General features: G+C 33.3%; 7 protein-coding genes and 1 long non-coding RNA gene across 10 annotated transcripts; 5 read left to right on the plus strand and 3 right to left on the minus strand.

Moving 5' to 3' along the window:
* Positions 1 to 5264: 5264 nt before the first annotated feature.
* On the plus strand, positions 5265 to 6792 carry LOC107416800 (chlorophyll a-b binding protein 8, chloroplastic). Its single transcript, XM_016025332.4, has 3 exons — positions 5265 to 5554; positions 5697 to 5758; positions 5956 to 6792. Exons 1-3 carry the CDS (start codon positions 5399 to 5401, stop codon positions 6569 to 6571), a joined length of 834 nt encoding a protein of 277 aa, XP_015880818.2. The 5' UTR covers positions 5265 to 5398; the 3' UTR covers positions 6572 to 6792.
* A 2408-nt stretch (positions 6793 to 9200) lies between these two features.
* On the plus strand, positions 9201 to 12380 carry LOC107416841 (transmembrane 9 superfamily member 12). 2 transcript variants are annotated; one of them, XM_060816325.1, is made up of 2 exons: positions 9201 to 9434; positions 9842 to 12380. In XM_060816325.1, exon 2 carries the CDS (start codon positions 10027 to 10029, stop codon positions 12004 to 12006), a length of 1980 nt encoding a protein of 659 aa, XP_060672308.1. In that variant the 5' UTR covers positions 9201 to 9434; positions 9842 to 10026; the 3' UTR covers positions 12007 to 12380. The 2 variants fall into 2 exon arrangements, with proteins under 2 accessions (XP_060672308.1, XP_015880874.1); XM_016025388.4 differs by having other exon boundaries at positions 9938 to 12380.
* A 182-nt stretch (positions 12381 to 12562) lies between these two features.
* On the plus strand, positions 12563 to 14214 carry LOC132803528 (protopine 6-monooxygenase-like). Its single transcript, XM_060816732.1, has 4 exons — positions 12563 to 12625; positions 13331 to 13629; positions 13763 to 13972; positions 14055 to 14214. The coding sequence occupies exons 1-4, from the start codon at positions 12563 to 12565 to the stop codon at positions 14212 to 14214; spliced, it is 732 nt and encodes a 243-aa protein (XP_060672715.1).
* Positions 14215 to 15971: 1757 nt separating this feature from the next.
* LOC107416811 (uncharacterized) lies at positions 15972 to 24524 on the plus strand. Its single transcript, XM_025072706.3, has 22 exons — positions 15972 to 16163; positions 16276 to 16824; positions 16944 to 17176; positions 17336 to 17425; positions 17792 to 17926; positions 18051 to 18172; positions 18299 to 18454; positions 18831 to 18936; positions 19274 to 19379; positions 19506 to 19616; positions 19896 to 20059; positions 20157 to 20274; positions 20894 to 21118; positions 21448 to 21638; positions 22169 to 22336; positions 22473 to 22578; positions 22723 to 22860; positions 22960 to 23118; positions 23302 to 23502; positions 23612 to 23806; positions 23899 to 23970; positions 24150 to 24524. Exons 1-22 carry the CDS (start codon positions 16119 to 16121, stop codon positions 24306 to 24308), a joined length of 3549 nt encoding a protein of 1182 aa, XP_024928474.2. The 5' UTR covers positions 15972 to 16118; the 3' UTR covers positions 24309 to 24524.
* Positions 24525 to 25368: 844 nt separating this feature from the next.
* LOC107416834 (flowering time control protein FPA) lies at positions 25369 to 36571 on the minus strand. Its single transcript, XM_016025379.4, has 4 exons — positions 36271 to 36571; positions 35316 to 35672; positions 27421 to 28658; positions 25369 to 26794 (listed from the first exon to the last, which is right to left on the minus strand). The coding sequence occupies exons 1-4, from the start codon at positions 36271 to 36273 to the stop codon at positions 25603 to 25605; spliced, it is 2790 nt and encodes a 929-aa protein (XP_015880865.3). The 5' UTR covers positions 36274 to 36571; the 3' UTR covers positions 25369 to 25602.
* Positions 36572 to 38490: 1919 nt separating this feature from the next.
* Positions 38491 to 43613, minus strand: LOC107416809 (vacuolar cation/proton exchanger 5-like). Of its 2 annotated transcripts, none has more exons than XM_016025346.4 (13): positions 43058 to 43613; positions 42699 to 42845; positions 42340 to 42606; positions 42180 to 42247; positions 41967 to 41995; positions 41357 to 41553; positions 41045 to 41257; positions 40735 to 40869; positions 40502 to 40618; positions 40353 to 40406; positions 39639 to 39755; positions 39255 to 39351; positions 38491 to 38986 (listed from the first exon to the last, which is right to left on the minus strand). In XM_016025346.4, exons 2-13 carry the CDS (start codon positions 42768 to 42770, stop codon positions 38958 to 38960), a joined length of 1395 nt encoding a protein of 464 aa, XP_015880832.2. In that variant the 5' UTR covers positions 42771 to 42845; positions 43058 to 43613; the 3' UTR covers positions 38491 to 38957. The 2 variants fall into 2 exon arrangements, with proteins under 2 accessions (XP_015880832.2, XP_015880834.2); XM_016025348.4 differs by having other exon boundaries at positions 42340 to 42591; positions 43058 to 43610.
* An 8323-nt stretch (positions 43614 to 51936) lies between these two features.
* Positions 51937 to 53178, minus strand: LOC107416789 (uncharacterized). Its single transcript, XR_009638527.1, has 3 exons — positions 53118 to 53178; positions 52421 to 52545; positions 51937 to 52083 (listed from the first exon to the last, which is right to left on the minus strand). It is a non-coding gene; the product is annotated as an uncharacterized LOC107416789 (long non-coding RNA).
* Positions 53179 to 53459: 281 nt separating this feature from the next.
* Positions 53460 to 56883, plus strand: LOC125422058 (transcriptional adapter ADA2a). Its single transcript, XM_060816733.1, is given in 10 exon segments — positions 53460 to 53467; positions 53696 to 53783; positions 54077 to 54143; positions 54587 to 54649; positions 54855 to 55068; positions 55496 to 55563; positions 55566 to 55724; positions 55727 to 55751; positions 56364 to 56523; positions 56637 to 56883. Coding segments are annotated over 10 exon segments (990 nt in total). The 3' UTR covers positions 56775 to 56883.
* The last annotated feature ends 14686 nt before the right edge of the window (positions 56884 to 71569 follow it).

Below are 71569 nucleotides of genomic sequence, written 5' to 3' on the forward strand. Positions count from 1 at the left end.
TAAAAAGTTAATAAAGAGTTTGATTGTAAATAATAAGGCTGCATTAAATGCTTAACGAGTTTTTATATAAGATAAAAAAGCTACATTAAATAGTCATTGAGTTTCTATATAAATTAAAAAGAATAGTTTTTTTAGAGAAGCACGAAATTTGGACTTTTCTAAATCAATTTAAAAAAGCCTGTTTTTTTTTTTTTCAACAAGTGTTTGTTGACTTTTGACAAACATCTTTATTTTTTAATAAAAAAACTTTTGACTTTCAAGTAAGGCTTTTGATTTGAAAAAAAGCTCTACCAAATAGACACTAAATATCTTAAATGAGAACTCCACTACTTTTCAAACCAGTTAAATGCTAAAAAATTATTTCAATCTTCTAAAATGCTGTTTTAGCATATACATAATAGTATTTTTCAAATAATTTAATCCAAGTTTTTTTTATTATCTAAATATTAAAAATAATATTTTAAAAAAGATATTTTGTTAATAATATTTTTAAAAAATTTTTTTAAATGATATTTTGTTCAAGATAAATATTAAAAATAATATTTTAATATTGAAAACAATATTTTTTTTCAAAAAATATTTAAAATAATAAATTTTCTTCAAAAAATAATATATGGACAATAATATTTTCTTCAAAAAAAAAAACTTAAAATAATGTTAATATGAATTAATTGAATTTATCCATTATGGAAAATATTAACTAATTTTAAATTTTAAAACTTTTTACAATTTAAATTTTAAAACTTTTGGTATCTTTTATATGGATAATTTTATACATATTCTTTTAATTTATAAGTTTTAGGGCAATATTAAGGTACTAGATTTATTAACCAAATTTTTGTATCACATAATGTGGTAGTTTATTAATGTTTGATAAATTAATAATGCCTTAAAATTATGGAAGTTAAATCTAATAAAATAATGTCAAGTTATTGGATATCAAAATTTCCATTAATAAATTTGTTAAATCTAAAATTATCAAGTTTTTACAATTTGGGGAGGTTTTTAATTATACGAGGACATACATAATTCATGAGGTTTTGTATAATTTACTTTCATAATAATAATTCATGAGATTATTTGGTGCTTTAACATTCTGTTTACACTTTCTAAAGTTTAGCCTAATTACAAAAATTATTGCTAAAGTTTTATGAAATTCATTTGCACCCCCTATTTCAAATTGCCTTTGATAGCTTGAACTATCTTTATACCTTTATTAATTAGTTTTTAATTTATTTTTCGTTATAACTTCATATGCCATCTTCCTCCTATTCCTTTATTTATTTTTTCCTCCTATTCTTTTATTTGTTTTTCAAAAGAAAAGGGAGAAAAAAATATTACGTGAAAAGTTGAAAAAAAATAAAAAAATAAAAAATTGGGAAAGAAAAAGAAAAATAATGAATAATAATAAATAAAATTTTGCAAGTTTACCAGGACTTTTTAAATTAATAAAATTCATCTTTCGTTAGAATGTGTAAATACATTTTACCGTTTAGTAGCCAAGTTTAAACGAGAAGGGGTATAGATGAATTTTATGAAATATGAGAGAAGTTTTTGTAATTATGCCAAATTTTAGAAGATATAGATGTAATATTTCTTACAAACATTTCATATCCTCCATGTTAGTATTTATGTGATCATAATGACTTTTATTCCCAACAAGCATTAGCAAAATAAATGGAAAAAAAGCAGTAGTTTTCTTTTCTTTTTTTTTTTAATATTTATTGTGAGAAATTATTGAATATACAATCTATATTAACTTGAAATATAAAATGGTACACACATCCAATTAGAATTGGATAATACCATGTGTTTCATTGTTATATAACAGATTTATAGCCAAACCAGCAACATTAAAAACCGTTACTTGTTATATATATATATATATATATATATATATATATATATATATATAATTTGGCGGATGTGGGGAGTGAAGACCATCCAAAATATGTATAGCACTTGCCTTGTAACGTTTCAATTACATTTGTTTTATCATGTTATGATTGCAAGCCGATTTAATCCTGTCGCTGCCATTTTTGTATCTTAGCCGTTAATTCTTTATGTTAACTTTTTTTTCTTTTTTTTTTGAATTGTTCTTCAATTTTTTGCAAAATGGAGGGGGTGGGTTTTTCTAATTGGAGGAGAATTAGGCAAAATAGAGAGTAAAAATAAGGAGGGTGTCTCGCAGAATACTACAATTTGATTTTTCCCTTCTTCATTCAATGATTCATGAAAATAGTTGGCTCAAACATTCATTGTTCTCAATCCATACATATAAAAAGAAAAAACCCCACCAAGGCATCGATATAAATTAATGATTTATGATTTAGTCAAAGAGCCTTTATCAACCTGCATTCTTGCCCAAGGTTGAGAAGATGATGCAAACCAATGTGAGAAGGTAGTGGAATTAGAGTTATCATTTTTTGTTTGCAGAATAGCCAAGTAACTGTGTTAGCGTTGCTGATTTGCAATAAGTTTATATGTAAATAATAAGGCAAATGGTATTATCTAATTTGGTATGTAGACCATCTCGTATTCCAGATTAATATACATTGTAAATAATATAGAAAAACAATTACTTGTTCTATTTACCATATTTTAGTTTTCTTTATTTTTAAAATAAATTTATTTTCGTGGTCCTAAGTTTAAACATTAATGTTAATTAGACTCATAAAAGGAAATTCCGAAGTTAATGCTATTACTTGGCTCTTAATTAAAGAAATTAGTTTTTTTAACTTATTTTTTTGTCCTTCTATTGATTTTTAACGTTCTCGTAGAGAACATTATTTATTGTCATTCAGAATGTTAATAAAAGTTTGTTAGTCAAATCAAATGTTCATACATATAAAGTAATATTAAAAAAAAAAAAGTTTGAAATTTAAAAAAAAAAATAGATTACTGTGTTTGTTATCTGACAAAATTGACATTACAAAAATCCCATCTTATATAAGAAAACTTGTATGATTATTAAAGTTGTTGTAGTCTCCTACGTTTTCCATCATTTTTCAAAGGAATCTAGCCCAATTTAATTCGAATTAGTTTAAAGCTGATCAAACTAAGGCTGGTTTGTTGTAAATTATCAAAAAATGGCAAAAATTTTACCGAAACAATAAATTTTTTTTTTTTTTTTTAACAATCTAATAAATGTTGGATAAGCTATTGTTTTAATATTATTAAAAATTACAAAATTTAAATTTAAATGTTTGATTAAAAAAAAAAAAACCTCCTTAACTGTTGTAATTGTTTGCGATAATGACCAAAATATACAAAATGATTATTTTCTTATATATATATTATTTATTTTTTAATATATATTATTATTACTATATAGGTATCTTTTTAATAAAGTTAATATAATAAAAATTAGTAACTTATGTACATTTATTTTTCTCACCCTAGCTGCATTAACATTAAAAAAAATTAATTTTACTTAATTTGTAATCATGGAGGTTTTTTTTTTTTTTTTTTTTTTTCCAAGCACAATAAAATTAAGAGCATTTGTTTACATGGTGTTGATTATGATTAGGCCTGATAAAATGTCATACAACCTATTAACATGGTATGAATCCATACGATAATTTACGAATTTTAGATCTACGATATTAGATTGAATCAATATTAATATTACCTAATAAGACCCGTTAACAAAATGTATGCTAATGGATAAAATCCATTAAACCCATTTATATAGGGTATTTTTATAATTTTATATAATATAATAATTTTACTCTAAACTAAAATAATAAAATGTTTACTGCCTCTTCAGCCTTTGCTCTAAATTGCATCGTTATTATTCTCTCATCTTTCAATTTTATAATTAAAGAACTCTCCATTTCTATTTTCTTTTACTCAATAAAATTCATTAAATTTGGAAAGCTTTTTTAAACAGATAATGCATGTTCCTTAGCTATGATAAATATTTAGTATGAGTTTGATTTATAATATTTTTAATTGATAATTATTAATGCATATAGAATTTTAGTATGTGATTGCTTTTCTTTTATTTTCTTTAGTTTTTTTTGAAGTGTAGTTTATCAACAAACATGTTCATTTGATCTTTTTGTTTTTCTTTTAAAAAGAAAACAAAAGTTTATTTTATCATTCTGGTACCAAATTAAAATTTAACATTTATGCTTAATGGGTTAAAGGGCTGGATAGTAGGTTATACGAAATTTAAAAAATGAATTCGAATCTACATATCTCAACATGAAAATTTAATAAAACATGATCATGTTTGGATAAAAAAATTTTAACACGAACACAGTACAATATGACATATTACTAGGCCTAATTATGATTACTTGTCAATGGTCAATCAAACAACAAACATATATAGAATAGCATGAGAAGAAACCGTTAGAAGTTGAAAATTAACCCTAAGGTTATAAATTGATAAAAATATATTTTTTTATTATTTGAAAGATATAATAATAGTTTTAATTTTAAAATCTTGGTTATTGCAGGAAAAACAAAAAAAAAAAAAAAAGATAGTTTAACTGCTTTTCAAATTCTAGTTTTTTGAGAGAATAAATATTATTAAAGAATTTTAAAACTAAACTATATATTTATCAAACATTATATTTGATAAAAATTCTTTGATAATCCAAAAATGTGGTTTAAAAGTAGCCCTAAACCTATATTAAATATAAGACAGTTCAATCAAATTCAATTTAATATGTTTCACAAACGAGACAGGAAAGTTTTCTGCCATTTTCTCATCCACATACTTTTCTTGTTAGAGCAAACTCAAATTATGTGTAATTTTTACTATGACAAAATTAGGCTCTTGATAATATTCTTATACAAACTTGAATTCCCAAAACATAACACAAGTGCCAAATCTAATTTTATTCTAAAATCTCCAAAACTTCTTTTTCAAGAACTTTCATCTAATTTAGCCATATAAAACTCAAATTTTCAAAGAATTTAGTTATTCTCTATATGCTGCTGCCCATATCAAACTTTGATTCCTATAAGAAGTTAAAGAAGAAAAAAAAAAGTTTACCCTTTTTCTCAAATACGAATTATCCATTTCGATTACATTCATCAAAGAAAACACCATATCATTGCACAACCAGATCTCATTCATACACGTGTGACATCAGAATCAAAAATCAGCACAAGATCTCCTCCGGCAATATCTCTTATCCCAACAATGACACCACGTGTAAAATCCCAGTTGGACATCCAGATCCTAATCTAATCTGAAACCTGGGAAAGCTCCAATATCCACCATGAAAGTTCAAACCCACCGTGCCCACAAAAATCAATGGCGTTACGTGGCCCATGTTTCTTGTCTTTGCATATTCTATATTGAAATGGGCTTCATTCTTTAACTCGCTGATCACCAAAAACTCTCTCCCTGCAAATTACACACTGATCTAGAAACAACAAAATGGCAACCCAAGCTCTGGTTTCATCTTCCTCTCTAACTTCATCAATAGAATCTGCAAGACAGATTCTAGGAAGCCGACCATTCCAATCTCCATTTGGGTCTTCAAGGAAATCAGCTTCCTTTGTAGTCAGAGCCGCCTCTACCCCTCCTGTCAAGGTTCGTTTTTTTATTTTTCCACCATTGTATCTATGTCTGTATATGTTTTATATATATATATATATATATATATATATATATATATATATATATATATGTATTTAATTACTTCTTGTTGATATTTTGCTAATGGTGTTTACAGCAAGGAGCAGATAGACCCTTGTGGTTTGCATCCAAACAGAGCCTTTCTTACTTGGATGGAAGGTAAAAAAAAGAAAAAATATCATCCACAAATAACTCTTCCATATTTTCTCAATCTAAAGCCATTAAAAAGACAGCGCATTTTCGCATAAAACAGCGCATTTTTCCAAAAACACAGGGCATTTTGGGGGCTAAAGTGGCTAACTATGTTTGTGTTTTTTTTTTTTTTTTTTTTTGTGGGATGCATACAAAAATGGCAGTCTTCCAGGTGATTATGGATTCGACCCACTGGGTCTCTCAGACCCAGAAGGAACGGGAGGGTTCATAGAGCCAAAATGGTTAGCCTACGGCGAGGTAATCAACGGTCGCTACGCTATGCTCGGTGCCGTGGGAGCTATAGCGCCGGAGATTCTGGGAAAACTGGGTCTAATCCCTGAAGAAACAGCGCTTCCGTGGTTCAAAACTGGCGTGATTCCACCAGCTGGAACATACGACTACTGGGCAGACCCTTACACACTCTTCGTCTTCGAGATGGCTCTGATGGGTTTCGCAGAGCACAGGAGGTTCCAAGACTGGGCTAAACCAGGTTCCATGGGTAAGCAATATTTCTTGGGCTTGGAGAAATACTTGGGTGGTTCGGGTGACCCGGCATACCCAGGTGGACCCCTGTTTAACCCACTTGGGTTTGGTAAAGATGAGAAATCTCTCAAGGATTTGAAGCTCAAGGAGGTTAAGAATGGAAGATTGGCTATGTTGGCAATTTTGGGTTACTTTATACAGGGACTTGTTACTGGTGTTGGTCCATACCAGAACCTGCTAGATCATTTGGCTGATCCTGTCAACAACAATGTCTTAACCAGTCTCAAATTCCATTAGATTTTATGAACCCAAAAAAACAAAAACAAAAAAAAATGATCTGTATGATAATTTAAATTTAATTAGTACTTTGTACCTTTTGTTGCTTTTGCTTCAACTTTGGGTCTCTCTTTTTTTCTTTCCTTAATTTTCTTCTTTTTTGTTCTGAGAAAAAAAAACTGTAAGAAAATGACTTTGTTAAAAGAAGTAAGTATAGATCGATCTTGCTAAATGCGTTTTTATATGCTTGGCCAGTTTTTTTAATAATACGAAGAACATATAGTTTGTACCACCTATGAATGATATTTGCTCTAATTAATTTTTCGAAAATTAACATGATAGGCCAAAAAATATATGGACAGCATCCAACATATTATTATTCTTACTCTGTTTTAGTAAATATAAATTGTTCAAAAAATCTAACGTAAGACGCCTCTTTGAACTCTTCATGGTTTATAAGGTACCCCCTTTTTTCTTTTTCTTTTTTTTGGGTGGGGAAAATATATATATATATATATATATATTTTTTGTTTTTGTGGGGAAAAAAAATATGTATAGAATTAAGTGATATTATTTTTTTAGTTCTTTAGATTTTTGTGCAGCTATGTTTCGATGAAATGAATCTTCAATATTGGCTAAAAATATCAGAATTTTAAGAATCTATGTGCAAGAAATTAAACATGTGGTGCAGAGAAGACTCTTTTGTCTTTTTATTTGATTGCAAATTAAGAAAATAAAGAAAGTTGTTGTGCCCAAAATAATTAAAATAGAAAGATGCAGGATTTTGCTATTGGGAAGGGAACAATATATCTCTAACTTTTTTTTTTTTAAAAGAAATATAATTCAATCTATAGTAATGTCTTTGGTAAATCATTATCTATAATAATAATAATAATAATGTTGAAGTAAAAATCTACATTATATACTTTCTTCTGTTTAAAAGTAATATGTCCTTTCATATTTACAATTGAATAAACCATATCCAGGTAGAGCAAGGTAGAGCAAAGGAGTGTATATATATATATATATATATATATATATATATATATATATATATATATATATATTTATAGGGTAGTTTTATGGTACAGATTGATTAATTTATATGTGGATCACATCAAAATCGATATTTAAAAAAAAAAATATTGACTTTACTGTGTATGTTACATACACATACATAACAAAATCAATGTTATTTAAAAAATATCGATTTTGATATCATTTACGTCATTTAAAAGGTATCAATTTTGATGTGATTCACATAGAAACAGTTTGCATTATAGAATTTTTTTATATTCAGGTTTCATAAGTATTTACTAATATGATGTACAAAAGAGGAAAAAAAAAAAAAGATTCCATACGTATTTGGGAAAGTATGTATTTAGGGAGTGTTATAGATTTTTCTCACGGGTTAATTTCATAAACACTTTCCAAGTTTGGTATACAATATTAACTCTTTTGGTTTTGGAAAGAGCATAAACCTTCCTCATCGTTAATCAAAGTTTGTTAAAATTAAGCAGCATAATGGTGATAATGATAAAAATATATTTTCACATCAGACCTCCTATCTGATGACTGATGCTAAAAGCCTGTGTTATTGTCTCTGCTGCACAATTATCTCAATTTATTTATTTATTTATTTATTGTCTCTGTTGCACAATTGTTATCGGATTATGTTTGAAGTTTAAAATTCAGTATACATAATAGAAATAAATTAGAAACCTAACTTCTGATGACAGTATATGAGGAATTTTATTTTTATTTTTATTTTTATTTCATTTCTAGATGGATTTCATGTTCCAATAGAGCTTTGTGTGTGTGTGTATATGTATATATGTATATATAAATTATAGAAATATGAAAGTTTTAAATAATGACCAAAAAAAAAAAAGGTTTTAAAATATGTTATTCCATATTCTTCTCAATTTAAAAAAAGATAAAAAGAAAAAAGAAAAACAGATGGGCAAATCAAAAAGAGGTTTTATTTTTGGGACAACAAATCATATCAAATCAAAAGAGGTTTGATATTACAATATATAATCAAATATATATATTTTTGACAATTGATGTTGGAATTTATTAAATATATATATATATATATATATGGTTCCAAATTCCCATTAATAATTTTTCCTTTAACATAATTCAACCAAGTAATGAAAATCACGTATGGATCTGACTTTAATGATAGTAAAGTAAATTATTAATAATTACTTTCAAGAGTATAAAAATTCAATAATATACCACATTACTCCTATAGTTTTACAAATGATAATGATGATTAAGATTTAACCTATTCAAATTTTTGTTTTATGTAAAAACCTTCAAAGATCTATCCAATTTATCATCATGTTCAATTACTAGAAATTGGCAAGAGTAAGATGCTCTAATTAATAATTAAAAGGGAAAAAGAAAATATGCTCTAATTTAATTCTCTCAGATTGTTTATTAATTATTTGCTTTTTTGTTTTTTAATTACCCAAAAAAAAAAAAAAAAAAAGCATGAGAGATCTAACTCCATTAAACTATTCAGATCTAAGGTGAAAAGCATAGGGTCCTCACCTGTTATGGCGCATCACGTCCGTCCATCTCAATCGAATACATTCTCTGGCCCCCAAAATTAAATCTTTAAATATTGCGATTGCAAATCCAACGGTGTTCATTCATAAGAATACCGGCACGTCTATCTTTGGCTTCTTTGCTCGCGCTGCGTGTGCGCGTAAAAGGGAGAGAGTAGAGAGAGAAAGAAAGTAGAAGACAGGGTTTCTCCAACTTCCCATCTCAGTTCCTCAGCAGTAGAAAAAGAGCATAAACTTGGTGGGTTTTCTTTTGCTTCCTTCTTACGCATATCAAGAGGAAGTGATCCGATCCGATCCAATCTACGGTGACTTTCTCTATCTCTTTTTCCCGTTCAATATATCTATACTGTAATTGTATTGGGTTATGGGTTATGGGTTTCTCTAATTTTTGCTGTCTATTTTGCGTCGGTAATGTCTTTTTCGTTATTGGGTTTTGATTAGATCTCTGTGGAATGTAATTTTTCGATATGGGTTTTCGTTATCTGAATCTGGTGTTTTTGTTTTTTCTTTGTGGTTGTTGCTTTTTGATGTTTGATTGGTTTTCTTGTTAGATTTTCTGATCTGCTTATTAAATTCTCTTTGCCGGATCTGATGCATCTTTTGCTTTTTTATGTTTTTTCGTGTTTAATTGGATCTATTGTGGATTGATAGTTGATATGAAAGAACCTCTATTTGTGATAATGGAAAAATGATTTTTTTTTGGGTGAAATAGGAAGTTGTGGGCTGGTTGGAACTCAACTTAAATTTCTAGTTGCAAATAAAATCTCAGGGTGGCTGATGGTAGAAAATTGTGTTCATTGCTATGCAGATTTGATTTTAAATGCATTTCTAAGAGTAGCTCAGATCAACTAAGTACTTTCTCCAACACTTGGTCTGTGTTATTTTTGGTCGATTCCAATGGGATTATCGAATCCAAGAGCGCCCTCAATGTTCTGGGCTTCTCTCTTTTTGGTTCTACTAGTTCATGCCTGCAATGGGTTTTATCTCCCTGGAAGTTACATGCACACTTATTCCAAAGGGGATAAGATCTATGCCAAAGTTAATTCCTTAACTTCTATTGAGACTGAGCTTCCTTTTAGCTATTACAGTCTCCCTTACTGCCCACCAGAAGGGGGTATAAAGAAAAGTGCTGAGAATCTTGGCGAGCTTCTTATGGGAGATCAGATCGACAACTCCCCATACCGTTTCCGGATGAATGTCAACGAGACTGTCTATCTTTGTACTACAAAAGCTTTGAATGAGAATGAGGTCAAGCTCTTGAAACAGAGAACACGGGATCTGTATCAAGTTAATATGATTCTGGATAATTTGCCAGCCATGAGGTATGCCACGCAAAATGGAGTTAAGATTCAATGGACTGGTTATCCTGTTGGATATACTCCACCAGATAGTAATGATGATTACATCATCAACCACCTTAAGTTTACTGTCTTGATCCATGAGTATGAAGGGAGTGGTGTAGAGATAATTGGAACTGGGGAAGAAGGTATGGCTGTAATTTCTGAATCTGACAAGAAGAAAGCGTCTGGATTTGAGATAGTGGGATTTGTGGTCAACCCCTGCAGCGTTAAACATGACCCAGAAGCCATGACAAAGCACAAAATGTATGATAATATCTCACCTGTAAGCTGCCCTCAGGAGCTTGAAAAGTCTCAGATAATAAGGGAGCATGAAAAAGTGTCCTTCACTTATGAGGTTGAATTTGTTAAAAGTGATATAAGATGGCCATCAAGATGGGATGCTTATTTGAAGATGGAGGGTGCCCGTGTGCATTGGTTCTCTATCCTAAATTCATTAATGGTTATATTTTTCCTTGCTGGTATTGTTTTTGTTATATTCCTGAGGACTGTGAGAAGGGATTTAACTAGGTATGAAGAATTGGACAAAGAAGCTCAAGCTCAGATGAATGAGGAGCTTTCTGGGTGGAAGCTTGTTGTGGGAGATGTGTTCAGAGAGCCAGATCACTCAAAGCTTCTTTGTGTGATGGTTGGAGATGGGGTTCAGATTACAGGAATGGCAGTTGTTACAATTATTTTTGCAGCCTTTGGTTTCTTGTCTCCTGCTTCACGAGGAATGCTACTGACTGGAATGATTATTCTTTACCTTTTCCTTGGAATTATAGCTGGGTATGTTGGTGTACGTCTGTGGAGAACTCTGAAAGGCACTTCAGAAGGATGGAGGTCAGTTTCGTGGTCGGTTTCTTGCTTCTTCCCTGGAATTGTTTTTGTTATCCTCACAGTGCTTAACTTCATCCTTTGGTCTAACAATAGCACGGGTGCCCTTCCCATTTCCTTGTATTTTGTACTCCTTTCTCTCTGGTTCTGCATTTCAGTCCCACTTACCCTACTTGGAGGATTCTTAGGAACACGAGCTGAGGCAATTCAGTATCCTGTGAGAACCAACCAGATTCCAAGGGAAATCCCTGCACGCAAATATCCATCATGGCTACTTGTTCTTGGTGCGGGGACCCTTCCATTTGGAACCCTATTCATTGAACTGTTCTTCATCCTTTCGAGCATCTGGCTTGGGAGGTTCTATTATGTCTTTGGTTTCCTGCTGATAGTTCTGCTTTTGCTGGTCATCGTTTGTGCTGAAGTTTCAGTGGTTCTAACCTACATGCATCTCTGTGTTGAAGATTGGAGGTGGTGGTGGAAGGCATTCTTTGCTTCGGGTTCAGTTGCCCTTTATGTGTTCCTGTACTCCATCAATTACTTGGTATTTGATCTGCAGAGTTTGAGTGGGCCTGTCTCAGCTATACTTTATCTTGGTTATTCGCTTATTATGGCAGTTGCTATCATGTTGTCAACTGGCACCATTGGGTTCCTTATGTCTTTCTACTTTGTTCACTATTTATTCTCATCCGTAAAGATCGATTAGAATGATATCATTGGTATTCTTCATCAACCGCCTGGAGAAGAATCTCTACCTAGGAAGAAGTTTTTATTGCTTAAATCATATTAGCATTTTACGTAGTTAAATTTGAAAGATGATTGTATCCTGGCATATTAGGAAGGCTGTTGGATGATCTGCGGCACAAACCCCTTCCCCTTCACTCCTCACTCCGCAATATTTTATTTTTATCCACTTTTTCACGTTTAGTTAGTGTTGAGCTCCTCTTGGATGACGTGTTTCATTTCAGTCAAATTATTCTAGAAAGGTTGTAATTTGTTTGAACATTCTATCCTTGTATTTTTGTTTTTTGTCATAACTCAAAAAGAAAGGCCAAATAGTCAATTTCTTTGTTTATCCAATCAATGGTTTTGATGCTTGATAGATGTTCTAAATCATTAAATTTTAAAATTTTGTGCATTCTTCTCGCTAGTTGAATTTATAGTGTGATATGTATGTATTTTTTGTTATCTGCGAGCACAAATCATTGAATTCACTGTTTTGCTACATCAAATGTACACTAGACAACGAAATATTTTGTCACATGATAGATGGAACATGTTTCTCCAATTTATGTTTTAGGTATGGAGATATTGATGTACCAGCTGTAAGAAACAACGGTTGGATCCATTGATAGATGTCTTTAGAAACTGCATATCAAACAATGATGATCTTATAGATAAGATTTGATTCAAGTCCTTTCTCATTTTTCGTTTTCATCTTTGGAATTGAAATATTTTTATGAGGAAATTTCATCCACTTCCTTAGGGAAAGCATAATTCCATGTGAACTGAGAGAAGAATTTAGAAATCAGTATAGTTTGGAGCAGATTGTGCTTCACGCCTAAATTTAGACTTCAGCCCAACGAATTCTCTTTTCTGGCTTACTTATGAACTCTACCAAGGCTAACACTACGGCACCAAACTTATCTGTTTCAACATTGTTGTTCTCATGTTCAGTATCGTCTATCCAACAACAGCTCCATCTCTGACATTAATTTAAGCAAGCTTCATTTGGTCGTCTTGTGCGAAAATAGAACTAAGAAAACGATCCGAGGCAGTGGCAGGCTAATAAAATCGAATACTCTATTTCTAAATTACTCTTTTCGTCCAAAAACAAGAATTTTTGAAAATTCCCCTGAACACGTCCTTTTTTAGGCCAACATGCTAGTCTTCTTCCATGAATGGCCGGCTGGTTCCCCTTAAAATTTTATTTATTTATTTTTTTCGAAAATTCACTTAAATATAGAAATTTTAAACCTTTTCCTCTGGTAAAAGATGCCCATAATATGTCCATACAAATGTGACTCCAGTTTTGTTCAATCATTACCAACAACACTAACGTGGAGTTGAAGAACCTCTTGCAAGCCATTGCAAGTCTCTTAGCCTTTGTCATTGGTTACAAAGCATTGAGAAGAAGAGTCTTCTTCAATACCAAAACTCAAGGCAAACGAGCTCCTGAACCACAAGGTGCTTGGCCATTGATAGGTCACCTTCATCTTCTTGGTGGGCAAATCCCAGTTTGCAGAACTCTTGCAGCCATGGCTGACAAACATGGTTTAGTCTTTAACATTCGGAAGCTGCTAAAGAAGTATACACCACAAATGACCAGGTTTTCCTCAGTCGTCCAACTAATGCTGCTTCAGTATACATTGGTTATGATAATTCCCTTTTCGGGTCCTGTCCAATGGACCATACTGGCACCATATTCTCAAACTAGCCACCCTGAAGCTTCTTACGAACAGGAGAATCGAGCTTCTCAAGAATGTAAGAGCTTCAGAAGTTGACACTTGCATTAAGGACTTGTACAGGCTTTGTTCCAAAAATGGCAAAGCTTGTTCAACTTCTACCGCGGATATGAGCAAGTGGGTTTCATGTGTGGCTAAGAACATGATCATCGGGATGATAGCAGGGAAACGATACAGTACTCTCGAGGAGGACGAGGAATCTGAGAGGTTTGAGAAAGCCATTAAAGATTTCATGTGTTTGAGTGGGGTGTATGTTGTGCCTGATGTTATTCCTTGCATGGAGTGGTAGAGTATTTGAAAGGGTATGTGAAGAGCAGAACGCTAAGAAGCTTGATTATTTCACGAGTACTTGGCCTGAAGAACATGTTCGGAATAGGAAAGATGGTAAGGTGGTAGAAGAGCGTGACTTCATGGATGTTATGCTTTCCTTGTTAGCTGATGATTATTAAGACGATTTGATCTTTGGATTGAAGATCGAAACTGACTTGTCGGAACTTCACTAGCTAACTAGTTAAAAGTCATCTGTATTACCCTACTGAAAAACAAGCTTTCATTTTTATGTATATAGTCATATATGACTCCCCAAATTGTATTATGCAGAATCTTATGATAGGTGGTGCGGATACCACATATTTGACCTTAACTTCGGCACTACTCGTTAACGTACGGAAAGTGCATTGAGACCCAAGATTTCGGAAAGACCCGGACGAGTTTAAACGGGAGAGATTTCCGACAAGTCATGCTGTTATAGATTATAGAAGACAGCATTTCCAGTACATCCCATTAAGCTCAGGTAGAAAAGCATGCTCTGGAACCGCTCCGGTGTGCTAATGGTGTCCTTAATTCTTGCCCGAGTTCTCCAAGGCTTCAACTTGACCACACCCAGGAACGAACCAGTTGACATTAAGGTTTAGGCCTTGCTTAAAGCAACACCATTAGAAGTGGTACTTAGCCCCTGCCTTCCACATCTACTCTACCAACCATAACTAAATGGAAACCATGAATCCAAACTACTTTAAAACACATTGAAGTCGCCAATTATGCTATCTAAAAGTATATTTACAAGTAGTTGTGGTGGTGAACAATTGAATTAAGTTTGAGTGTATGCGTGTATTATGTGATGGATGTCCAAGGCTGGTTTGCCTAGGTCAATGGAAATTTTTGTTGGGTTATTAGCTTAGAGGTTGAAGAAAAATGAAAAATGCTTGGCAGCACAACTCCCACAAATGAAATCTGATCCAAAGACAATCTTAGTTTATTGGTTAAGAGTCCAAATATCTTAACAACTCACATGTTCCTCTAAGGTTGACTCCACTAAAATTTGGCCATTTTCTTTCCACATATTGTAGCTCTTCTTAAACTAAAGAACTCTTGTTGCAATTTACTACTGTGATGGAGGATTCCAATAATTAAAAAAAATAAATAAATAAAAAAATCCCAAATTCCAACAACCACAATATATTGCTGTTACTAAACACCTCAATATTATTCATTTCCCCTTTTCACTTTTAATTCTTCCTTTATTATTCCAAGTTAATAGTTGATCCAACAAAGAAAATTTATTCTAAAGTTAGTAAAAGTACCCTTTGTGTATTCTCTTTTATTATAAATTATTCCATTGATTTACTTTTTATTTATTTATTTATTTTTTTTGGCTATGAAAATGGGGTTCGTATTAACCAAAAAAGAGGAGAGTAAACAATTAATTAACAGTCCAGGATTCAGGAAGTAGAAAACTGGCCACATTCCTGATTCAATTCCTCTGCAAACTCTCTAGGGAACAAAAAAGAGGACACATCCCCATTCCAACCAGTTGACAGGCCCCACCGGGCTACAAAGTGGATTTACTTTTTATTCTAAAGCTAATAATACTTATGGTTTTTTATCACTGAATTATTTACGGATTCAAAAATTGATATTCGAGTTTTAACAGACTTGGATCCTATGCCTCAATGCCGCAATACCGCGTGCTCTATTAGGAGGCATATTTTTGTATTTACCAAAAATAAAAAAATAATAGATCTGGTTTTTATTATCATTTATTTTTATTATTAATTCGAAGGCGCAGCGTTTGTAGCCGTTGGATGTGATTGCCACCACATGGCGTATTACTAATAAATTTCCTGAAATGAATATACGTGGCTTTTCTTTTTCCTGTTTGAAAAAATAAATAAATTAGTCAAACTAGCCGTTAGCCGATCAAAAAGGCCACTTCAGCATCTCCAAACAAACGCTCTCTTTCCAGCTCTGTTTAGCTTTTTCTTTCTCTTTCTCCGTCTCTGCTCCTCTGCTTCTTCCATTGAAACTCTCACTCTCTAAGTGTCAAAGAAACCCTCATAGAACATTTCCCAAAATGTTCACTGAAGGTCTGGACGAGAACGCTATCAAGTGGATTAAGGTCCTCAAAACGCTTTTCAATCTCGCTCAAATTCTTCAGCTTTTGTCAAAAAAAAAAAAAAAAAAAAACCATCAATGTTTCTAATGGAAGGATTTTTCTTTACTGTCTGCAGGGATCGGATGCCGAAGCTGAACATCAAAAACCACAACCCCGTTCTCCTCTGGCCGAGAGAGTTTCTTCTTCTGATTCATACCCAAGATCTCCTTTGGTATTCCATGCAAATGGTAGTAGCTTCACGCCCTCTCAAGCTCTTCCCCCACTCAAATTCCATTCGACTTTGCTCACACCCCGAGGCTTGGTGACTCCTCCGGTTCTTGACGATGACGATGACGGCGAGGAGAGCGTCTCTTCTATTTCAGATAGCTCCTACTCGTACGAAGAGGTTCTGGGTTCTAATGATTCGAAGCCATTGACGGAGTGCTACTACAACGATGAAGAGCTGTTTGGAGGACACAAACCAAGCACCAATTTGAAGAGCAGCAAATGTGGGTCTTCGTTAAATAGAGGGTTTATGAATGAAAGCCTCAGGATTGAAGTGCCTGACGGTTGCAGAAGATATACAGATGGTGAATTGGGTATCAGGAAAAATAATGCCCAGAAAACTTCAACTCCGAGTGCTGCTGCTCAGCTTCAGAAACGAATACACTTGCGAAACTCGCATGTAAGAGTATTGGTTTTCTCTTTGATGGGTTTTTTTGGAGTTATTTGTTTATTGGATAGGATTCAAAATTTTTCATTTTCATTTTTTGAATTTGATTTTATGTTGTTGATGATTTATAGGGTACGCCGACTCAAGAAAGTAGTATGTTTAGAGATTTGGGGGACGTGGGAACTCCAAGTGCACCTCCAATTATTGATATTCCAAGTGACAAAAGAAGCACTGAGATTGAAGATCAACAGTATAAGCAGGAGGGTTCTACTATTTTGACAGAGAATGATCAGTGGACATGCCCTTCAAAAGGTTTAGCAGATCGGACTTCGGGTTTCGCAGAAATGCCGGAACTTGGTGAAAAGTATGGGAACTGGACTTGTTAATCTTTTATTTGAGTATTATTATATGAACTGTGCAATTCATTGCTCAAAACTTAAAAATTCAATCTTATTGATTTTTGTCTTTTTTTTTTAACTACTTCTACTGGCACTCCATGATGATTTCAAATTGTATTATGCAGAGTAAACAAGACAGAACATGGAGAAATAGAGTCGCAGGTCCCCTTTTCGCAAGTGAACCAATTAGATCATTCATCATTTTATAACACCAGGTGGGGTCCATCTTCAGCTACATTTGATATCAATATAAAACTTGTTTTCTGCTAGAATTTATACTGGTGGGAGTTTTTCTACTCTACCTATAGCTATTGAGTTCTATTTTGAATAACTCAGAATCTATATTATATTTGATTTCTAAACAATGGTAGATCCTTAGTCTGGAGAAAAATATTCAACGTTCATTGGTAATACTTTGCCCATCAGGAAGTATTTGTAGATAAGTATAATAATTGTCTTTGAGATATTTCCTGTAGTATTAGGATCTGGATCAGTTTCCTGTTATACACCTTATCAAGTTTTATGAAATCATAAATGCCGTTTCTCATTTCTTTACTGATATCTAGTCTTGATCATTGCAGTGGTCAATATGCCTGGCAAACTTTGATTGCATATGATGCTTGTATACGCTTATGCCTCCAGGCATGGGAAAGAGGTTGCACTGAGGCGCCTGAGTTTCTTCATGGTGAATGCCTGGTTCTTCGAAATGCCTTTGGGTTAGTTATCTTTTTGTTTATGTTTTGAGATTTCTCATCTAATGTTTATAATATATTCTTTTAGTTTTTTGCTTTGTCTCAATTATGAATGGGAATTTATGTTTCTACTCTGGTTATAAAATAGATTACACCACTATTTGTTGCAACCCCGAGGTTCACAACCGTTGGAAGGAAGGACCATTAAGAATGCCGAACAGATATGTCCTTTGAAGACAAAGAAAGTTGTTGGAAAAATACGAGTAGAAGGTAAGTTGGTCTTTGGTATAGGATGGGCTAATATCGAGTCAATGATTTTGGCTATCTCTTATAAAATTTAAAGCTAAAATACTCTATTACTATTCCAAAGTAATGCAGTTTTTCTGGTTGTGGCAGTGAAGAAACTTAGAATAATACCAAGACGGAAACTTAAGAGCACATATTCCCAGTTAAGTGCAATCTACATGCAGGTAGGGGCAGAGTATTTGCGACATGTAGTGAAAACCGGCTTAAATTCTTTAAAAGGAGCCTCAATATCTGTTACATCAGAAGGTTTGTGCTTTTGACACCACAGATGAAACTACCATCTATTTTTAATTATTGAATCATCTTTCGTTATTGTTGTTTGCCTAAGATATTTACATAATAGCCATTCTCATCATTATAAGAATGTAACAATTAAGTGAACATATCCTTCTGCACCATGTGTGTAAAAAAATCAACTTTTCCTATGACTAAAATGCGAAAACTATATCTCCCGGGCAGGATGCTTTTAATGCTTGGTTTATGTTGTAATGAATCCCTTTGCATTAAACTATATCTGTTAGGTAGAATGTTTGATAGGTCTTCTGAATCCTGGGTATACTAGAGAAACTTCTCCACTATATCTTTCAATGTATCATCAAAATTTTTCTTCACATGCTTGCAGAGCCACGGTTATGCTTATTCCAACTGAAAAGTGCCATAGAAGATAATGAACTGGAACCAGGTTCTGCTGTTTGCTTGCGCCCTGGCAGTGGTGATTACCATGTCTTGTAAGTTTTCTATTTTACTCAACTTGATCTAGTTGTCTGTTATTGCACAGTTCTTTTTTCCTTTCGCTTGAGACGACTGATAAGAAGGAAGACAGATTACAGTAAAATGGTTCAGAAATCTTAATGTTATGTTGGCAGTGAATTTTCTGGTTTTTCAGCTAAAGAATGTTGTAGTGGGTGCTATCAGAAAGAATAAGGGAGGGAGAGATATGTAGGCAATGTGATTAAGTACTTGATATCCATGGCATAGCGTGCAAAAATTAGATTGGGTTTTGAAGATACATTTATTTAATGATGGGGTAAGACTAATATGCTATATGAATTCATGGACTTTCAGTTTCCCTGAGAGCCAAGGGGACGCACTTTTGGTGGAAGTCCAAGACACAAAAAAATCAGTTCAAGGTCGAGCTACAATCCCAATTTCATCCTTGACTGATAACCCAGTATGTAACATCCCTTTACCATCTAGCCTAAGATTTCCATGGCTATTTTCTTTTTGCTAATAAAAAGAGTATTAGTTTCTCTCTAGCAACCTCATGTTATTTAATTTGAATGATTTCATTACTCAGACTGACAGAATTCGGTGGTGGCCCATATATCATGATGATCACGAATGTATTGGGAAGATCCAGCTCTCCATTGGCAGTAGTATCACAAGTGATGAGACTAATAACATAAAGGTTCCTTTCTCCCCTTCAAACTGAACTAAGAAAAAGTCCGGTGTCAACTGCATTCTTCTAAGGATAACGATTTTCAGAGTATGAAGCTTTATTGACGCAAAATTAGTTGACAAATGGTCTAAAGCCACAGCAATAGCAGCTGAAATTTCATTGCAACTTCTTTTTGAAAATAGAACTAATGATAAATTGGAGCATGATTTTGTGTAGATATATCTCAAATAAGATATAGATACGCCAGACCTGCTAGGTTCTAATAATTATTTTTCTGATATATAACAGAGTGGACCAGTTGCTGAAACTCTAGCCTATGATTTATTGTTAGATGCTGCTATGCGAGCACAGAATTTTCATTCTCGGAATTTGTGGTTGGATGGGCCTTGGAAGTGGTTATTGACTGAATTTTCAGATTATTATGGAGTTTCTGATTCATATACTAAGCTCAGGTACTTGATGAAAGCAAATACTTGCCGTAATACTCAATATGAAGCTCTTTCTTTAATAATTTCTTCAAGATGTATATTCACTCTGGTTGCTTTATAGATATCTTTCACATGTCATGCATGTGGCCACTCCAACAAAAGACTGCTTAGAGCTTGTGAATGAATTACTTGTACCAATAATAAAGGCCAGAAGTGAGAAATGTTTAACAAGGCAAGAGGTAAGCTTTAATCATCAACATTATACGACTGCATCTGTCACCGTTGCAATATCTCTTGAATCAATGTTTGTATGCCTATCTTAATATAAATAAGATAGTGTGTGGTCTAACTTCAAAAATAAGAGGTAAGAATATCCTAGTTGCCTTTTTTCTGGTAAATTGCATACTTAGGCTTGTGTTTCATTCTAATTGAATTGCTACTCCTTCGTACAGATTGGATAACCTATATATAGTCTCATAAAATTGCATCTACTGTATTTTTGAGAGAATTGACCATAATTTTTTCTCAACTGCGACATGAAAATGGATTTTGTTTAGTGTGGGTTGTGTTAGCTATATATATGGTTAGATTTAGTTCTTTACGGATTAGTCTTTTGGGGCAGATGGTAGCTAGTATCTAAAAAGCTTAAGTTGTCTATTTGGACTCTTACTCAAATCCTAGTTACCCTAGTTTGAGGCAATTAGTTATTATTATGCTTGCTGAAATTCTATTCATTAGATGGCGTACATATGTAGTACAGGGATGTATTGTGATGGCTTGATGGGCTAAACTTTTGGGATTGAATGTAACTTACAAGATTTATATTTTATTTCTATTATTTCTCCTGTTTTCCTGCAGAAAAGTATACTGTTAGATTGTGAAACCCAAATTGAGTCTCTTCTGGCAAATGTTTTTGAGAACTACAAATCATTAGATGAAGAGTGTCCAACGGGAATAAGAGACCTATTTGGTCCAATCCAAGAATCTGCAGCACCAGCTCTAGCTCCTGCTGTGCAAGTCTACACCCTCCTTCATGACATTCTTACTCTCGAAGCACAAAATATGCTGCGAAACTATTTGCAGGTATGTTTGGATTTTTTTAATTAATGATCAGTCCTATTTCCTTGTATATAGACTTGCAAGATGCTCATAATGCGAACATAAGATGAGCCATGCAATATTTAGCTGTTGGATGATTATCTTGTAAGAAAAACATATGGTAGAAGAAAATAATTGACCTGTTACTTTATTTAGAAACGAGGTTCATAAGCAAACTTCTGTTATAATTTTCCAATATATGAATTAGGGGCATGCCATATTTGGCTTCTTTTTGTGTGCTTCATTTATGCTCTCATGGAAATTATACTCTGAACCTAAAATGGTTTTTTTTTTTTTTTTTTTTTTTTTTACAGACGGCAGCAAAAAAGAGGTGTCGGAAACACATGGTAGAGACCGATGAGTTTGTGTCAAGTAACTCTGAAGGCTTTATTATGGACTCCATTACCATTTCAACAGCATATTTGAAAATGAAGAATCTGTGTACTAATATAAGCAGCGAGATTCAGGCAGACATCAAGATACATGACCAAGATGTACTTCCCAGGTACTGGCAACTTTTATTTGTAAAGAGCTCTTGTATTCATGATGTGAGTACAGAACCTCAAAATGATGAACAATGGGATCTCAATTTTTTTGTTTTTTTTTTTTACTTAAACCTTTAATTCATAGGTTTGTGAGTACCATACAGAGTAATTACCTCTCACCTTTGTATGACCTTCAAGAAGCTAATCTAGTTTCAAAACTTTTTAGTCTGTGTCAGTATCATTAAAATTTAAATTTAGATATATGTACTCTGTATGAAGTTCTGTGCATTATGTATATACATCAACACATTACTTTATTCCCAGTTCGATCACCGACACATTACTTTATTTCCAGTTCGATCGACCTGTCAAACATTGATGCTGCTGTTTACAGCATTGTGTTGAATCCAATTTCTTATGTCTTTTAGTGAAACTAATCTAATTTTAAAACTTCTTAGTCTGTGTCAGTATCATTAAATCTTAAATTTAGATATATGTGCTTTGTATTTGTGTATTTCGAATATACAATGACACATTACTTTATTTCCAGTTCAATCGACCTGTCAAACATTGCAGCTGCTGTTTACAGCAGCGAGTTGTGTAACAGGCTTCGTGGTTTCCTTGCTACTTGGCCGCCATCAAGTCCCCAGTCACATGTAAATGAACTTTTAATAGCAACGGCTGATTTTGAAAGAAATCTTGAATCGTGGAAGATCAGGTTGGTGAAAAATGTCAAACCAAAATTCCTTACGGGGGATACTCTTTTAACCAAAATCCCTCATGATTTGAATTTTAGGAAATTAATGATGCTAATGAAAATGTCTAGCTTTCTGACACACCCTGCTTTGTTTCAGTGCCGTGCAGGGCGGTGTAGATTCAAGGAACCTGTTCCACAATTATATAATGGCGTGGGTACAGGATATGGAACTTAACTTGCTTGAACTGTGCAAAGCAGAAAAGGTCTTGACTCTCTCTTGGAAATAATGGATAGACATGCCATATGTAGTTTCTTGTCTCATTATATGATGAAGTTTGTGAACATGCATATCGTATCTCTCTTTATCTCCTCGTCTAGTATTTGACGTGGTTGAGGTCATAATGCAGGTTCCATGGACTGGAGTATCAACGAACCATTCCACCTCACCATTTGCTGAGGAAATGTATGAGAAGATGAGAGACATCCTTATTCAATACGAAGTTGTAATAAACCGATGGCCTCAGTACTCATTAGTTCTGGAAAATGTAAGTTTTAATTTTATCCCAGAGTTGCTGCTAAAGAGCCATATATTGGCATAATTTAATAGATCAACTTGAGAAGTTTTTTTCTTAATTTTGGGAAAGGCTGTGGCAAATGTGGAAAGAGCAATCATAAAGGCACTGGAGAGGCAATACAATGATATTTTAACTCCATTGAAAGATAGCATCCAGAAGAGGCTTAATATGCAGGTTCAGAAACTGACAAGAAGGCAATCATTAGCAATCTATTCGGTTCCAAATCAAGTGAGTGGTCCTTAATAAATTATTCCTGAAATTAATTTTTTCCTACTAAGAAGCAACTTTGAAATTTGATAAGATGCCTGGAATGGAATGAAGTCAAATAAAAGTCATAAAAACGTACATATTCACATGGGCATATCACAATCTATATATGCATATATCTTACCAGTTTCTTCTCTTCACCAGCTGGGAACTTTCTTAAACACCATGAAAAGAATTCTTGATGTCCTACACTGTAGAGTTGAGGACATCTTAAAGTCTTGGGCATCTGTTCTGCCTGTCATGGGAGACAAGAAGTTTGGGGAGCAGATGAATGGAACTACAGTTCTCTTGAGAACAAAATACAAAAATTACTTGCAGGCAACAGTAGGGAAGCTTGTCAGCAATGTAAGTGTTGTGAATAAAACAAAACAAGTTGTTCCTCTTGCTCAAGTATGTGATCTTTAGACTAAGAAGTTGAAAAGTAACTTAATATCCCAACAAATTATTGTTTCAGTTGCAATCAAATCGAAACACACAGCTCAAAAGGATTCTAGAGGAAACAAAGGACGAAGATGGAGAGGCTGAGATTCGTGAAAGGATGCATATGCTGAGTTCACAGCTAGTTGACTCTATTTCCAACTTGCATGAGGTGTTTACAAGTCAAATATTTATCGCAACTTGCCGTGGATTTTGGGATAGGATGGGACAGGTAAAGAGAAAAAGACTGTACATTGAAAACATAGTTTGTTATGTAGTCTTCTCAACTTCACTACTTAAATTCTTTTGTCTCCTTCATGCTAGATTGTTTTGAAATTTCTCGAAGGGAGGAAGGAAAACCGAGTTTGGTATAATGGATCTTATTATGCTCTTGGGGTGAGTAAAAAACTTCAAAAATGAGGTCTGCTATATGCATAAATATCAGACATGACCATTTTCGATTAGAAGGGATTTTCCTTGACATGTTTTAAGAGAACCATACCATGCATTTTCTCTGAGCCATGTTCCTAGAGGTTTATGGATTACTAAGTGGTAAACTTGTATCTTGTTTGCAGATATTGGATGATACTTTTGCATCCCAAATGCAAAGACTGCAAGGAAATGCTCTGCAAGAGAAAGACCTGGAGCCCCCTCGTTCAGTGATAGAAGCTCGATCCATCCTTTGCAGGGACACAGCAAACGCAACAGATGCCTCTTCGTACTTTTACGTTTAGCACTATAGTTTCAAATAGAGGATTAAAAAATCTTTTACATGCACCTATTATGGAATTGTATAGTTTGGTTCAAATTCTTTCTTGGTTTAGTTTCAACAACTTCCAGTTAATATTCTTTTTGTAATTTACCCCCAAAAAAAAAAAAAAAAAATTCTGATTAATATTCTTTTTGTAATAATTGTACCTAATAAATGCATAAAATGCCATTAGCTTGTACCGATTTTGCTTATATTTTTCTCCCTTTTTTTTTTTTTTTTTTTTGGGAAAGGAATTTGTTTCTAATATTAAACTATTAATTTAATTCAAAGTATTTTGGAGAAGTAATTGATAACAAAAACCACGAGAACATTCATATCTGAATTTTGATGATGAGATAATGAAGTGACATTCTACTATTACTTCTCTTTTAAGTCAAAAGATTGAAACCACAATTTTTAATAGCTTGATAAGCATAAATCTAGACAAGTAATATAAACATAGTTTTAGGTAATAACTTTTCATATTACTTAGTCAAATAATTCGTCTAACTTCAAAGTTTTCAATTTCAAATGATTGAATAATTTAAACATTACATTCTTTAATTTTTAATAAAAGTTTAACAAGATCTTGACACCATCTTCAAAGCAGCACAAAACTCTTAATAAGACTAGGATTTTATTTTATTTTTTTAATGAATAATAGGACAAGCCTTTTGAAAGAGAAAAGGTAAGGCATAAATTAGTTTTTTAATTTTGATCAATAAGATTTAACACATCCCACGTAATTGATACTTAATTATATCAAATTTGTAAGGCATAAATTAGTTTTTTAATTTTGATCAATAAGATTTAACACATCCCACGTAATTGATACTTAATTATATCAAATTTCAAAAGGGATGAGTGGACTGCGCATTAATAAACCTTTTAAGGTTTATGGCTGTGTGCTGCACTGAGTGATTCAACTGAATAATGCCTGGGGCATGGTCAGAGAGTCCATTATAGTACCAGTAATAAAGTTTTCATAAAAGAGTCATTGTCGACGTCTCTTTGTTTAAAAATAAATAAATAAAAACCATCCCTTCGAAAAGAAGTATGAAAACCACGAATACATTCATGCCAAACATTCCCACTATATTCAAAGCTTACAAGAAAAAATAAATGCTGTTAACACAGACTAATTAATATTAGAAAAATACAATGTAATTAAAAGGTACCATTTTTATTCCTCACATTAGGCCGCAAACCAAGTTGGGCCAGCCCTGTTAACAGTCGACATTCTCGCACAAAAAGATGATGAAGACCACCATTGCTGCTCAATTTCCTTTCCCTTGTTGGATTTGTTGAAGAAGAGCTGCTGCTAGCTGTAATGTTGCTTGCAGGCGCTTCTGTGGATCTGCTTCAGCTTCTTCTTGTGAGCTCGGATTCTGAAGTTGTTGATTTCCCTGTGCTCCTGTCTTGAGCTCTCTTTCAATCAAGTGAGGCGCTGGAGAAACATTTGATGTCTGTTGCAGTGATTGCTGTGGCAATTTAACTTGACCAAACTGAGAATTACCATCTGAAGTATATTTCTGAGATGCTCCAAACATGTTTTCTGATTCAATCATTGCATTAATCTGCCGAAAATCATTCCCTCCAGATGCACTAGCATTGCTTCCCGAGTGCCTCTGCTGCCCAAGGAGAGAGGATGCCAACTGCGCAAGTTGTTGTGACTGCAGAGATGCATTAGGCATGGATAAAGAAACTCCTGATTGCATTTCCTGCAAAGATGACTTGCTATTTCCGGATGATGGAATACCAGAAGTTCCATATGTAGAATTAGCAGGTCCTGTTTCTTGCATTGCCCTTGTCACAACCAAAGGATGATCCTGAATCCTAGGATCAATACGACTATGGGACACTTGTGATGGTGTGATTCTAGAGCCTGGAACCGAGTCCTGCATTTGTTGAGAAGACCAGTTTGGTCCTGACCTAGGATTTCCATGGAGTGGATGATATTCATGCCTGTCCTCTCTAGGGTCCGATCTACTACTAACAGCATGACCTGAGCCTGAGAAAGATGCAGTTGGAGCTGATGAAATTACATTCCCTGAAAAAGATAGATTGCTGACTCCTGATCTACTTGAATCAGGAAAAGATGTCGAAGTATTCCCAGGAAAGGATAACAAGTTTGTATCTCTTCGTTCTTGCTCAGGGTGAATAGAACCAATATTGGAACTAGGATGCTCTAACCTCAAAATAACCCCAGATATGCTCAGTTTCCCAGGTACTTTCAGTACTTTCTGAGAGAAGTCTGACGGAGGCACAAGAAACAAGGTCGTCTTTTCATCTAACTTGGCAACTGCAGCTCGCTCTTTCTCCCCCAGGTAATTCATAAACTCATTGTAAAATCCAATATCGGCATCACTTTCAGGGACAAAAAAGACCACCGAAGCACTTGCTGCTTGGTAGTAATGCTTTGAAAGCATGTCCAGACCAGTCCTCGCAGTGCAATCTAAAAATTCAGGTCTGCACCATAGCATTCATGTAACAATGATTTTAGAACTATATAATCGTGTTTTGTAGAACATCTCGAGCAAGATGGAAAAATATGTAACTAAATTGCAGGTCAAAAGAATTATATGTGTACCTAAATTCCAGTCAAAATTAATATACAAAAAATATTCATGACCTTCTCAGATAAATTTGACTATGAAGCAAGATGGAAAAAAAGTAAACAAAATCTGGCCTAGCTAATTAACTTAAAATGCTCATAACACAGAATTCCAACAGAACTAGCCCTCCTATTATAAGTTTCAGTTTGTTCAGGCAGCTAATGACATAAGATTTTTCATCCCTCAAATGCTATTAAAAATGATAAATTGAAAATTGCCCTTTCTGAGGAACGCCTAAATCTACTATGAAACAATTAATACTAACATTTTAGAGATTACGGAAAAATCAATGCATATTATTTGGTTGGTAAAGCAAAAGATCAGATATGGCTTCTTTTGTGGCAACAAATGTACAAAGCAGAGTGAGAGAAGTAATTGGTTAGCTCTTATCAAATATGACAGATAACAGGTATCAGGTAGATGGAACCATCCTCAATAGTGTTTAATCATAAAGAAACCCAGAAATATCCAATAACTTACAACATGACGTCAAGGATTTTCCCAACAGGAAAGCAACGAGCACGACAAACAGGAGTTCCTCCCTTGGCAATGGTACCTTCCCATTTCCATTCATTCAAAGAAGAACGATCTGATTCAGGTGTCAATCGTTTCCTATCAACAGGATTTGATAACAGAGATGCAGATCCTAACTGAAGACTATCATAAGATTCTTTCCACTGATCACTCCTTTCTTCCTGAGGAAGTGACAAATTCATCGGGTAATCATGGATCCGCTTGTAAGCCAAAGGTCCAGCATCAAATTTTCTATCAAAGTGGTCAGCTTGAGGATAATCAGAGTATGATCTAGGAAAAACATGTTTCTCTTGTTCAGAATCAGAAAAAGGATAATCTGGAAGCTCTTTCTCTAGAGGAAAAGAGGAAATCTTTAATTTCTTAGCTCCATGACAAAAACGGGCATCTTCTGGCAAGTCCCACGGTTCTTCATATAATATACTTGTCTGAGGAAGCCTCCGAGAAATATCATGTAAATGACCATATTTCTCTCTTGTAGGACTACTCTGATATTCATACCTATCTGGTGAAACTCCTAGTTCTGGACCAACTTCTCCAAACCTCCTCTTCTCAAAAGAGTTAATTCCACTTGACCATAAAGCAGTCTTCCTATTCGTGCTGTAGGAATCAGAATCACCAGAATCCAAATCTGAGAAAATTTGAGATTTAGTGCTGGGATCTCCTGTTAAGCTCCCAAACTTCCTATCCTGCCAAAAGTTCTCAGAAGATCCCAGGCGACTATTCAATCTTAAATGGGGAGATGAAGGCGCATTAATTGAGTTCCTTCCCACATTAGATGAGCCAGATTCACTCTTTGCAAAACAAATATGTACACGAGGGTTTCCAAATAATTTCCCCTGTAAAGCATCTTTAGCCCTGCAAGCTGAAGTTACACTTCTGAACTGAACAAAGGCATAACTACGGCCTGGAAATGCAGTGATTTTCTCTATCTCACCAAAAGGTAAGAAAGCCTTCCTTAAAATAATTTCATCCACCTTCAATGAAGCTGGAAAACCTATCCATAAAACTGCACTAGGCTCAGCATTCTTATGACTCATACTAGATTTCTCAGGATAAAATTGTTCAGGACTAGTACGCCGGTCTCTAAACTCCCTTTGCAAGAAAGGAGATTCTCTTAAATCTGAGTATTGATCATTTTCATATTGAGAATAATCTTCCTCATGTGATGATGCTGAAGATTTATCCTGTAGTTAAAATTTCAAAAAATTATGAAAGCCCAAAACTCAAGAGTCAAAATATGTTTTGAACTTGAATAAAGCAGAAATTAAAGTTGTGAGAGAGATTGTAACTGCGCTTCACTTAAATGAATTCATTATTCATCAACTTTCTACCACCTACATAAGAAATCAGCTTCTCTTGTTAATCTTGTACTGATGAAAGAAATAATTGTGAGAACTGAAATCTGAGATTGCACCATTCATTGTGAACTAACTGGGAGACTGATAGACTGATCAAAAGTGGGTAACACCAAAACGACAAAGGAAGGCCATGAAGAAAATTGGTCCAGGCATGTAAAAATACATAATTTCCATAGGATAGGGAATCGAGGAATTGCCTTTGAAGTAAGCTGTTAACCAACAAAATTATATTACAGGGTTGGGTCTCCAACATGACAAAGTGTAAGTCCTAAACCCCCTAGAGAACTTCCATATGGCAAACAATAGAAAAGGAACCAGATTATAAGACATTAAAACAGCAAATAGAATTGATGGCATGGAAACAAACTGAAAGAATGCATATGCGCATAAAGCAACTGATGTTTATGGGTTAACAGTTTTAACAGAAATAAATATTACATGTGCAGCACATAAATGGATGTTGGCAGGATATGAAACACTACTAGTGGACAATTGGGCTACAATCCAGGAAATTAACATTAATCTTGAAAACTTAAAATTGTTAAGAAGAAGTGAGCTAACTATGTACATGAATAACAAAATAGACAATTAACATCATGTAAAAGTCATATATAGTCCAACAAAAAGCTCTCAGATGAAAAATCAAAAATATGAATCGCAGAGCCAAGCAACATAACATGCACGAGAGAAACTGAAACATGATAAATCACCAAGTTCATTTTATTCCTACATAAGCCAGTAGTAAAAAGACAGATACAGGTGACAAATTAGACAAATATATCCAAACATCCACATTACTTAAACCCTCCCCACACCACCCCTGCAGATATCTTGGTTGCTGTCACTAGAATCATCCTCATTTCAAAAGGTAAAGAGTAAAAAAGGACAACGTTTACCATTGCTCACAACTCACAAGCACTCTTTTACCATTGTGATAAAAGCATTTTTAGAACAGAGGAATGTCATACGCTTCTAACAGGGCTAACTGAAAGATTTTTTGGTGAACCAATTGTTTAGAAAGATTAAGCCACTAAAATGTGAGTGAGTTGTAATGCATTTTAAGCTTAATAGGTACCCATTAATATGATAGCCTGTTTAACAACCCTGGTTCAAACCTTAGATGTACAAACCAAATTAACAGAAAGGGTCCCTATGGAAGGAACAAAAGACTTCATAGACCCCAAAAAAAAAAAAAAAAAAAAAAAAAAAAAAAAAAGAAGCACAGGAACTCATCCTCTGTTGGAGAACCATAGTGTCCTAAAATAATAGGCAGATTGGAAGTGAATGAATAACAAAAATAAGGCTTAAGACGTGCTAAAATTATTTTATTCAAGAAGGTAACTGTGTACAGTACATTAAAAAGGTCACAACTTGTGAACAATCAATGTCAATAAGTTTACCAAGAATTTATGGGAAAACAAACTATAAACATGCCATTTCCCCGGAGAATTATCTTTAAAGAAGTGCTTTCAAACAACTAGGCATCAAAATGTCATTTGCAATGGTGCTATTATATTTCTTAGCAAGCTCAACAAGCTTCTCTTCATGGTGGAAAAAGCATGGGAAGCAAATGACAAATTGCTAGAGAAAAGTTAACAACACATCTTAGACTAATAATTAGGCATACATAAGTAAATAAATTGCCATTGAACGTTGTCTGTATATCAACTAAACCTTTTAAAGACAAATAATTAGGCATACATAAGAAAATAAATTACCATTAAACGATGTCCGTGCATCAACTAAACCTTTTAAAAATGTCAACAAAGTATCTATGCTTTTATAAGACAAGTCTGCTTGTGAAGAGGGGTTAGATGGCTGTAGACTTGCTAAATATGTGACCTGACATCTCAATACTTAATTGAAGATTTATAATGAAACCCAACTATATTAATTCTGAAATAAAACATCACACCACTATAATGCAAGTGTTCTTAACTGCTCTGGTACCCTAATTGGGAGCTGCCTCATCCCAGACTGTCCATATAGAATCAAGACAATCATACAGAATAAAAACATATGAAATATTATGAACATCATCAATATTACGATTTTGCATGAAACCTGACAAGTGCCCACTTCTCCAATTGTAAATGAACACCTGATCAGAGCCCACTTCCACTTTTTAGCATTCTTCATACTACATTTGTCATTTGGACAAGAAATTAGAGCTCATCAAGTATACAATTCCATACGTAAGGTGCTGCAGATCATATTATTTGAATCTAAACACCAAAATTTGACATAGTTCACGGACAAGACAATATTCAAAGTTGATACTGGAAGTGTACAGTTAATATTTTACTACCTAAAATTCCAAATGCCGCATAATCCTAAGAATGATTGTACAAAAGATGACATACCCATACCACCAGCACCAATACCAGGCATTGGAATTTCAACTAAATAACATAGCCGAGATAAGTTGCAGCTAACCTACAACATATAACCACAATCTTAATTCAAAAAAACTCATCAGAAAGAAAATGGTGCAAGAGAACTAGATTTTTGTGGCCATGGTTATTCTACTAATTAAGATGTGCACTGTCCAAAGGTCAAGCATTGAAATCCAATGAGCTGCATTATAACTATTATATTAAAATGGTAGAAAATAACTCATGTTCCTTCTGCCATTCACATGTCCATCAAACAGGATTGGTGACTCAATAGTAGCCCTGATGCAACAAGTGAAACCAAAATAAATCTATGCTACCTGATTTGCTATAACTGAAAATCTACCAGATTAAATAATCAATTAACAGATTGAAAACAAGAATGATACAAAATGCACCACAGACCATTTATTGCAAACAGGAAGCCAAAAGAAAAAAATCAACAAAGCTTTTCTGAAATTGCCCTGGGTACATCCTAATCGATGCAGTAGCATTATCCTATGCACTAGACCATTACAGGCACACAAATATGATACTCTGCCTCTACCTCACATGCATATAAAACAATTGATTAACCAAAAAAACGAAAGGAAAAAAATAAAAATTGCTTTATGACTTTCATTCTATGATAAGTTGCTTCCTGTCTCCATTATGCACGCATTCAAGTATTCCTATATCAGAACTGAACTATGAAAGACTCTGAAGCAGTGGTAGATATCTGGTGAGTTGCGGGCATCTGTGAAAGCATTATTATTACCTGCAAGTTTCCAACACCTTTTGACCTAGATTGAAAGACAAATTAAGTGGATACAGAAACAGGGCTTGCCAGGATACAGATACCCATATGATGCGGGTAGTATGGCTTGGTGCTCTGAGTTCAAAATAAATATGTTCTGATTGTCATGCCCTTTACTTTCAACTTATATGATCCCATTGTGGATTAAATTTTAGAATATCAATGAACACATGATTTGGATCAGCATGAAAATTGTTATTAAACTCAAAAATTTTGGATTAATTAAATAAAGGATGATGAAGTGGGAAACATTCAGCCAAAACAAGGAGTATGCAATCTGCTGCATCATTACATTGGTTATGACTTCCCATCGCGTGTAATTAACTCTTCTTTTGTTATGAACAATGAAATATTCAGAATATGAAGAAGCATACATGTAACATATAAGGAGGAAAGTATCAACAATTTGCTCATTAAAATTGTAAATGAATGGGTAAATGTTCAATAAGAAACAGGCACATTGGATGTTATTTACACTGCATAACATCTGCATTTGATTCAGCCTTATGAAACATTCTTGAAAAAATAAAGAGAAATGGTTGACTATAAGTGCTATTGGTATAGCAGCTCATGTCAAAAGAGGCTATTGACATTTATTTACAGTTACACCTGCAAATTAGTGGCTAAGGAACCACATAATATGGATCATCATTATGTGCAAATATCCATGATTCTTTCCAAAATACTTTAATTCTCCTTTTGATACAAGGATGTTTTCGACAAAATCCACTTTACTAATTGCATGGATTATTCAAAGGAAAGAAAGAGAAATAACAATTGAAGACTTTTAGAAGTACTAAGAACTTAATGGACTATTTGCAGGACTTGCGATACACCTAGATATTGGAAACATGAATCCCTTTTTGGCACAAGATAACATAAATTTCAAAATATTCATCATCAGCCGCTGCCCAATGTGGCGGCCATTTATTGATATTTAATTGTTTTTCTTTTATAAACTAAATTACATGGACATCAAACACACGGTGAGAGTGCAAACCTAAATATTAAATCAATTTGCAACCACTGCATGATGTGTGACCATCTATGCTCTTTTCCTTTTCCTTTTTGTTTTTTTTTTGCTTTGCAGGGTGATTTCAATTTCTGCTATTTTTTGCAATCATTTATTATGTCATAGGAGCAACAGGACCAGTCTTTCAGCTGAACTGAAAAAAGATGCAAATGAGTTTAATAGTTTTTCCACATTCAAAACACTGATAATCCTGCTAAAATGGTATGCTTTAAACCCCAAGATCCAGAAATTCCAAGGTGATCATCTTAAAGAAAGCTGCTTCTACTCTAATAACATATTTATATGCTTTGCACTCCCTTAGTGGGAACTCCATACTCCAGCACAAATTCACTCAACTTGAATGGTGGTCATCTTTTTCAACAAGGTAGGATACTTCCATTTCTTTATCCTTTCTTTTCCCATCTTTGTTCTTCCACACCCTTTACTTCTTTGGAGACTTCCTTTTATTTTATATGTATATATATATATATATATATATTTTTTTTTTTTTCCTTTCTCTTAGCAGTTCTTGTCAATGGAATAGTATTGGCAGGTGTTTCAAAATTGTACAGTTTTCAGGTCGACTTTCATTTTATGTAATTTTTTGTCACAACCTTTGGACACCAATTTAATAGTAATTTTCTAGGATATGCTTCATTTTGTAAGGAGAATTAGTTCTGCAGAACAAACTTAAAAAACCAACTTCACAGAGAAAAAAATTAACATCTCAAGCAAAACACATTTACATGTATACATGAATGGTGTTGTTGATGGTGAGTCTCCTGCTCGATTAATTATCCAATCAGTAAGTTTTCCCTCATTTAGTATATAAACTTTTTTTTATTTATTTTATCCCAAACACCAAACAGAAGAAGACAGAGAAAGAATGTGGCCACAACTGAATTGCCAAGCCATAACAATCTTCATATGAGTTGAAACACACATATAAAGCAAAACTTTATGATGGTCCTTGGTCTCATATTGACAAATGTCACAAACTGGCTATCAAATGACCTATACATGAAAAATTATCCCAAACTTCCTATGAGCACATTATAAAACCCCTATACATCTTATAACTATGTTTGTTCAATAAAACCAGAGGATTTTAAATATTTTGATGGGGAAAAAAAAAAAAAAAAAGAGAAGAATACACCTTATATCATTTGCTCAAGGCTCTAAAACACAATCAGTGAATCAATTAACCCTGACAAGATGAAGTACTTCTGCTAGCAACCGGGCATGGACACATGACCATACATTCAATGGTAGATTAAAATCTCATGGATTAGTGGATTACCATATCTCTATGAAAGTGAAATATTTTATTCATGTTTAAGAATCTATTTGATTAGGAGGTTATCCAATTTCCATCTGGTGTAACCAAGAAAAGACTGCCAAATTTTTCCTTCACTACATAATAGTAAACCCTGATATAGCTGGTATAATCGTGTAAAATCCAAAGGAAACAATACCATTAAAGTAAATGACACCTGGGTTTTGTCCCTGTCTTCTGGACAATTTATTGATTGCTTAAAAACAGATGGAACTGGTAGAGAGAGCATGTTATAAATTGCTGTACCATTATTAATTATTAAAGCTCAACCTCAGCAACATATATGTGGTTTTGCAGTATTTAATAGAATACTCCATTAACTTTTTCCTACTGTTGCTCATAGTTTTCAGATAATCCATCAGTCAACTTCCACTCATTCATTGAGTGAAACAGATTTGCCATTATACATTTGAAAATGAAATTTGGATAGCATCTGGTGTGCTTTATATCACTATCCTTGAGAGTATTGAATTTGTGAGACCACATCGAATGTGAAAGTGAAACTCCTGGGAATGCTATGCAAAAACACAGAGATCATTGCCCCCTCAATTTAGCCTTACAACCTCTTGTATAAAGAACTAAGATTATTGCCATCAATCAGATCATGGATATCAGTTTAAGGATTCTGATGGTGCTAACTTGTGGATTCTAAAAGATTAATTATTCCTTGGAATGTGGTCTTGCTTCAACTTTAATGCGTATGCCATGAAACACTTGGATTAGTTAGAATAACTGATTAATTTGGTCAACTTTTAGATTGCTATGCTTCTTGTTCAAAGACCACAGAAGTAACTAGCTTACAGCTAATATGGACCTTTGATTCACAAAATTTATTTAATTTGAATAAAAATCGTAGATACACATTCATAGACATAAATGTACAGTATAAAGAGATATAGAAGTGAAATAAACAAAACAGGCAAAAGGTGGGTAAGACTAGACTAACCGCCTTGGCAAACTCAATCCTGAGCGGGTTGCCTGCAACAGGAAAACCTTGAAGGGACTTCAGGGCGGCAATTGCATCATCTTCGCTGCAGAAGTTAAGGAAAGCATAGCTACGACCAGGCTGAAATGCGACGTTTTCGAGGTCTCCAAAGTACAAGAAATGATGAGTGAGTTCATCCTCCGATAAACTGTGAGAAAGATTCCCAACCCACAAGTGTCTGGATGGTGGTGCAATTTTGCGACTGTTGCTGTTATAACGTCCAGACCCAGAATGGCTGCTGCTCTTATCCTCATATCTAGGATGGTAATCCCTCCGATACCGATCCCTTCCTCCTCTTCCTCCCCCTCCTCGACCCGACTAATGCAAGCGTGACACAACATGCCAAATGAATCATTCACCAATCAATATGCAGATAAACATTCAAAAAATAACTTGTATTTATATTATGTATAGATATACGTATACAAAGTCCTGTTATAGCGGGTGTACATATCACATCCATTACATGTAACTTAAAGGATATATTACCACCTGATTACATGTAAATCATAGGATATACTGATTACATGTGAATCATGGCCCATGAATTAAATGTATTTGGATGCCGACGCCTACCATAAGGAGGTTGTGTATGCTCACTGTAGCAAAATTATACATATAGATATATGTGTGTGTGTGTGTAATTATGATAACTTCAGTTTCTGTCGGTCAATTGATGCAGCATAATTAACAACAAAGTGTGAGACATAAAATACCCATCAAAACGAAATCCTGTGAACTATATAGACAATAAAGGACTACTAATTCCTCAATATGAATAGTTTTCCTTGCTATCAACTACGAACTAATCAGTAACAATTCTTTTCTTTGAAACAAAATACAAAACCAAAAACCAAAAAGAAACTTTTCAGATGAAATGGAAATGAAAGTGAATTGAGAAGGAATATAGACTTACCATCTTCTCTTCGAACTTGCTGAGAATCCAATTATTCCAGTCAGTTTCGCACAAAGACTAAGGCAGAGCCGCACACACGAACTTCGCAAAAGGATTCGAAGTTCCAGCTACCACAATGTTTTTTTCACTTTGCTTTTTATTCAAAACGAAAAAAAAAAAATATATATATATATATATCAAAAACAAATATTTATTTTACACAAAAAATAAGAAGATTTGGAGCAAATCTCTCTCTCTCTCTCTCTCTCTCTCTCTCTCTCGGCCTACTCTGTATCAGAGAGATTTCTCAGACACCATTCGCTCTGTATTCCGTAATCTATAAGCTTTCCAATTTTTTATTTTATTTTTTTTATTTTTTAGGGTTTGCATTTTTTCTATTGTTACCCCTGATATCACCAAACATATCTGACGTGGCACGTGACTTTCCGTTTCTTTTTATATTTTTCTTTTTGCGATTTTGAATGTTTTTGTTTTTTTCGCCAATCAATTTTGAGGTTCTTAAACAAACATGAATATAATTATTTATTTCCCTTTGAAGATATTATAAACTAAATATAGTGGATGACATAAAAAAAATGTGGATTTTTTTTTAAATATTAATATTATTATTTATTATGTGTCATCATTAATAATAAATGTATTCAACATATTTAAAAGTCAGGAGAAAAAAAAAAACAATTTTGTAAAATTGTTATATTTGTTTTATGTCTTCAAAACCAATTTTATTATTGAATTCTAAAATTTTAATAGAATATCTATCTTTCAAAAAAAAAATAAACGAAATGAATAATTTTAGTTGATTTAGCATTTATATTTATATTTATAAAAATATGAATTCGAATTATATAAAATAGAAAATTTTTGTATAATTTTATAAATTAGATAATTTGTATAAAAAAAGTAAAACAAATATATAGAAATTTTGATGCACCCGTGGGTATAAAATCCCACTCCCAGTCCGACTATGACAGATGGATATGTGGATCAATTGAGGATGCGTAGGAATATTTTTTGGATCACTCTTGTTCTTTGTAAATCTTTTCAAAATGTTCATAAAAGGAATATTATATTATTTTAAAAAAGTTTTTTTTTTTCAAAAAAAGAAAAAGGTAAAGAGCTCATACTTTTTTCTACAAACTAGATTCTCCAAGTAAAAAAAGAGAATACCAAATTTCTTTTATACTTTATTTCTCTCCTTTTTGAACTTGACTTTGTTTTTCTCTTGCTTTTTTTCACTGTCGTTGCTTGGGCCTTAAGCCAATTCAAATCCAATCTATACATATATAATTTTTAAAATATTTTGGTTACACTTGTTAAATTTTTTAATAATTTTAAATTATTTAATTAAAATTATAAATAATATTGATGGGTTAAAAAATCAAATCGACCTAAATTGAATTGGTGATGGTCGGTTAAATTCAATTTGGTATTTTATCAAAATTTAGTTTAATTGGGGAAAAAAAAAAGGTCAAAAACCGACTAAACCGATCTGATATTGATTCCTAATCATTACACTTTCTATCCTTATCAAACATCTTTTTAATTGCTGTTTTCTTTTGCAAATGGAACTTTCAAATTGCTATAATTCTTAATGGCTATCTCTCTTAACATGAGAGGTGAATTAAAAATAGTGGAAATTTATTATTTTTTCATTTTGTTTTTAATATCCTTATGGACCATCCAGTAATTCATTCATATTTATTATTCAATCCTTTTGTTTCTATTCACCAAAAAAAGAAGAATCCTTTTGTTTCTAGATGTTCAACCATAACAATTAACACCACAAAGAAAAAAAATAGTTCAATTTGGCTGAGCACTATTCTAAAATAATCATATTCTAGTTTGAATTCCCACTGCACATAGTGGCGCTAAATTTTGTGTCAAGAAGAGTCAAATGTTTACACGGTTTGTTCAGTCACAAAAAGCATAACCACCATTTACAATAATTTCCTTGAACTCCAAACCTTATTTCAGACTTGGTCTTTGTTGTATTTCTTTCTTTTCTTGGCTGTTTTTAAGGCTTTACTATTTTCTTCATTAAACAAGCAACAAATTTGGCACATCAAATGCATAATGGATAAGTTGAAAAATGCTTCAAAATTTTCATACCAGCTTGCCACTAAAAGAGGTTGCTGGTATTCTCATCCCCTGACTCTAAATTCATGAAAAAACAGTAAAACAATTTCCATATTGATAAGTATATGTAAAAACTCACATCAGTAGTAGAAAAAGCCAATAGTAGATGAAGAACTTCAAGAAAAAGTAAAATTATATAACAGTTTTTCAACCAAAAACATTAAGCTTTGGGAATTGTTGTGGGTGAGGTTGTTGGTAACAATGGAAAAAAAAGGAACAGAGGAAAATGACTTTTATCCTTGCTAATTTTACATTTTTAAATTTTGTACTATTCCTACTCTCTGAATATCAACATGAGACTATAGCCTAAATTTAATATTCTTCATTGCTCCAATATGGTGAGGAACAGAAATTAAAGCTTTCCACCGGCCGATTTGTCAAAATGTCCACAGAATAACGTCTTATCCTGGTTTACCATGGTGCAGTTCGACTAGGAAGACTATACAGTGACAAAGCAAAGCTTGAGGTTTACAAAATAATTCTGCATTGGCTAAATTTCAGGCTGCTCTACAAAACCATTCTTCAGATGCTATTAGTTTCACCAGTCCCAGTCAATGACTAGGTTTTGAGGGCTTATCTTCTGCCAAAAAAAAAAAAAGTGCATTGAGTTTTTTCTTTTTAGTTAAATAGGCATGGGAAAAGAAGTGGACTTGTAAAACATAGACTAAACAAGAACAATCATGCAAAGGTAGAAGTAGAATGGAAGCAAAAACAAAACAAACAAAAAAAGGTAGAATATTCAAATCCATGTGAAGCAAGATCAAAAAAAGCAGTTCCTGCATCATGTCCTGATATTGTCTGTACAAAATGCAAAATCAATTTATTGGAGGCAAGTCAGAAATCCTCACCTACTGAAGTAGGATCTACATGTACGAAGTAACTTGCTGCGACTATAATGTAGCAAAAGATGAGCATCAGTCCTTTAAAATAATTAGATGTTCCCTCCTGCAACTCAAAATTAGTTTTGGTGTGAGGAAATTCTTAGAAAGAGACATTTTTGCAGACAAAGAAACATCACTAAACTTTATAGAATACAGTCGGCGTTCCAAGCTTGCCAATCATGGTTTAAAATATCCAGCATTCAATATCCTAAGGAGCATAATATTACAATGTAGAATGTTTTCTTCCAAATGAAAGTGGTTGAATCTTTTTTTTATTATTATTTATTTATTTGTCCTTTCTTTTCTTTGTTGGGAAAAAGAAACAACTTGTTCAAATCACAATTGACAAACCTGAACCATGAAAGCCACCACTAGAACAGTAATGAAAAGCGAGGCTGTCTCAAAAAGTTGAAAATTCAAGTCCATGGGTCTTCCAATCAGCCACCCTACAACCACACAGAAGGGAACCTGCAGGAAAAACACTAGAGTACTTAGACAGATGAAAATAGAAATAAAACCTAGCTAAGAAACATTAAAAAAGTATACTTTATCCAAACAGGGCCTGTAACAAATATCAGATACCAAGATAACCATTCAAAATACAATCCGAAAACTAAATGAGAAAGAAAGCAAGCAGTTTGCTCTGCAACTTTAACAACCAAGTAAGAGAAAGAACATGAAAGAAAATATTTCAGTTCATCAACAGAAGCACCTATATGAAAAATTTCTGCATCCATATTTGATACAGTAAACGCACTGAAAATTCTATATGCCTAAGGAGAAGAGTTAAGTCCATATGGCATGAATGAGGTGTCAAAGCCTTCTTTAAGAGGGCTGAGCAACATATCAACAATATAGGGGGCTAAATCAGCAGGCAAAATAAAAGAGGTGGACTATATTAGTGCATTTGTTTAGATGAACCTGAAATGCAAATAAATAACTAACAGCAGAAACATACTCTGTGTACCTAAAAAGTCAAGCATAATATAAGAACCAAGAAACAAACTTGTTACATGTTTTCAAAAAGAAGTAAACAAGTCTAAATTCCAGAAGGTTCAGTCTTACCCCAAACATAGAAATCTGGGTTGATGAGCCTATTGCCACTCCCAAAGATATATCCTTCATGAGACATTGAACAAATTTTAATTAAGTCAACTTAAAAGGTGGTAAGTCAAGCTTAGTTGTATTGTGACACCAAAAGAAGAACCACTTACAACTTTGTCTTTCATTGCAAACATAACAGCACCTGCATGCTCTGCTGCGTTCCCAACAATTGGAAGCAGAATAACGCTAATAAATGCCACTGGAACATGCATTTTAACAGATGCTCCCTGAGATTGATCACATTTGATGTAAGAGTCTCCCATTATATAAGAGCAAAAGAGAGATGAACATTACATAGAGAAACTGTAGGAGGTGCAAATTGTGTATAATAAGAAATATTTACCTCTATGGCATCAACTAAATATTCAGACAGGATTGAAATCCATGCAGTCAAAATGGATAGCCATATAATTGCTTCCCACTTAGAGATCTCAGGAGCCTCATCGTCGTCTAAATCTGCATCATTTTGGTTTTCCACCTGGTTTATGTCATTCATAACTCACCATCATTAGCAAAAGTGGATATTCAAGAGAACATACCGGCATTCAAGAGTTTAAGGAATGATAGAACGAAGTCAAAGCATTATCTATAAGTACATTTGTATATAGAATACAGATTTATACATGGGGGAACAGAGAAAGAGACAGACATACCTCATTAACTGGGACATATAGATTCTGCTGGCTTTTGAGCTGAAAAACAAGATAGGCAGCATATGCCACAAGCATAATGCAGCTGGTAAACCTTGAAAGGGCCAACTCAGACTTCCCAAAGTGTAATTCTGTGTGCGTAGAATGGAGGACAGCCGGAAACAGCAGGCCCATGACTGCCATCAATAGCAATCCGGAGTTTACTGTTGCTGCTCCCTGAGAAAAAGATTTGCACTTTTGAGCTTTAGCATCCATGATATGTATATGACATGGGACAGAGAAAGAGCAACTGATATTTTTCTAATGTAAACATACCTTGTTGAACACTTGTTCCCTCTTGGAATACACAAGTCCACCAGCGAAAAATGCACATCCAAGAACAAGCAGCATATTTGACAAAATTGATCCCAATAATGACTGTTGAACAACACGGGTCATGCCATTTCTTAGAGCATATATTGAAATTATCAACTCTGTCGCATTTCCAAAAGTGGCATTTAGAAGACCACCAACTGCAAAGTTGACATCAACATTCAGAAGTTATCTAAAAAGAAGCGACTGGTTATCAAAGATTTTTTAAATTAACAAAGTAGCCTCCTGGGTCCTGTAACTAATTCTACCAGGCAATTGGGAAAAAAAGAAACTGAAGAGCCAATATAAGCCAAATAAACACACCATCTTGTGCTTGTGCTTTTATCAAGATAATGCAATCAGATCATACAATCGCTTGGAATGTGATCGTACATTTTCCTTCAAATATCAATCGATGCCATACCTTTTTGCTAAAACAGAAGCTTAAAATTTTATATACTTGTGGAATTTGGCATCAAGATGAGTTTAAACCAAAGTTTCTAAATTACAAAATTGAAAAACATGATGCGAAGGGCAAGAACGAAGACTGAATTGAGATTGGCTGCAAAATTACCTGTAGGTCCAGTATAGCAGGCTAGCTGCCTGCATCAAAAGAAAGCCAGAGCTGTATTAGGCACTCATCAATACACATATTCTATATATGTAAGTGTGCACTCAATATAATCCTAATATGCTGTGAAAACAAAAATTATGATGCTCAATAAGAATTCAAACAAAAACTATATGTGAAAAAAATAAGATTCAGGATATTATCTGGCATACTTACTCTGTAGCATAACCCAGACGCTCAGCCAAAGGTACGATGCCCAATAAGCTTAAAAAGAAAACCCAACCCTGAAAGACACATGAATGTTTAACTTAAAACCATACATTCATGTAATAATTCAGAAAACTATCGATGGAAATACAGCTAAAACAGAACTCACATGATGGCCTGAGAATTTATCAACCACGATTGCTAGAGGTCCAAAGGGCATCAATAAGTTGATTTTGGCAGAGAATACTACAATCTTGATACTTTCAGCCACGCTGTTCCTCATGAGTAAGGGAGAACAATGGTCTGAACCACCAGAACCCAATGATCTATGGGCAGCCTCGTCATAGGAATGTTTCTTTCTGCCAAGAGATTGGGGACTCACTAGGCTCTGATCCTCATATTCGAGATCCAATGCTCTGATCTGCGGATCCAATACCTTTTGATATAAATATTTCATCATTTCCAACAACAAAAGGCCTTTTGTTATGTACCATAATAAAGATGCTTTAGGATGAGAAAATAAGTTACCTCTGCATTAGAGTGGATCCTGACCAAGGGTGAATCGTTGACGTTGTTGTTTTTGTTGTTGTTATTATCCATGGTAAACTACTATGCCTAAAAAGCAACCAAAATCCCATCTCCAAACATGGGCATGACTGCTAACACATATACTATCTGTAATGGCACAAATTAATAAGCATCTGTCATAATATTTCTATATATATAAATATTGGACAACAATGAATTTACATATAAATATATACACATAACAAACCCAATCAATCAAATTTGCAAAACAGAATCATTTTCTCAAACACCCAACAAGAAAAAAACCAAAGGAAAAAAAACAAAAAAGGTTAAGGCAAGTATAAAATTAATTAACTAACCTTGAGATAATGAAACAGAGAATTAAGAAGTAGGGGTGGGTTAAACCAGAGGATTTTCCAATATAAAACAAAATTCAAAGCAAAACAACATGAAAGACGATGATGACGATGATGCAAATGGGCAGTGCTGAAATTGAGCACAAACCATTTCCTACAAAATGATATCTTTTAAAAAAAAAAAAGTATAAATATTGATTTTTAAGAATCAAACAGTAATGGGTAATTAGAAGAGGAAGAAGAAAGAAAAAACAAAGAAAAATGGAAAAGAAAGGTGGTTAATAGGCAAAACGAAAATAAAAGAAAGAATAGGAAAGAAAATTAAGGTTGAAAGAAGCAGGGGAACGTAGATGGTGATCCACAGCTTAACCAATCGAACCCGCCATTGACGGGGTTACAAAATGCTATATTTATATAATTTTAATATATATATCCTATTCTAGGACATGCAACGCACATTCCATGTTTTTTCTTATTTTCTCTGACTGTTTGGAAAAAATGGGTCTTTGTTTCTCCTCGTGAAAGCAGTCTTTAGAAAATTTCCTCACCTTCTCCGTCAGAATCGGAGAGAGAATTTTTTTTTTTTTTTGGTATTTTTTTTTTCGAAAATCTGATTGATTGACTGACTGACTGACTAATACTTGCTCTCACATTTTTCATATCAATTTTATTTATAATAAATAAACCTTTTAATTTCCTTGTTCTTCATGTCACTGCCAGCATCACAATCACAAATCACGTACCATTACTATTTAATATTTATTGCCTTACCATGATATATATATATATATATATATTATACCATATTGATGCTTGCCCGTTGTCAACAACTCAAAGTCTAGTTTATTTTTTTAAAAATAAAAAAAAAAACTTTAATGCGAATATTATATTTTACAATCATAATGAAAAACCGCCTTATTAAACACAAATTTTTATGTCACGGACAATCATGTTTCGGAAAAAATGATTATGAATTATAATATTTAATATAAATAAAAACCGAATGACCAAAACAAGAAAAAAAAAAAATTGCCCATCAATTCAGAGTATTTTATTATTAATCATAATATCTATATATATTTAGAAATAATTAAATATATGTAAGGAGGAAAAGAATAATTTACCTTTTCTTTTTTGGATGAAAGGATTAATTTACTTTAAATCGAATTAAAAAGAGAATTCTCTTAGCACGGGCTTTTAATGAAGTAGATATTGAGATACCATTGTATGTATATAGGAATAAAAGCATGAGCATTATAAAACGCCAACAACCCCATCATAAAACCATGTGTTGGTGATCCCCTATTCCGTTGTCAATATATACAGGACAGTTATTTAAGTTCGAATTTATATATTTCATTAAAAAATAATAAAAAAATTGAGCATGCATACACAATGCTTTCTATCAACGCTAAAAATATAGCTTTTTTATTTGTAGATTATTTACCAATTACGTTATAAAATTTTACTACAATTGACATTAGCATATCTACATCTTAACATGAGTGATAACACTTATGGTAACAAATCTACTACAATATATATATATATATATAATTTACGATATGAATATTGTGTATTTCTCACAAACTTACATGCAATCTTGAGTAGAATTATAGAATAACTGTGTGTATTTGCAAATATCCATGCAGTAGAAAGATTATATTAATGAATATATTAAAACGTGAGAAATCAAATTCAGAATATTTGTTTAAAATTTGAGAAAATAGTGATTTTACCATTAAAGTTTTTCTCAAGACTACAATTACAATTTGAGTACACTATTTTATTTTTTTTTGGATACCCTTTCATATCAATACCAAATTATTTTTTATATATTTTCAAATGAAAAAAGATCTGTACATAATTGATATGCATATTTATATTTAAAAAAGGGTGTAAATTCTAAAAATCTTTTATTTATACCCAATTTTCCCATACAAGACAGATTCTGAGACATCGCCACATTAAATATATGGATAATTTTGCCAATTTCATAGCAATCATATAGATAGAAAGCATAATTATATTTTGAACATATCATAGAAACAAGTCAAACGCGGCATACACAGCCAAAAAAAAAAAAAAAAAAAAAATCTGGTATAGTAATTCAGTGCTTTTAAGGACATTAAGTTACAGGCCTAGCATTTAAACAAAATGACAACTCAATCTATATATATATATATATATGCAAATTAATCTGATATGATTACATAAATTAACATATAATATTTTGTATGGAAAAAATAAATCTGGGAAACCAATTAAGAATTATACAGGGGCTTTTGACTCTTTCGCTCTCTATAAATAAAGAACCATACATCTACTTATTGTTTCTATTGAAAAAACAAAAACGAAAAGCTATTTTAATTGAATATTTTCAGTCATGTTAAGCTATTCTTTGAGAGCATTCATTGTGATCCTAATGGTACATACGCCTCTTATAGTTGTCTCATTAATGTCTTCACAACCATTCAAATCCTTTGCAAATCTACAGGGACTAAGCAAGGGAGACACAGCCAAAGGTATCTCCGAGCTCAAACGCTACCTCAATAGGTTCGGATACCTAAATTTGGACCAGGCAACCTTAAACGACGTCGTTGATGACCGTTTCGACGATGCCTTAGAGTCTGCTTTGAAGCTTTATCAGAAATATTTCAATTTGGAGATTACTGGGAAGATTGATTCTGATACCATCAAGCAAATGATGCTTCCAAGGTGTGGACTTCCTGATGTTGTTCATAGGGTTAGCGGCCAACATATGAGACATAGTTATGATATGATGAGTTTCTTCGATAGGGTTTCTTTATTTTCAGTTTAAATTTCGATGTTAATTGAGATGGAAATTATATATATATATATATATATATATCTATATATGTGTGTTTGTGTGGATTTTCTTTTTTAAAATGTTGCAAATAATCATTGTAATGGAGAAAAGAGTGGAAAAGAACCATATTAATCGATTATTCTTCTCAAAGAATAGATATTTTTCTATTTATACACTTTCTTTTTTTTTTAATAAAATATACACAATTAATAAAGTGCAAAGTTCGAATTTGAATAGTTTATTTGGTTTATGTACAAAATTCACTGCAAGAAAATATCACTAAATCACTTTAGCCCAAAACATAAACCAAGACAAGCACATGATTCGTTTTGCTAATTGCTTACTTTAACCCTTGGGGTACAAAATGTAGATACCATATAAGAAGCTAATCGAATTCGAGACGAACAAAGTAAGGGCGTGATCTGTCCGTACGTTAATCATTCAAAGTCTATGTAGCATGAGTCCTCTGTGGATTGTTACCAGATAATCAATACTGTTTGAAAAAAAACAGAGCATACAGCTACAAGAATGCAAACCCCACCACACCCAGCAGCACACGCACATGGCATAAGCAATTATTTAGGGTAATTACATTTTTACATTTTACCAACAATTGTTTAGGTTGTTTTCTTCTCTGCTTTTCACCAATAAAACCCAGATTATATTACATTTTTACTTGCACCTGAATTAGACACTAGCAGTGACAAATTGACAATCTGTCTCATCAGTGATGTACTGAATAATATGGTACCCCAAACAATTGTCTTAACAGCCTAATATGGAAAAGCAGCAAAAGCAGAAGAAAGAAAAAAAAAGAAAAAAAAGAAGTGATTCGAAGCGCACCATCTCAGGAATTAAAAAATGACAATTTTGACACTACAATAGAGCAAAAAAGATAAGAAGCAATTAGTTTTCTTCCCAATATAGAAAGCCTCAATTTTACCAATGTCTTACCCAGCGGCCATCATACAAATAAAGCTTGTACCTAAGCAGAAACTAATCGACATAAGTAGAAACTAACACTAGACAAGCTTCATTACAAAATTTTCTATTTGTTTTCCTTCCCAATGATACATTCATAATTTATGAAATGCAAGGGGTGTAATTCATTAAGTAAAATCGTGGGCTCCGTGAAACTTATCATGAAGCAGATTTAGCATAACATCTTTGCTTGCAACATAGATACCCATATTAGCAACATAGATGAGCCTATGGCCACTCCCAATGATATATATATATTCCTACATGAGACATTGAACAAATTTCAGTTAAGTCTAACCGAAAAAGTCAAGGGAAGTATAAAATTAATTAACTAACCTTGAGATAATGAAACAAAGAATTTAGAAGTGGGTTAACCAGCGGATTCTCCAATGCAAAACAAAATGCAAAGCAAAACAACATGTAATATGATGATGATGATGTAAATGGGCAACGCTGAAATTGAGTAAAACCCATTTCCTTCGAACCAAAATCTTCAAAAAATATATAAATATTGATTTTTAAGAATTAAAAAAAAAAGGGTAATTAGAAAAAGAAGCAAGAAAGAAGGAAAAGAAAAGTGGTTAATAGGCAAATGAACCAATACATTATTGGTATTCCCATGAACCATGTATAATGCTTATTGCACATATATATATATAAAGTAATTTTATGGTGTGGACCATCATCCAAAACCAACGCTATGCGGACCATCTGCATACGCGTCAACTTTGAGTGCAATCCAAGTGCGGTCCACACCGTAGAAACTCTCTATGTATATATATATGAAATGAGTTCATAAAGTAACATATTTGTAACAAACGCAAACAATCAAGAATCCATTTTATTGAAAGTCAATTAATTACAAGGTTCTATTCACCAAAAGAAAAGAATGATTTACATTGAAGCTAAACGAATTACAAGAAGAATGATTTACTCAAGTGCACCTTTTTGATCATCTAATCACTTTATGCCAATCCCTTGTTTCAGCATAAATAGGGAGGCTTTTCCACTGAAATTTATGAGGCGCATATCACCTAATACAGCAGTCTCATCAACAGCATTTTCAATCTATGCCATGTTTCTTTCACTCTCTATATTAATAGCTGGAGAATTCCTTGAACCAGGCACTTGAGAAAAACTAAAGGCTTTGGAAATTGTGGTTTGAAAGTTCTTATTCTGGAGCTTTCTTACAACTGAAGGGCATTGAAGGAATAATCTGTAGTACTTTTCTGAGTTTATTATGCTTGCATATCGTATATGTTTATTATGTATATCAAGTTTTTTGTATGTCAGCTTTTTGTGTCTTACAAAAATGTTCTCCAAGCTTGCATACCATCTGGGTTTGTTATATATATCAAGCTTTTTATCTGACCTTCAAAAAGCTTTTCCAAGCTTGCATATTATCTAGGTTTATTATGTGTATTAAGCTTTTTACTGAATCAGATTTGATGGCAAAATCATCACAACAAGCTTGCATAATTGTATGTAAGCTTTTTGTAAGACAATTTATTATGTAAATAAGCTATTCGTAAGACAGCTTTTTATGGCTTTATTAAAAATCAGCAAGCTAGCTTGTTATGTATATTAGTAGAATTTGAACCTAGGTTTTTAAGATTTTGAGCTCTAATATCATATTAAATTATCACTGATCCAAAAAGCTTAAATTGGTAGAATATAAATTTATTATATATATCAAGCTTGATATAAGCTGTTGGAATATAGGTTTATTATCTATATTAAGCTTGTCTAACATTCATCTTCACTTGTCGAACATTTTGGTCCTTACAAGTGTCAATTTTTCTTCATTTTGATCTTTACAAATGTTAATTCTTTAAATGTGTGGTAATGTAATGGTGATGAAATTTGATCCTAAAAACTATCAAGCTTGATATATGCTGTATCCCCTCACTTGTAGGCCGGTTCTTCTCCATTGTGGTCTTTACAAGTGTCAATTCTTTAAATATATCATAAAGTGAGGTTTTCTCCCTCATTTGTTGGCCATTTTGGTCCTTACTAAGTATCAATTCTTCTCCATTTTGGTTCTTACAAATGAGGTGGTAACATGATAGTGGTTACCCTAACTTGTAGGCCATTTTGATCCTTACAAATATCAATTCTTCTCTATTTTAGTTCTTACAAATATTAATTTTTTAAATTTGTGGTAATGTGACGGTGGTGAGATTTAATCCCCATTTTAATCCTTACAAGAGTCAAATGTGATGATAGTTTCCCTCACTTGTACGTTATTTTGATCTTTACAAGTATCAATTCTTCTCCATTTTGGTCATGTACCTTATATGTGTCAATTTTTTAAATTAAGTGTGCAAGTGTCAATTAACCCTCACTTATAGGCCATTTTGATCCTTACAAATGTAAATTTTTTCTAAAATTTTGAATACCTAATTAAATTATCACTGATATCAAAAAGATAAAATATTAAAATATAGGTTTCTTATGTATATCAAATTTTTTGTAACAGCAACCAAGAACAAAGAATGAAGCTGGTGAAAAAGTGCTTACCTCAACTGTGGAGCTATCATGGATTCTAAAGTCAATAAAATCTTTCATCTTTCATTCACTAGATTGAATAACCAATTCGTCTCAGCATCTACACCAAAAGTGTCGTTCTTCCTCAGTTTGTTTGATCAATTTCTTGGTGTTGAAATGCTTTGTTGGTGTTTCATGAAAGTATATGGATTTTCGATTTTCTTGGTCTTCGAGTGATTTTTCAATATGGCTCACAAAAAGTTTTGATAATGGCTAGTAGGACGTTGGGAGTGGGCTCGTTCCATGGGTATTTTTAATATAGGATTAACATTAAATAAAGGACACGTGTACTATTTTATTATTATTATTATTATTATTATTATTATTATTATTATATTTTTCTGAAATGAGTGAAAAAATTCTAATGCCATGTCTTCACAGTCAAAATTCTTCTACCAAACGGTGTCCCCAGCATCAATTTTCTGATGTGGCAAGAGATCCTGCCACATGCACAACATTTTAGTCAAAATAAATTAATTTACATTTATTACACTAATTAAGGACACGTGTAATATTATAATATTATATATATATATATATATATATATTTTTGTTTTTGAAATCATTGACAAAATTCTAATGCCACAACTTCACGGTCAAAATTCTTCTATGATACAGTGTTTCCTGCATCAATTTTCGGATGTGGCAAGAGATCCTGCGACATGTACAACATTTTTGCCATATCAATAAAATAAATTAATTTACATTTATTAAACTAATTAATAAATGTAAAATATATTTTAACTTAAACAATATGTATTAACTTTGCTTGTTTTTCTAAAAAAAGTCAATGATTAATCTAAAACTTTTTATCAGCATTAAAAAAAAAAAGTTAAAATCTTTAGTCTTTATATAAATATTAAAATGTCTTGACACACCTAACAATCAATTAAAGATGTGGAGTACTATCTCATAATTCATAATCAGCTTACAAGCCTTAAAAGCTTTTACAATTTATCTATGCAATCACAATGTTCCCAATGAAAAACTCAGGCAATTAAAGTCATCATCATCTCTGTAAACATCAAGTCTTGAGTTCAATTCAGGAATATAATGTCTTCAAAATACTTAACAAGAAAAAAGTCACTTAAAAAATGAGTGGAATACAGGTATCTTTTACGTCTTCCCTCTTATTTAAAACTTTTTTTCTCATTAAAAGAAAAGGAATAGCTGGTGTGCCAATCAATTATATGCTTACATTTGTTCAGCTGGATGCATGAATAATGGCATACACAGAGATCATATTCAATAAATATATATATATATATATATATAGACACTTTCTCATACTCCTATAAGTTGATAAAAAGCATTGTCACAGAAGTGAGACCATTAAATTAGGATTCCAGGACCCTAATAATTTACTGTACTATGCACAAAAAAGGAAATTCACTATTATTATGTACCAAAGGAGTTTATGATGTTGTACATTTCAGTTTATCATCAGTCTCCTGCTAGCTATCAAATTTTAATAACTTAATTCATCCATTTTATGACACTAATAATTTACTGTGCTACTGATTTATTATCATTATCCTTACTATTGATTTATTATCATTATCCTTTTGATACTCTGTTCCGGTGCTTTTCTCCTCTAAAAATTGTCCCATCTGACAGGAGACTCGGCTTCCTCGAGAGAAATAACCACCATTTGCTCCCATAGGCCAAAATAAAGACTAGAAAAGCCTTTTTCCTGCCTAATCTCGAGCAGTCACCGATCGAGAAAATGGCACATGAAAGCAACAGAACATCTGGAAGCTGACAAATTAAGATGACAACCTCCCATTTTTTAACTCAACCCTTCATCTCATTTCCTAATATCTTTGTTGATCATACAGTTATTTGTTTACACCATCTCAACCATATTCAAATATATAATCTCCATTCCTCGTATCAATGATGAACATATCTGCATTGATATTCCAGCACATCAACTTCATGCAACCAACACTTCCACGTAAAGTCCTTTTGGAGCCATATGAATTCAAGAACAATATTTAAATGTCATCACCACCTTAAAAACTTATTTTAAGCATGCTCTGCCTCAAGTGAAACTTAATTTTTGCAATGTCAACTGATATGCCAGCGGTGATACTAATGGATGTTAAAAACAAATAGATTTCGAGTTCTTTTCACTCTCATTGAAAGGTATCAGAATATAATTATCATATAACTATGTCATATCTGAATCGACCAAAATATCAAAGGTTGTCATGATTCATTTTCTCAAGCTTCAGCAGCAGCTATCTCAGAATCCAACTGGCTTAGTAGTTGCTTATTTACATGTTTTACAAATGACATCATGTCAAAAATGATGCTTGGATCTACATCAGCACACCTCATTTTGTCAACCCACAAACGTGTTCTTTCCTATTCACAAAAAAAGAAACAGCCAAGCTCATTTGAGATTCCTCTTCTGCAGTGGCATCCACTATACAGTACCTACCCACCTACAAAACAGATCAGATCATTGGAGAACTTACGAGCTAGAGACAATTGATGACTGCAGAATGCAAAGAATAGTCTGATAAATAAATTTATGTCACCTTTGTCAATGTAATTATTACAGGGAACCCAGGTCTGTCAAATTGCAACAATTTGTCATCGCTTATGTCAACCTCTGGTTCCTCATCACCTGAGGCACCGGCTGCAACATGAACCCTTGGGATGCCTGTATTGCTCAAACCAGGAAATAAATGGATTAATACAAAAACTATCAACCGTGAATTTTATGAAGCCATCAAGGAGGAGTAGATAGAGGAAAGCTGCAGAACTTTTTTTAATATCATGTCTTTAACGAGAAGCAGTCAACAAAGGAAAGGTCTGGAACAGAGAGATTTTTTCCAATAGTTCAATAATTCTGCTTCGATAAGTTATTTAGAACACTTCTGTGGCTTATTTGATTGCCAGTTTTTATCAATAGCCAGCAAATTCCATTTTGACCTATCCAGTTTAATTGCATAAACAAAAATAATGTGTGTAAATACAAAGGAAATATAAGAAACTACCTTAACAGCAGCATGTAGGGCATCTAGCATATTTCCACCTGAACTAATAACAAGGCCATCAATGTAAAGATCCCAACAAATCCTTCCTTCGACAACTACTAAAGATGAAAGGGAAATTCCAGCACCTGAAGACAAATTACAAAAACCTCTATATAAGATCAAAAGGGGTAGAGAAATAAATGTAATACAGAATTCATACATATTTCCAGTTGAAAAAATGCAAATGTGAAAAGGCAATTTTATGGTCACTTTTTTAGTGTAATGAGAATAACCAGCTCCACTTTTACCACCAAAGAGACAACATTGACGAGCAACTGATAGTTTCATTGACAACTCCTCACCTCCTTTACTCTATGGTCATTTGTCAAAAATCAGCTTATATAGAACTAACAGTAAAAGAGTAGTACTAGGAAGTAGCAAAATTTATAACCATCCTTTGCAACATGCTACCATAAAGACACAAAAGCAATCAACATATGCATGAAAAGTTAAATTTCATTTCACTACATAATGAGGGAAGGCTTCAAACCGGTTAGAGCATGTGCATGAAAAGCTAAACTTCATTATATGTTTCAGCAGAACTCTTTATAACAACATTTCCTTACAAATAATAATACTACTTCAATCAATAATAGTGAAAAGGAAATCTATATAACCTTAACATAGATATTAGAAGTAAAATAAATGAGTCCACAACCTCAAAAATTGGTGCTGCAGTTGGACTGCAATCAACATATGTAGCGACCTTCCCTTTAACTTCCAAAATCAATTAAATTGAACAGAAAAAGGAAGCGAGGGAGTACACGACCAAGACCTTAAATTTACCTTCACACTGGCAATAACATCAGTGGAACCCATCCTGACCCTTGCTGAACCATTTGCCTGCAATAAGGCCATAAAAATCAGAAAATACATAAAAATTAGTAGAAGTTCATGAGGTCAGCCAAAAGAACTATCTAAAATAATATAAACCAACTATTAATTTCAAAAAGCATCAACATCATAATGTACCCGGGGAATGACACCAGTTTCAACATAGATGGACCGGTAAGTTAATCGTTCCGACCATCAATGTGCAGGTCTTGAGCAATACCACCTTAAATGAAATGCTTTTCTCCTAGAGATAGTACCAAATTTAACTTTCTTTCATTTTGTTATTATTTCAGTACCAAATTTAAAAATGAGTCTGTTTTGTTGAAATATCAATTTAGTAAGTTAATAATTAGTTCGAGTGTTTTTGAAGAGATTTTCTTGTGAAAAATCATAATTGAGAAGGAGATGGTTTGGTTCACAACAGGACAATTTGGCTTTTCCACTTATATGTCCAGATTGGAATGCAGACGAAGAATCATTACTTCTGGAGGTATTTCTGTTTTCTTGTTTCATATTTTGCTTTTTTCTTAATCCACTTTGTTTTATTACTTTCTTTTTGTTTTGTTTTGTTTTAGTTTATGGTGATTTTTCTGCTTTTCATTGTATCTCTTAGCACTTTGTGTTTGAAACTTTTGCACTCTTTAGGGTATAATGCTACTATATGCATGAACAAACCCCCCCCCCCCCCCCCCCCCCCCCTCTCTTCAATGTCAAAACGCCTGCACACAAACACACACACAAAAACGTCGCTCTACCAACTGTTTTTATGATTTTTCTGCGTAGGACTTGTCCCATGTCATGAAAAAGAGCAGGGAGCAGCTCCTTGCCATGGCCAAAGAATTCAAGAAAGGTTAGTTTGCCTTTGATTTCATACATAATTAATTTTTACTTTATATATGATCTCCTTAAACTGTAGCAACTGTTGCTCCTATATATTGAGTTAGAAAACCTGGTAATTTTCTGGCCAAACAGTTAAAAATTTAGAGAGTGTCAGAAAGTAATTGTGCACACTTAACGCGGCAATAATTTTCTCTGGAAATCCTATTCAAGAAAAAGCAGTAGGTATTTCTTGCTATACTTATATTTGCATTTCTTTGGTTACTTCTTTTATAGATACCATGAAGCAAGCCTTTAATGTAATCCATTCACTGTTCTTGTTTCTGAAAAATTATGTTTTTTTTTTTTTGGTGATTGTTCTTTACTACTCTTTGTTATTAATGGAACGATGTATAAAATTATGTGGATTAAGTTTTCTCATTTTCACCTTTTTTTTCCCCCTCTTTTTCGCTGCAGAAGTTCCAATGCTTGGGAAGGTTACAGTGGAAGAAAGAGTCCCCCCTTCTCAGAGAGAGTCAAGTATATATATATATATATATATATCCATCATTTTACGTATTCTTGGTTTGAATGCAGTTGCTTAATTTTTATTTATTTATTTATTTTTTGGATGTTCCCAATCCAATCAGATATGACGAATCAAGAAAAGGTTTCCTCAATCTTCAGCTCGCTTAACTTCTGGTACAGAAACCAATATTCTTGAGACTCTTAACTTCTGGTACAGAAACCAATATTCTTGAGACAATGTTTCCTCATGGGGATTTCTGTTTATATATTTTGTATGTGTCATGTACAACTGACAAAGCATGTATCTTATTGAAATCAAAGGTAGGTACAGGTTCAGTCTTAGGTGCAGTGAAGAAGACATCTAACAAAATCCAGATCAATGATGAAGCTAAAGCAGAAGATTTGCTTTCTGAATTACATCTTATGTTACGGTCATTGCTTATCTAATGCATTTTCCCTTGGGTTGATCCTTATGACTCCAAAGTTATCAAGTGCATTACATTGGAATGTGGCATTTATCTTGAATTTTGATATATGTTTCAATATTGGTTGTAAGAAGCTAACTTGAGCATCACAAGCTTGCTGTAGCACATAAAAACTTGCTGTATAGGGCATTGTTTACTTATGTTAAAAGTCTTTTTTTGGATTGAGTTGAGTTCATTTGAAATAATATAATTTATAAAAGTTAAAGATAAAAACTTTTCTGGTCAATTTGTTAGAGTAAAAGCTAAAAACTTTTCTGGTCAATTTGTTAGAATCATTTATTCACATATTAAAAAAATAAAAATAAAAATAAAATAAAATCAAAAAACAAAAACAAAATGATGATATTTGCATTCCATGAATGAATTGGTAAAGGAGCCACAAGTTGAATTTGTGCGGAATTGCAAGTAAAACTCAGGTGGACTGGAGTATCGGAGAGAAAAAGCTCGGTTGTCGGGGGTTGAGAAACCTTTTAAGATGGAGTTGAGTGGCTACAATTCCAAGAGGCAGGAGTTCGAAATTGAATATGACAATGATGCAGAGCAGTTGTTGGCAGATATGGAATTTAAGGATTCTGACACCAATACTGAGCGTGAATTAAAACTACAGTACTGCATATTTACTCAAAAAGGTTATTCAAATGTATGCTTATTTCACCTAAGAAACAATTGAGAGCTTAGGTCGATTGTCAGTATAGATCTTTTAACAAATACCTTAAAATGAAAGAGGGGATGAAAATTGTAATTTGCCTTTGGGTTAAAATCTTATTTACCATATTCATGGAGCAACTCTGATGTTCAATATCTGTCCTTTGTCAAACCAGACATGCATATATGCGCACATAGTGTCTACAGTGAGATTGGTCTTAAGGTAAGACCGGCAACAATGGTCCATAAAGTGTATAACATGCTTCATAAGTGGGTAATATTATACCATAAAATGAGTAACATTTCAAATTTTGGAATGTTACTCATTTCATGGTTAACGATACATATCTATGGACCATGTTACATACTTTATGGGCCATTGTTATTGGTCTTACCATACATCCAGTCTCACCGTAGAAATTTCCGCATGTTGGTGTATGCACTTTGGAAGTCTGGATTTAACGTACTGTCCATTGTGTGCTTTAATTCTGGTGATTAAAATTGTTTGGTTTAGTGTATTTAGCTGTTCAAATGAATTTTCGTGATTATTAATACAGCTTTTGAACTTCCAAAAAAATACTGCAACCTTTCAATAGACTTGATGAGAGGAAATACAAGAAAGACTTCACATTGGAAAGAAATCTGTTTTATCCTGACCCTTTTGAGAAAAATCTCTCACCAGAAGAGAAGGAGATGCAACTGCAGAATAAGGCTTTCATGCAGTATCGAATTGTCAACAGGATACAAGATCTTCAGGTGTGATGCAGGCAACACCTGACCTCCATGTATTTTAGTCAAGTTATCATTCATTATGAAGTCAAAAGTATATATTAATACTTTGTGGTTTGGGCATGGTCTTATAAGCTAAGATCCTGTGTCACTCACCTAATTACAAATTTGCAAGCAAGCTTGAGCTGCTGGTTGCTGAACAGTTAATGAGGCAAATAGGTTCATTGAACAGAAGAGGAAGAGGGAAACCAAAGAAAGGTGCACTTAGAATTAATTAGGAGAGTTCTCGGGCTGGTCCTAGTGGTAAAGGTGCAAAAAGCCCTATCATGTCAATGGTGAAGCACAACGGCCCTCGGGGACTTGCCAGGGGATCCACACATTACATCTTGGTGGTAAGGGATCAACTTTAACATCACAACCTGTTATTGCAAGCTCCTTGGATGATTGGGACAGCACTGGGTTGCTAGGGTCTGAACTACTCTCTCATACTATAAGATTTATCATCATTCCTCAATTTATATTTGCTTTGGACGGATTGTAGTTCACAGTATCTTGTATATTTGCTTGCGATGGATTCTAGTTAACACTATCTTCTACTTTTCTGTATTAATGTCTCTCAATCTCATAAAAGACTCGGTTCCATGCATCCAGGTCAAACAACTTTGCTGCCAGATCCGAATTCTACCTTGACATTATCTCAACATGCTCCAGATCATATCCACAGAGATGTTGTGGAAAGGCAATCTTACTTAGAAATCTGATGCTCATAGCCTTTTCAATGTTGAACCAAGCAAAGTTGATAAGATTGACGATATGGTCATGAAGAAGGGAATTTCATCACGATTCTGTTTTCTTTCTTAGAAGTTTAGTATGAAAAAAAGCTTGTACAAACTTTTGTAATTGTAAGCATATAACAATTGGGTAGACACATTTTGTGTTTAATGCTTCTCGGACGATACTTGGTTTAGAAATGGATGTTCAGAGATTTACTACCCCGTACCACTTGACTAGATTACAAAAGAATTTCCACGAAAAACAGCCTGCCCAAATTTACCATTTTACAGAGTAGAAAATATAAATAACAAGTTAAAAAATAATAATAATAAATAAATAAATAAATAAAGAAGAGCTATAACATCATAAGCAGTAAAGTAGAATTGAAGAATGGAAGACACATTGCGTTCTTTTACTCAAAAGAATAAGATCATCTCTGATGGCATGCTATTTGGGCAGTGCCATTTTTAAAATATAACATTTTTCTTCCATCTAGAGCATTTTTTTATGGTAAACTTCATTTTGGCATTGTTATTTTTATAATTTAATATTGGCATGAGTTTTTCCACGAAAAATTTCAATATTAATGCTAAATTTTAACTTATTTTTTAATGATAAATATTAAAAAATAACAATGCAATATTTTATATTTTATTGAATGGCAGTTGAACCCACTTTTAAGTATTATTTTTCCAAATTAGAACGAAATATTAACTAATTTATTGAATAACACAGAACCACATACTTTATGAAAGTAGAGCTCAGTGACGAATTTGCCAATTGCAAATTTAATGCCAAATTTCGCACTAAAAATTGCATAGGCAAAATTTGTCACTTGTCTTTGGAAAAGCAAAAAGGTGCTTATATGCTACAATTTCACAATGCAATGTCAAAATAACGTTCCAGTGGAGAATAACAGGCATTGCAAAATTGAGCCCCCACGTTCGTAAAGTATGTGAATCCATGTCATTTAACAAATTAATTAATATTATTTTGTTTTTAATCGGTAAGAAATAATTAAAAAGTAAGTTCCATTATTATTTAATAAAATTTAATTTAACATTTGTCAAAAACAATCAAAAAATAAATATTATTTAATTTTATAATCATTGTCATCTAAATGAAGCATATGCCTTGTCTCACTAACGTATTGACAATCTTTCAAATCCTTTGTAAAACTACAAGGACTAAGCAAGACAGACACGGCCCAAGGTATCTCTGGGCCCTAACGCTATCTCAATAGGGTCGGATATCTAGATTTGGACCGGACAAACATAAACGACGTCGTTGATGACAATGATTTGAGTCTGCTTTGTAACTTTATCAGAAATATTTTAATTTGGAGATCACCGGGAGGATTGATTCTGATACTATTAAGCAAATGATGCTTCCAAGGTGTGGTCTTCCTGATGTTGTTCACAGGGCTAGTGGTCAACATATAAGACATAGTTATGATATGATGAATTTCTTCGACAGGCTTTCATAATTTTTTTAGTTTAATTTCTATGGTAATTGCGATGGAAATTATATATGGATTTTCTTTCTCAAACTGTTGGAATTAATCATTGCAATGGAGATAAAAGTGGGTAATAACCATATTAACGGATAATTCTTCTCAAGGAATAGATATTTTTCCATTTATACACAATTATTATTGTTGTTGTTGTTATTATTATTATTATTATTATTATTTGAAAATATACAACAGGGTCAAATGCGTTCTTCGAAGAAGTCCTGCTATTTAATTTTATATTTTTTCTGCATTCATTTTGGTATATGGATTGATTATCACTTTAGTACGTAAATATGATTTAATCTACAAATAGGAACAATTAGTAATAATGCCCTTTTCTGGTTGAATATGAACGATCAAGTTTTCAAAAGGATAACAACCATATCATGAGGCCGGGACGATAATATCTCAATTAATGGAAACAGGATTATGCAAATTTCCCAAAGACAGAGAGCAATTCCAAGTTCTTTAAGATCCACAAATTGGAAACCCTGTAAGAAGTGTGTTATTGCTGATTTTGCTCTGTTGAGCAAATTTGGATGATTCTGTTGTGTGTTCTGTAATGCTACCATGTTAGATTGGAAAGCCTGAGCATTTGGTGCCATGCTACATAGTGGCAAGACAAAAGTTGCCCAAAACACAAACCAAGACACACACATGATTCATTTGCTAAACTATAACCCTTGATGTACAAAATGTAGATATGTCATATTAGAAGCTAAACAAATTCGAGACGAACAAAGCAAAGGGCATGCTCAGTTCATACTTTGATCATTCAAAATCTGGGAAGCATAAGTCCCCTGTGTAGTTTTACGAGATAATCCCTACTGTAAGAAAGTGATATACATATATACATACGTACGTATACACACACATATGCTCATATTGTATTTAATTTCACAAAGATTTTCATATACATACATACATATGTGCTCATATTGTATGATTAAGGTACCATGAGAAAGTAAAAGGAAAAGAAGCAGAAGCAGCAGAGGAAACACAAAAATAAAAAAATAAAAAAAAATTTGTGGTTCAAAGCTCACCATCTCAGGAATTAGAAAATGACAAATTTGACACTACAATAGAACAAAAAAGATATACCTTAACGTTGTCCCTAGTACGAGCATTCTTGTCAATGATAGCTCTTTTGATGTGGGGAGTGCTTGCCAATACCAGTAGGAACACTACCCTTTCCCTCCAGAAACCTCCTCTCAGCATCCATCTAGTCACAATGCAATGTGAAAAATAAATTCTGAAGTTTATCCATCTAAATCCAAAGATTTTTTTAACGATAAAGAGAGATTAATCAAACATGTGTGCTTCTCTAGAAAATTTACCAAACAAAAGTTAACAGGATGCCAGGACTCTGATATTATACAGAATAGCAGTGAACCACAGGAAGTTAACAGGATGCCAACAATACCCACCTGGAATTAACCTTTATCACACAACCCTCACCAATAACAATGTTGGTAAAATCAGTATGAAGCAATTTGGATGGAGGCAAATACAGAGATTGGGTGTATATTAGAGTTGAATGGTCATTGAAGCTGTAAAACAAATTAAAGCCAAAAACTATGGTCATCCGTACATGCAAAATATGTGATGAACTAGCACTTTATCAAAGAGAATTATACCTTAAGTCTGGCACTGGTTTTTTGGGTTATCCCCAAAAATTTGCATTGTAAAAAGCCTCAATTTTACCAATGTCTTCGTCCCAGTAGCCATCATACAAATATTCATGTACCTAAAGAGTTAAAGAAGCAATTCCATGTCCAAACAAACAGGGGCATCTCTGTTCTCACTATCTGACTACATATATTATTGGTATCGCCATGAACAGTGTATAATATGTATTGCATATATATATATATATATCATTGAGTTCATAAAGCAACATATTCATAACAAACACAAACAATCAAGAAACCACTTTTATTGAAACTCAATGAATTACAGGGTCTCATATTCAAATGCTCTCTTTTGATCATCTAATCATTATATGGTGCTACGCCGTTCACATGGTGGAGCAGAAAGATATATGAATGAGTTCATAAAGCAACATATTTATAACAAACACGAACAATCAAGAATCTAGTTTTATTGGAACTCAACGAATTAAAAGGTCTCATATTTAAATGCTCCCTTTTGATAATCTAATCACCATAAAGCTATGCCGTGCACATGGTGGAGCAGAAAGATACATCAATGAGTTCGTAAAGCAACATATTCAAAACAAACACAAACAATCAAGAGCCAACTTTTATTGAAACTCAATGAATTGCAAGGTTTCGCATTCAAATGCTCCCTTTGGATCATCTAATCATCATATATTGTTATGCCATTCACACGTTGGAGCAGAAACAGGGAAGCTTTTCCACTGAAATTTATGAGGTGCATATTACCTAATACAGCAGTCATGCCAATAGCCTTTTCAATCTGTTCCATTTTTATTTCCCTCTCTGGATTAACAGCTGGAGAATTACTTGAACCAGGCACTTGAGAAAAGCTAAAGGCTTTGGGAATTGTTGTCTGAAGGTTCGTATTCTGGAGCTTTCTTACTACTAAAGGGCATTGAAGGAATAGCCTGCCGTGCTCTTCTTCCTTTCTCGAAGGCATCAATCTAACTCCCTGCAACTCACAGTATATTTCATTTGTATAAACCAGAAAATTCCCACCTTCTTTATCAACATTTAACCGTACACCAGTGGCCCTATGTCTTTCCACTTTCAGACCATAACATTTCATACAATACGTTGAAGGGATGGGATTTTGAGCCACAAAATTGGAATCGGTGTACACATTGAAATCATAATTTTCTAGTCTATTAATGCATATTTTGGAAGGCTGTGTGATTTCAATTTTATCAACCATGTCCCCTAATTTAGATACTTCGAAGCGCCCATTCATATGTGAATTTGAGTGTCTACGACCAGCATGTATAAATTGATTTAACGTCAGCCGCATGCTGCACCATTGTCCCACAACCAAATTGGGCTCGCCTAAGAAATCAGCAAGCTTGCATACAAAAGCAAAAACAAGTCCCCTGTCAAGAACAATCAGTGAAGTTGGTGAAGATGTGCTTATCTCAAATGTGGAGCTATCATGGATTTAAACTTCGAGAGAATCTTTGATCTTTCTTTCACTAAGTTGAATAACCAATTCGTCTTGACTACTAGAGTAGAGTTGAGTCAAAATGTATGGTATAGCAGCCTTTCCGAGCGAGCCTTTGGGATCTCCTGTAAACCCCCATGATGTGGTAAAGGGAGGATATTAGGGGAAGTAGTGAGTGGAGATTCCCCTGCAGAGAGCTGGATGAGGGGAGACCTTCACGTCCGGTTCGGAGGGCGGGGATATCCCAACCCTACTATCATTATGCCTTTGCAATGTTACTTGGTTCAACTTTATTTGTGACCTTTTCTCGTATGTGGGACTCTCTATCTTCTTGGGTAGATAATCGATTGTCTCTCATTTTTATAGTGAGTAGTTTTTTTTTTTTATAATAAAAAAGACTGACTTCTTCTTTCTCAAAATTTTGATCTGTTTGCGCTTCCTCCACCTCTGCTTTCCCCCATCGGACCCTACTACCTCATAAAGGTGTTGAGATCAAGCATGAGCCTCTTCGAGCTGGGAGCAGTGGATCGATCCGTATACGTTTCAGAATGGAAACTCAACCTTCAAAGATTTACCTTGGGGGAGAGATGAACTAACCCCAAGGGATGATCTCGAATTGAAAGTCCAAGGGAGTATGATCCCAATAAAGGTAGGATGGATTGTCAGGAATGGTAGATGGAGCAAGGCTGCATTGCAGGCTTAAAACACGACACAAGTAGGATGCGCTGAGGCCGAGCTTTCCTCTACTACTCATTGGAGCTAGCATACGAAATTTCCAGTTGAAGGGTTCAACTATCAGGGCGGCCATTGCGAGCGATATTCACTTTCAAGAGTCATCGAGCCTACGCCTATTTCATTACTATCGAAGAGCTCATCAAACAAACAAATAGCTAAGGGATGAGAAAAGGAGGAGGTGGAATTTCAACTAGAACATTTATTACAACATCTTACAACACTTAGTATTACAGAAAATGACAGAGAATTCAGTAAGGGGATAGAAGCACATCCTGCACCCGATATGTCAAAGCAGCTTGAAGCCCTGCAACTTGCGCATACTGATGAAAAGGAAAAAGCATGCCAATTCACACATCGTCCGTAGAGTACCAGAAAACCCCTATGAGCTAACTTTCCATTTGATGGCAAAGAGCAAAGCGGACCTGTGAAAGTAACATCTTTCACTAATATACAAGGGCTTCTGAGAGGATGTCCTGTTTAAGCAGCAGCCAAGGTGCCAAGACCCGAAAAAGCGGAGACAAGACCCGTTGTTGACAAAGGAGCCATCAGAATAAGACCCGTAAAGGTCTCATTTTTGACAATAAACATGGGCTTCTGACGTGGCTTCTGAGAGGATTCTTTAATCAACCAAAATCAGCAACAGAGTCCTTAATTTCTACCACTTACAAGTTGAGAGATGTTCCATTCCCAATGGCAGAAGAAGGATGCCAGCTGGAAGGACTAGGACAAGATATTATTCACTTGGACAGGAGATGCAACACGCTTAGCATCGGAAAGATCCCTCTACATGGGTGTGCTACAAAACTAGGAGAAGAAAAGAACTAAACGGACCAATTCCTTTGACCGGTCGTTTTGAGCTTCCAGTTATTTTGGATTGCTAATGTGGTTCGATGACGCCGATGGAAGGAACCACTGGAGATTCATCCAACTTCGATCCCCTAAAGGCAAGTGCGTAGGCTATAGAATCCCAAATAGAGCTCCTTCAGCTCTAAACAGCTACTGTGCTTATTTTTTCTATCAGCTACTCGGCCAGCTACTGACCTAATTGGGAGCTTTTCAGTCAAGGCCGTCGGATTTTAAGGTCCTTTCGCAAGGGTCCAGATCATTCCATTGGGGAGAAAGCAGGAGTCATCCATATATAGTATAGATGAATAGTACCAGTGGCGTCTAGGATGAAGACGGGGAGTGACCGGGTTATAAATAAGTTGGGCAGCAGTGTTCTCACTTCCAGGAAGACCTACATCTGGGAGGAGAGCGGCAGAAAGAGGTGCTTGTTTCCTTCTCTACAGTGTTGGTTCTAAGACTAGGCGAAGACCGGAGACTAAATACGAATCATCAATTCCTTTGACCATTCATTTTGAGCCTCCAATTCTTTTCGAAACGCTAACGAGGTTCAATGACGCCGACGAAGGGAACCAACGAAAAGGCTCTCAAAGGCAGGTGCGTAGCATAGGCAGACTCTCTCAAATAGGTAAGCAACAGGAAGTAAAGCCCATTCATTGGGGCTGGAAAGCTTCATGAGAACCTTAGTAGAGCGGTTATAACCCTACTTTATTGGTTCCCTTGAGCCTTCATCATTAACTCAACCTTGCCAGCTTACGGTTGTTCGTTGAAAGGGATGTCGAGTCCCTGCTGACTGAATAAAAGGCCATGTATAGGTTCGGCAACGGTTGCTGGAAACGAATTCCAGGTGTGTAAGTAGAGACTGGTGTCGAGGAACAAAAAATACATCTATAATATCTGTTCGGAACTGTTTGAGTCGTTATTTTAGGTTTGGAACAAACTAACAGAGAATTCGGCGTTATATTCTAATAGTCAGAAAGGTACGCATGCAATAACTGGTTTAAGTCTCCTCGCTTAAGGTATACCCCCTCCCCTATTTCTTTTTGCTAAAAATTCATAGGCCTTAAGGTATAATTCAATGTCAGGTTTATACAATCGGTCCATTAGTAAAACAAAATCATCGCATATTACAACATCTCAGATCTTGACTTTGTCAGCAAGGCTTTGTGCCGCGTCCAACCAGGTGTACTCGTCCCGAAGAATAGCGTAACCAGACCAAGCTTGTAATATAGCAGCTACCTTTAAGCGTATCGTGCCTACCGAATCATTAGGATGTACCTGTGGCAGGTCTGCTTCATTGAAGTATTCTCTCCTATTGTGAAAGACAGCTCTATTCGCATCTTGCTTGCCAGTCTCCAAGGGGTTAAATATAAAGACTCACTACACTGTTCCAATAGCTTTGACTCCCTAACATTGATTTGACTCCCATCCCCGAACCGCAGTTACTATATCTAATCAGATTCCATAACGTACATGTGTATTCTATCTGCAAAAGAAAGATCTTTTTCAGTTATGGTTCAGCCTCCTAAGCCTAGGCCAGAATAACATTCAAATTCCTTTCCGCCACCGCAAGTTAAAAAAATGAAAGAGATGTCGTTACGAAAGCGTCAATTTCAATTAGTTATTTGGGGGGAACAAAAAAAAACCTAGTGGCAGCTTAGGATCCTAAGGAGGTGCCTGCTGCTAATGCGGACCAACCAACCAGAGAGTTAGGGACAGTCCTGTTATCAGGTGGAAGAAAGCGTACGGCTGGGATTCCAGTTACAGTAGTTGGGAAAGTACGAGGTACAACACCTAACGTGCGAAACACAAGATGCCATTAGGAAAACCCTCTTCTTGAACCAAGGTTCCATTGCTTTCGACAGCCGATGATGTATGCAAAGCGTGAAACTAACTATATTGGACTATATATAGTGTTCCAAAGAGCGAGTATACTAAGGTTGGGGCCTTTAGTTGCATTCGAGATTTCATCGTTCTTACTACGCCCGGTAGCTTATTAAAATAGTAAGATACCAGCTACTAAGAGGCTTCCTCTGGCAACGACTTTCATTTTTCCAAATATTGAATTCTTACTGGCAAAGCAGGATAATCCGGTTCTTCATCCCTCGATATAAAGAAGGCAAGAATGATGAGCATTCGGGCCTCTAAAGTAAGATTAAAATGTCCTATTGGATAAGGAGACCTAAAACACCAGTCAAGGTTTTCAGGCTCCCCCATTTTCTCTGATCAATTTCTTGATGTTGAAACACTGCTTTGTAGGTGTTCCTTGCAAGACAGAAGTCAAAGTTTTGGAGAAGGGACTACGGCTCTGTTATGAGACACCAATTCGTTGTGGTATCTGGCTCAGTTATGAGACACCAATTCGTCTTAGCATCTACACCAAAGTGTCACGCTCCGTGCAAAAGAGGTGAAAATCTTGAGGTTTGGTCGGAAAGTTCTACACTCTCCATGAATATTCAAGAGAAGCTCGAAAAATTCTAGAAGATTCAAGATAAATTTAGACTAATATAGATAGGAATCTTTCCAGAATACTCCTTGTAAATATCTAGTAGCATACTCTAGAACCTCATTCAGATGTTTGCCATGTGTATATATCTAAAACATTGTATTCTTGTAATAAGTGTCAAGCCCTCTATATAAAGGGTTGGACTTTCATTTGTAGCATATCCAAGTATTCTCCACATTCTCTCAAACTCTCCTACTTCCTACTCTTTTAATCTTAGCTTCCGCATTGTGATAGCTTGTGAGCAAGGCTTGCTTAACAAAGGAGATGCTAAGTGCCGCACGGGAGTGTTGGAAAAGTTAAACCCGTGACAAAAGACTATTGCTCCCTTTTTCACACTACAGAAATAATATATATTCAACTAACATGAAGGATAAAATGAAAAATCAAATGAAATATGATATACAGATTCTGAATTCCTCAGAAGCAGGCATCCAACATGCAGCAACAACATAAGGCAGCACAACTGCAGAGCAAAACAACAAACAGTTAGAAAATCCAGCCCAAAAAAAAAGGTTAATTAATAAAAAATGTTACTTAATTATTATTATTTTTTATTTTGCAATAAATAAGAATGATATTGAATACTTGAAAAATAATATATATTAAGTTTTAGATTTCAATCATTAATTGAAGTGTCATTTTTTAAAAAATTTGTATATAATGCATTTAGTCTCACTATGTTAGTTGATGATGTAGTCTACCTTAACATCTTATTAATATTATCGAAATTACATGTAATCAATAGCATAACTTGAAGACACAATACTCATTCTTTCCAAAATCTATTACCCTCAGTGATATCTTTCAGACTCGGAAAGAAAATGGGGAAAAAAATAGCTCTCCCCCATTTTCTTTCATCAATCTCTTTGTGCTGAAACGCTTTGTGGGTGTTCCTCGTAAGAGAGAAGTCAACGTTTTGGAGAAGGAATATGGTTCACGATTAGGGTTTTGATTCTTTGGGTGTTACTTGGTGACAATTTTCGACTCGGGGAAAAAATGGACGTTTGCGTTGCTGAAAGAAAGTTTGATTATCATTGGAAGTGAGCGGGCTCCCGGGGCCTTGTTCCCAATTGTATGTAGGACACGTGTAATAATATTATTAGTATTATTTTTATATTATATATATTATTATATTATTATTATTATTATATATATTTTTGAGGGGTGCTAGCAATACTCTCTTCAGACACTCGCTGCTTTTATTAAGTGACACGTGTCTTACAGCTTTTGTGAATATAAGACAATGACAACTACCATGTCTTTTGCATTTAATAACGAAATTGCCATTTTGTTGAGCAGTTTTTAATCTACAACGTGATCTTTAAAGCAATTTTTAATTTTAATTTTTCTTGAAACACTTTTTTTTTTTGGGGAACTCTAATATGAATTCCGTTTTTTTTTTTTTAATCAAACTCAAGGGTTAAACAACTTAGAAAAATAATAAAATAAAAAAAGTTATTTATTATTTTACATATTTAAAATAAAGATAAAAATAATATCTTATAGTTGGTGCTATTCTTTGTATTTTTTATACATATTTTAACTGCCATTAAATTAGAATTTTGCCTTCTTAAATTATTTTTTCCTTTTTACTTTTATTTTTGCCCAATTTTTCCAATTTAATTATCCACATAGCCTTCTATTAAAAATAACCTACATAAATTGATTAGAAAAATAACAAAACTGTTGAAAATAAGATAAAAATTGACAAAAGAAATATTTAGATGATAGTTCTATTACAGTATATATGGTAGCTTTAGATAAAAACTATCGTATCAACAAAAACTTCTATAGATAATTTCAACTAGAAAATTTTAAAATTTAACATTTGATTATAAACGAGGATTTGTTAGCTATAATGTTAAACTAAAATAAAATAAAATTAAAAAATATTATACTTTCATAAAATATCAAAAGTGAACAAAAATGATGATGATTAATATATATTTGGATTTTGGTTTATTAGCTCTTATAATCTTTTAACTATTCTATCATAGTTGTACTATAGTTCATGATTATTTTGATTGATCTTTAGAAATTAGTTTTTGATGTATAATTGATCTTTAAACTATTTTTAATTTAATTTTTAACAATTTTAAGATATGCAATGCATTTATTGTAATAAAAAAATTAATAAAATTAAAAAATAAAACATCATCGCAAGAGCACGTCCAGTATATGCATCAAGTGTACAGTATTATTTAAAAGCACATAAAATGTACATGAAAAATAGTTTAATAATCAAAATATTAAATAATATATATTTTAGATCAAACTTTAACTCTGAAATAGTTCATAAACTAACAGAATTAATAACTTTTTTTTAACTTAAAAAGATTAATAATTGATCTAACAACTTTTAAATATTAAAAATATTTATGTAACTTTGAGAAATAAAAATATTTATGAAACTTTTAATAGAGACTATGTGGATTGTTAAATTAGAAAAAAAAAAAAAACACTCAAGGAAAAATAAAGATAAAAAAAAGGAAAAAAATAATTTAGGAGGGCACAATTTTAATTTGACTGACATAATTAAAATATGTATAACTCTTTAAAAAAATTAAATTTACCCATAATATACAGTATCATGTATTATAAAAATATTATTTTTATCTTAACTTTAAATATGTGAAAATATGAAGCTTTTTTTGTTATTTTATTATTTTTATAGATTGTGTTTAACTCATAGTCTATTTTTCATTTTTAAGAAAAGAAAAGAAAGAAGCCAGATAAAATAAGAGTGGTTTAGTAGGAAGAAAAAAATAATAAGAAGAAGTAAAAAATAAAAAACTTAAAACTAGACTTGCAAAAGTACCACTCTTGCTAAAATGTTTAGAAAATGGCAATTTCGTTATTATATGTAAAAGGCATGGGTAGTTGTTTCTGTTATGGCGGCTAGAAAAGCCGGAAGGCACGTGTCACTTAATTAGAAACGTAGCGAGTGTTTACGCGAGTGTGTAGATAGCACTCTTCTGCATTTTTTCTCTGTAAACATTGACAAAATTTAGGGTCACAACCAAGCCGAATCTTTGTAACGGTGTCCCGGCTTCAATTTTTCTGACGTGGCAAGAGTCCTGCAAGATCTACAACATTTTTGTCATATCAGCAAAAATAATAATTAATAATTAATTTACATTTATTAAACTAATTTAGAACACGTGTAATATTTATTATTATTATTATATACTTTTTTTTTTCCTGAAATATTGACAAAATTCTAAACGCCGCACCCCCTTGTTAAGTCGGCTTTCTCATAGTATCTTCCATGTTTTTTTCTATTAAAGTTTATATGTCATTAGTTTTGAAATGTATTTATATTATATAGTATTTTTTTATTTATTAAATAATATTTTTTAAAAAAAATTTTTCAATAGATTTTGTTTAAAATATTTTAAAATGTTAATATATAAATTTTTATTTTAAAATTATATTTAATTAAAAATATTAAAAATTGATTAAAAAATAAATAAAATACTGATTTAGCTTATCTAACAGATTTTTCAAAAATAAATAGTATCTTTTATAACTTCTATTTCTTTTTTGCCACATTAGTTTGACAAAACTAACGCACAAAATTATTAGAAAAGATTTTTTCAAAACGTTATCCCTTTATCTAATGTGGTCAAAAATTTTTATATAGACACAAAGGCATTGGAGATGCTTTCAACATCAATTTTCTAATGTGGTAAGAGATCGTGCCGCATATACAATATTTTTGCCACATCAACAAAATAACTAAATTAATAATTAGTGTACATTTATTATACTAGTAAATGTAAAATATATTTTTAACTTAACCAAAATATATTAATTTTGCTTGCTTTTCTGAAAAAAAAAAAATGTTTAGTCTAAAACTTCTTATCCGAATTAAAGAAAAAAGAGCTAAAATTTTTAGTTTTTATCTAAATATCAAAATGTTTTGAAACACCTAAACAATTAATTTAAAGATGTGGAATACTATCTCATAATTCATAGCCAGCTTACAAGCCTTAAAAGCTTTTACAATTAATCCATGCAATTACAACGTTCCCAATGAAAAACTCAGGCAATTAAAGTCATCATCATCCTTCTAAACATCAAAGTCTTGAGTTCAATTCAGGAATATAATGTCTTGAAAATACTTACCAAGCAGAATGTCACTTAAAAATTCAGTGGAATTCAGGTATCTTTATGTCTTCTATCTTTTTTTTTTTTTTTTTTAAATCTCATTAAAGGAAATGGAATAGCTGGTGTGGCTTCACCTGGATGCATGAATAATTGCATATGCATAGATCATATTCAATATATATATATATATATATATAAGACACTTTCACATACTCCTATATAAGTTGATAAAAAGCATTGTTACAGAAATGAGACCATTAAATTATGATTGCAGGACGGAGAGAAAATCTTCTTCCTGAGCATGGGTAGGAATTTTATTCGTCTCGTTCGTTTGTAGTTTAAAGTTTTTGCTCTCCGTTATGCATCAAAAAAACAAAAAAAAAAATGGAAATTCAGTACTATTATGTACCAAGGAGTTTGCCTCTGCTAGCTATCAAATTTTAATAACTTAATTCATCCACTTTATGACACTAATAATTTACTGAACTATTGATTTATTATCATTATCCTTTTGATACTCTGTTCAGGTGCTTTTCTCCTCTAAAAATTGTCCCATCTGACAGGAGATTCGGCTTCCTCGAGAGAAATAACCACCATTTGATCTCATGGGCCAAGATAAAGACTAGTAAAGCCTTTTCCTGCCTGATCTCAAGCAGTCACTGATCGAGAAAATTTTGTCCATTTATATATCTACTTTGATACGGAGAATTATAATTTGTTTCTTTCATATGCTAGATTCTTTATTTGATTCATATTATAGTAATAAAATTCATGTTGAATTAATTGTATAATATCTAGTTCATATCATTTTTATATTTTATTTTAATAAAATAATAAAATTAAAATAAGCAATTATTGGATATAACTGTTTCGTTTTGAAATAAGAAACTTTAGTCACAGAGTCATATTAATAATAAAAATAAAATGAATCGCTCCAAAGTTGCCCTCTTCCATGTCAATTCTCTTAATTACATAATTCATACATTTTTAATCACTTTTAAATGAAAATAATAAATAATTGGATAGTCCATAGAATTGTAGGGCAACAAGGCTAGAATCAAATTATGATAAAGTTTCTTTCCTAATGGTCATTGCAATCCCAAATTTCAGACATAATATTGGTAGTACTACACTGCTGCCTAATTATAAAGGATTGGTAGTGTTACTAAAAAATTGGAAAAAAAAATATTGTATTTGATTAATAGTATCCCTAAAAGACAAAGGCCACCAGATAAAATGAAACCCACGTCGAGATTCAGGTCCTGATCTCTCTCTAGCTATATTGATGAACGAACAAAAATATTCCAGCTTCTCAAGCAAATAATTTTAGAGATGTAATATAAAAGTTATATATTATGATAAAAATTAGTAGACATTACATGCGGCGAACTATGTATTATAAACTGCCACTCAAAGTCAGAAAAAGGCATTCTGGATTTGGAAGTCTGGAACAATATATACTAGAATTATTGAAATTT

The sequence above is a fragment of the Ziziphus jujuba genome, chromosome 4, assembly GCF_031755915.1.
Source record: "Ziziphus jujuba cultivar Dongzao chromosome 4, ASM3175591v1".
NCBI classification, from domain to species: Eukaryota; Viridiplantae; Streptophyta; class Magnoliopsida; order Rosales; family Rhamnaceae; genus Ziziphus; species Ziziphus jujuba.

Coding starts and splice junctions, on each gene's coding strand:
- LOC107416841 (XM_060816325.1), top strand. CDS start 10,027: ATGGGATTATCGAATCCAAGAGCGCCCTCAATGTTCTGGGCTTCTCTC.
- LOC107416800 (XM_016025332.4), top strand. CDS start 5,399: ATGGCAACCCAAGCTCTGGTTTCATCTTCCTCTCTAACTTCATCAATA. Junction 5,555..5,696: donor CCTCTACCCCTCCTGTCAAG/GTTCGTTTTTTT, acceptor TGGTGTTTACAG/CAAGGAGCAGATAGACCCTT. Junction 5,759..5,955: donor CTTTCTTACTTGGATGGAAG/GTAAAAAAAAGA, acceptor CAAAAATGGCAG/TCTTCCAGGTGATTATGGAT.
- LOC107416811 (XM_025072706.3), top strand. CDS start 16,119: ATGTTCACTGAAGGTCTGGACGAGAACGCTATCAAGTGGATTAAG. Junction 21,119..21,447: donor TGCTGCGAAACTATTTGCAG/GTATGTTTGGAT, acceptor TTTTTTTTACAG/ACGGCAGCAAAAAAGAGGTG. Junction 23,119..23,301: donor TCTATTCGGTTCCAAATCAA/GTGAGTGGTCCT, acceptor TCTCTTCACCAG/CTGGGAACTTTCTTAAACAC.
- LOC132803528 (XM_060816732.1), top strand. CDS start 12,563: ATGATAGATGGAACATGTTTCTCCAATTTATGTTTTAGGTATGGAGAT. Junction 13,630..13,762: donor TATACACCACAAATGACCAG/GTTTTCCTCAGT, acceptor TCTTACGAACAG/GAGAATCGAGCTTCTCAAGA. Junction 13,973..14,054: donor GAGGACGAGGAATCTGAGAG/GTTTGAGAAAGC, acceptor ATGGAGTGGTAG/AGTATTTGAAAGGGTATGTG.
- LOC107416834 (XM_016025379.4), bottom strand. Junction 28,659..35,315: donor GGATTGAGTTTGCCAAGGCG/GTTAGTCTAGTC, acceptor TTTTAACTACAG/GATAAATCTTCAGCATCATC. Junction 26,795..27,420: donor AAAATCCTTGACGTCATGTT/GTAAGTTATTGG, acceptor GCTATGGTGCAG/ACCTGAATTTTTAGATTGCA.
- LOC107416809 (XM_016025346.4), bottom strand. CDS start 42,770: ATGGATAATAACAACAACAAAAACAACAACGTCAACGATTCACCCTTG. Junction 41,996..42,179: donor CGTCTGGGTTATGCTACAGA/GTAAGTATGCCA, acceptor CTTTTGATGCAG/GCAGCTAGCCTGCTATACTG. Junction 41,554..41,966: donor CTGCTATACTGGACCTACAG/GTAATTTTGCAG, acceptor TCAACTTTGCAG/TTGGTGGTCTTCTAAATGCC.